The sequence below is a fragment of the Henckelia pumila genome, chromosome 2 (genome assembly GCF_033568475.1).
Source record: "Henckelia pumila isolate YLH828 chromosome 2, ASM3356847v2, whole genome shotgun sequence".
Classification (NCBI taxonomy): domain Eukaryota; kingdom Viridiplantae; phylum Streptophyta; class Magnoliopsida; order Lamiales; family Gesneriaceae; genus Henckelia; species Henckelia pumila.
Genome location: NC_133121.1, coordinates 16,307,069 through 16,379,157, shown reverse-complemented (window position 1 = coordinate 16,379,157; position 72,089 = coordinate 16,307,069). Strand labels below are relative to the sequence as shown.

At 34.3% G+C, this 72,089-nt stretch overlaps 3 protein-coding genes across 8 annotated transcripts; all 3 read right to left on the bottom strand.

The window, feature by feature from the left end:
* Nucleotides 1-19,049: 19,049 nt before the first annotated feature.
* LOC140880551 (thiamine-repressible mitochondrial transport protein THI74) lies at nucleotides 19,050-23,069 on the bottom strand. 6 transcript variants are annotated; one of them, XM_073285108.1, is made up of 4 exons: nucleotides 21,974-23,069; nucleotides 21,455-21,875; nucleotides 20,014-20,312; nucleotides 19,050-19,597 (listed from the first exon to the last, which is right to left on the bottom strand). In XM_073285108.1, exons 1-3 carry the CDS (start codon nucleotides 22,481-22,483, stop codon nucleotides 20,026-20,028), a joined length of 1,218 nt encoding a protein of 405 aa, XP_073141209.1. In that variant the 5' UTR covers nucleotides 22,484-23,069; the 3' UTR covers nucleotides 19,050-19,597; nucleotides 20,014-20,025. The 6 variants fall into 6 exon arrangements, with proteins under 6 accessions (XP_073141209.1, XP_073141207.1, XP_073141206.1 ...); XM_073285106.1 differs by having other exon boundaries at nucleotides 19,050-19,594; XM_073285105.1 differs by lacking the exon at nucleotides 19,050-19,597 and having other exon boundaries at nucleotides 19,687-20,312; nucleotides 21,974-22,597; nucleotides 22,787-23,069.
* A 4,349-nt stretch (nucleotides 23,070-27,418) lies between these two features.
* On the bottom strand, nucleotides 27,419-28,546 carry LOC140877278 (uncharacterized). Its single transcript, XM_073280820.1, has 2 exons — nucleotides 28,124-28,546; nucleotides 27,419-27,484 (listed from the first exon to the last, which is right to left on the bottom strand). The coding sequence occupies exons 1-2, from the start codon at nucleotides 28,544-28,546 to the stop codon at nucleotides 27,419-27,421; spliced, it is 489 nt and encodes a 162-aa protein (XP_073136921.1).
* A 36,097-nt stretch (nucleotides 28,547-64,643) lies between these two features.
* LOC140883688 (protein SULFUR DEFICIENCY-INDUCED 1-like) lies at nucleotides 64,644-67,574 on the bottom strand. The gene is made up of 4 exons (XM_073290248.1): nucleotides 67,241-67,574; nucleotides 65,869-66,081; nucleotides 65,514-65,669; nucleotides 64,644-65,381 (listed from the first exon to the last, which is right to left on the bottom strand). The coding sequence occupies exons 1-4, from the start codon at nucleotides 67,367-67,369 to the stop codon at nucleotides 64,980-64,982; spliced, it is 900 nt and encodes a 299-aa protein (XP_073146349.1). The 5' UTR covers nucleotides 67,370-67,574; the 3' UTR covers nucleotides 64,644-64,979.
* Nucleotides 67,575-72,089: the final 4,515 nt, after the last annotated feature.

The following is a 72,089-nucleotide window of genomic DNA, read 5'->3' as shown; positions in this document are numbered from 1 at the left end:
AAGATTTGTATCGGTAAATGATATATCATCTAAAAATTGTCAATATCTTGAAGATATCGATTATTGAATTTAAATATTCCTGAAAGATATTGATGCACAATAAAAAAAATTTAAGATATTCTTAAATTTATTGATGTAGTGCATAAGATTTGTTAATGTTCTCGAAGAATATTAAAACAACATACAAATCTGATTTATTGTGAATTATAAATATATATTTATGTTATTTTCTCGATGAACGCATATTGTAATAAATATTTATTTATATATTCAATTATACTCCAAAAGCAGTATAATTCATAAGATTTATATCGATATAAGATGTATGAATATTCATGAATAATGTTGACATAAGATAAACAATCTATCAATATTTTTGAAAAATATTGATTAGGTTTATCTTCAATCATGAATAATATCGATAAAGATATATATATATATATATATATATATATATATATATTCATGTATAATATTGATATAAAATCTAAAGATTTTTTAATATTTCTTGAACAATATTAACCAAAATCTAAAGATTTATCAATATTTCTGCATAATATTTATACAAGATCTATTATATATCAATTTTCTTAAAGAATATTGATGCAAAATAGAAGATGCATAATATTCTCAAAAATATTGATTTAAACTTTATCAATATTTTGAAGAATATTGAACTAATATACAAATTTTATTGATATATATCATGAATGATATTAGTATAATATATAAGATTTGACTGTATCTTGGAAGAATATTGATCAATGATTTAAAATTTGTTAATATTCCTGAAAAATATTAAACGTAGTACTCCCGACATATTTATCAAAATTCTTGAAGAATATTGATTTGAGATCAAAAATTTGTCAATATTTCTGAAAATATTGATCTATAATTAACAATATATTAGTAAATAAAGAGTGATTAATATTAAAAGTCGCCTTGTTGGGTTTTTGGAACACAAACAATATTGATTTTGATGATAACAAAACTTGTTATTGTGTTTCTAACATATTTACTCTAGTGTGAAGTTGTTAACTCAAGATGGAAGCCAAAACTCGAAATTAGCTAAACTGAATTTCTGGCGAGCTCTAGTGTTTCAATGATATCTTACATCTCAGTGATCCAAATGATTAGCCGCCAAAGCAAATGCAAAGAAAACTTAATTTGGAACATATTGTAGTTCACGTCAGTTGAGCAAAAACGAATGTTATCTATACCAAAAGGACGTCTCGATACCAAACTGAATCCGATCAGTTTAGCAGAAATACAGAAGCAGTTTACATCGAGCAGTTCTGGTATATTGTCCATATCTTGCATCTAGATTATCATAATGGAACGATTCACCATGCGTTGGAAAGATAATAGAATGTTCTACAAATCATATTCACAAGTAGAAGACTAAATCGGATCCTAAGAAGATGCTAAACTGAGTTGAAGTTACTGGTGCGGAAGTGAAATTCTGCATAGCAGAATTTCTGCAACAGTCTGGTTTATTAAGCATTACTTTCACATATGAACTCCAAATTGAGTGATTCTTGATTCCATGAAAAGCTAAGAGAAAGAGATACAAATTTCATGTTTATTACTTTGCCCAGAAATCAACGAATCAAGAGGTATAGCACTAAATTGATCGCATGCAGTCAACTGATTCTGTGCTAAACTGATTTTGAGCAGTGCTGGTATTTCGAGCATAAATTTTTCATATGAACTTCGAATTGATTGATTTTGGTGGCATTGGAAAGTTGAGATCAAGAGCTACAACTTTTGTATTCTTCACTTTGCCCAGATATCAACGGATCATGCCAAACTGCATCTAGTTTAGCAACTCAGTTCTGCTTGCTAAACTACTACCTAAACTAAATTTGGCCAAGAGTAGTTTACCTACCCAAACTGAAGATCGCTCAACTGCTACAGTGCCGAAACTGCTACAGTACCAGTTTCACACCAAATTCAGTTTACCAAGATCAGTTTAGTGAAATTCAGTTTAGCTCCAGAAAAGGTACAGAAACAGTACAAAAGTATTTTAACGGCTCTATTTTTGTGTCTAACGGCTACATCAATCTTGGAGCCTATAAATACAACATCTTGGAGTTCAAACATAAGCTTTTGAAGGAGATTCAAAGCATGGACAGTCTACTTGAAGAAATTAGCTAAGTTGAGAGCAAAGCCCATGGTGTGAAGAACAAGAAGAAAGATTAGAGCTCACTGCCAAGTTCTTCACACCAAACCAAGTTTCTAGAACACTCTTCCTTGTCCGAAATCTTTCTATATCAGTTGAAGAGAGCCCACTCACACACATTCAAGAGATGTACTTTGATGATTAGTTGAGTGAGAGTCTTTACACAAAGACGTTAAAGATTGTGTTTGTAGTTTTGGCATAAAGACGTAAAACTATATGCGGATTGTGAGGTTACGGTCTACAATTGAGTGATAGCTAGGAGTTCTAAGATAGGCAATGGTAAGTCCTAGTATTGGATTGAGTTTGTACAAATGGCTTGTATAAATCAAAGTCTTCTAGTGGATCCTTCCGAGGAGGAAGAAGGGGTGACGTAGGAGTTGTTGAAATCTCCGAACATCCATAAACAAATTCGAGTCTCTTTATTTCTTGCATTTATTCATTGCTACTGTTTTGGATTGCATTGTTGAAGCATTGTATGTGTTTGATAAAATACTCAAATGTTGCATTCAAAGTGTTTGATAAAATGTTTCAACTAAACTGTTTTCATTACTTCAACTTGCATCATTTTAAAATGGTTTACAAAATGTTAAATTAGTTTCTACGAAGGATTATTTCGAGTGTATTCCGCTTGGTTTGAAAACCAAACTCGATTTAATTCATCGGTGCTCAATATTCCAAGAACCGAGCTATTGTAGCTCAAGAAATGTTTTAAAGTATGTATTCACCCCCCTCTACACACCGTGTTCGATCCTATCACGCCTGATTGATGTGATTCATTCTCTGAAGTGAATGAACATGGTTTATATGTTGTGTCATGTGTATATTGAATTTTCATGGAATATGATTTTTTTTATTTCACTAGAAGTGGAATATATAAATATTACAAAATATCGACATGAATATTTAGAAACTGTATGTTTCAAGTATTCAAAAAAAATATTCATACCTGTAGTACAATAAATAAATAAAAAATATCGTAATCAAATATTGTACTAAATGTACATTGCTTTTTCATATCCCTATTTACAGAATAATGTATCTGAAGTACGTTAAAAGATTTTACAGATTTCAATGAAATAAATTTGTGGGGCAATTGGTACATACCCAAAATAATATTTTCATCCTAACCTAAATGGATTTATTAAATGGTTCAGAAGATCATTAAGGTTTTTTCATTTCAAATAAATACTAATTCACCTGCAATGAATTAAGATATAAGGACTCAAAGGAGTCGATATTTATATTCGACATATGAGGTATAAGAAGTTACTAAATCGTACATGAAGTACGTTAAAAGGATCTTTATCAAACATGCATGATACATAATTTGTGGAAAAAATTGATTACTACCCAAATTATGTTTTTAAAATAACTTAACATAGATGTATTAAAGATCCAGAAGATCATTTGGTTATCATGAAAAATAACGTGTTTTATAATATTTGAGTTTTTTGGAATCCAAAGACAATATTCATTCAATATAGTATATCATTGCAAAATTGCTCTAGAAAAGCTCTAGTTCTCTAGAAGAGTTAATATGCATTTCTTGAAAAAAAAAACATGACATTATTGTTAATAATGAATATTTTTCTTATGTCTCATAGATAAATATAATATCAAGAAATTTGATCCAGTAAATATCAAAATAAAATTGAGTGGTACACAAACTTAATTTCTCAAAAATAGTATTGTATCAATGTCAGTATGATAAAATAGACATCACAATAAACTAAGAGGTTATTGACATTTTAATTTACTGATATTGTAAACATGAATTTTATTAATATCGTAAATAAAAGTTTGTTGATGTCATAGACTTAAATTTGGTATCGCAAACTAGAAGTTTACATACCAATAAAACTTATTGATACAAATACTTTCATAGTATGACATATTTGATTGGTTTTGACATCCCAGTTACACAATAATATAATAAATTATTGATAATATACAATGTATTATCCAATTAACCAGAATTTATTGGATTGATAAATAAGATGATTCTTGAACCAAAGAACCAGAATATTCTAACATTAATTCAAGAACTCTTATATGTTAATAGTATAGCTATCAATAGTTCAATTGGGACCAAATCCCTATATTTATGGAATGAGAAGTAATTATAAACGTGTGTCCACAACTCGCAACCTGATGTTTGCGAAGATATTAACTGAGAATAATTTTCAGAATATACATTCAATAAAAATGGTTTAGTTGATTAATTATCAAATGCTTCCAATCAACGAATAGACCATAGATTTTGAAAATAATGTGTCATATTTTGGGATGCGATATGTTGCCTGCAACAAATATTGTAAATATTAGGCAAACTAATTATTATTAATTTTTTACTTTGAGCCAAGTTTTATGGGTTAAAAGTTATTGATTGTGCGTTAAATGTACTACAAGAAATCTTCCGAAGAGACTGAAGACATGTTGAAAATACTTTGATTCTTATGATTCAGTATTTCGAATCAATAGCATTGAGATTTTTATGACGCGATTTCTCAATTGTTGCTTAAGTTAAACAATGTTTTCCAACATTGAGGGGGAGGGACATAGAAGCTAAATGTATATCAATGAGAATGTATTGTCTTTAAACTATAAAATATTGAATTCGATGTTCAGAGTTTAGTTTTAAAATACATTGTCTGATGTAATGCGATATATTAGCTTATTGTAATTGTTCCAGTTGAAATTTTTTTGTTTTCTCGCTTTCTAATTGGTTTTAAATCTAAACCAATAACCTCTACTCAAAAAGAATGAAAAAATAACTAAAATGTCAAATTAAGCAGGCTGACCGTCTCGAAGAGATCATGACATAAATAATAGTAAAACACCAGAAGAGGTTCATGTATCTGAAAATTATGATATCGATGTCCATGTAGGACCACCTCACTTGCAAGTAACTCTGAAATACGCCAGAAGCTTGGTCGACCAATTAGTTCAAATATATTGTATCTTGAGAGAAAAATATATAAGAAACAAACGGATCAAAAACTCCAGAAGAAGTTATTTGAAAAAAAAACTCGATCAAATAAAATAAAGATAACCTGATTCTTGAAGAATACTTATGAAATCTGAGTATGATATAAATGAGTTTTTGTTTTCGTACGACAAAGGGATGTGAATATCATAAAATGTAAATCCCTCTTGTAGCATGAAGTTTTTCATAAAGACTTGAAGTTTACTATGAGAAACCATTATATTGTCATGGTTGTGTTGACTAAGTATTTATATGATTCGAAAAATCTCTGAAAGATTTTAAGTGTCAAATCAAATTAGATTCAACCTCCATGACTATATTTTCGATAAAGCTACATAAGTCAATAAATAGAATAAAAATAATAATAATTCAGACACATGTGATACAATCGGCTTAGTACTTCAGAAGAGTTTACTAAAGCTGTCAAGTATTTGAAATATAAACATGAGATGAAAACTTGCAATATATGAAGTTTTTTTTTGAGCCATAGATCGAATATTTCCCTGAAGAAATATATGTTAATTAGTCATAATACACAACAATAAAATACATTTATATGGATATATTATATCCATTAATAAATGTTTGGTCATTTAAATGATCAAAATATATTTAGTCCTGAAGTACTTTATATAAACATCAATCGAAGATAATGTGGCGAATCTTTTCATATGGGCATTCCCGATATCAAACTTTGAGAAAAAAAAGATTCAATATCGGGCAACGACTTAAAGATTTCAACTTATGCTTGCAATAGGGGGAGTAATTCTTACTACTTGTTTATGATTTTTCCCAAGAGGTATTTCATAATCACGTTTTTGATGAGGAAGTCAACAAGAAGCAAATATATCGTACTCTTTTTTCTTCACTGGATTTTTATCACATTGAGTTTTTTCTAGCAAGGTTTTAACGAGACACATCTGTCTTCAAGAAACATCCAAGAAGAAATATCAATTGTTGTACTTTTTTTTTCCTTCGCTCAGGTTTTTATCCCACTGGGTTTTACTGACAAGATTTTAACGAGGCAACACATGAGTTTCCATGAATTTCCCAAGCAACCATTTTGCCAAACGAAAATAATCATCTAAGGGAGAGTGTTATGATATGATTTTGAATATAGATGATTATCAAGATATATTTTTGGTTAAGATAGATATCTCATTCTTATCTATTTACATATCAGTTATGAATGAAATAGTTCTGAGTCATTCTCGAAACTCACTTTTTTCTCTAGTCTCTTATTCTCTCTATTTCGTTATTAAATTTCTAACATATATGATTTATAGTTCCGATTTTTAATGATCCTTTTTTCTTAAAAAAAAAGAGAGATTATGATCAAAACAGAGAAATGGTGTTTCGATTTCAATTTTGATTTCGTAGAGGGTTCGGGGTTGTGATTACAATTTTCAAACATGTAACCATGGTCACGTCTAAGTATATACATATGCAAATCAAATTATATGCATTTTTCTTTCGTTGTAAATAAGAGGTTAACTTAAATTTTTTTAAGAAAGAGATGTGATATAAATTAAACTATATACTTGAACATATTTATGAAAGATGGATGGATCGAGTAATTATAAAGATTTTATATTTGACTTGATTAAAAAAATATCTTACAAATAAAATAATCGTAAAACTGTCTCACAACAAAATTGTTCTATGTATTCATTCACCACGGAATTAGATAATACGCTGAGCCTGTCTCAGCCGAATGAAGCCCCACCCCCCCACCTGCTGAAAACATCCTCAACTATTCAAATATTTTTTTACATAGAAAATATTTAATAATGATTTGTATGAATCATATTAAAAAAAATGGTGCAAGCTTTAGTCCAACACCCAGCTAAAACTGACAGGCGTAGAGGCTCATAAAGAGCCTAGGCTCGGCGTAAGGCTGGGGGTGGGTATCCGGTGGAGCCTCAGGCCAGGTTAGAGGTTCGGTGGAGCTAGTGGTTAGACATGTTAAACATCGAACAGCTAGGCATTCAGTGAACAGAGAGAAGAGGAGGAACAAGACTAGGTGGACGCTGACGTGGCACGAGAGTGTGTTGTAACATGTTCGAGGTTTAGTGTTTTCAGTGTTTGCTGTCATTTTCAAGAAATTGAGAATCTACACTTCCAATTTGGAAGAAAAATATTAAAATATCCTTGCAATAAATCCAAGGTTGTCATTTCCCACTCGGATGTTTAATTTTTATTTGCGGAAGCACACAGATATCTATATCTATATATATATATATATATATATATATGAAATTAATTATAAAACAAACATAATAAAGATTAGTAGAAGAAAATGTGGAAGAATAGTGAAAAAAAAGAGTTGAGAAAAAGGTAGACAAAGAATGTTAGAATTGAAAAATGGTTTTCGGTATGTCATGACACACCAAAAATTAGTTACTATAAAGTACTTAACCTTTATATAATAGTATAGATAGTATAGATTATTATTATTAGTATTCCACCGCGATTCCCAAAAATGAAGATGCCCAAAGGTGGTCCGAGTTTAGACCGATTAGCTTATGTAATGTGATTAACAAGATTATTACAAAGCTTCTTACTATTCGGCTAAGTCGGGTATTGCCACACGGTTCAAGGTTCAGAATTGCCATAATTTTTCGAGCTGGAAGGTGTCTGAGGCTTGGTGTCATCGAGGTCATGTCAGAGAACTTCTGCCTTTTCTGATTATCTGGTTCCTTTGGAAAGCTAGGAATGATCACAAACATAGGGGTGTTCGCATCCAATCGGCGAGAATTATTGTGCTTATTCATGAGTTTATTATATCTCTTGGTCGAGCTGGAGTTTTGAAAGCCAAACATTGGAGGGGTTGTGAGGATGTGGCGATAGCGTTGGGGTTTGATTGTCGGATCACTAGAACTATTCAAGTTCGGGTTATTAGGTGGTTGCATCCTACTGCTGGCAATTTCAAATTAAATTCGGATGGCTGCTCCAAAGGAGGTGGGGAGTCGGGGATTGGTGATATTATAAGAGATCATTTGGGCTTCCCAATCCTTGCTTACCATGATTCGATTGGTATAGCTACTAACACCAAGGCGGAGCTATGCGCTATTCTGAAGAGACTGCAGATGTGTATGCAGTTTATTTTGTTTCCATTATGGCTTGAAGTGGATTCTGTTATTAGGGTGTACTTCGAATTCTGAATAAGAGTGCGTCAACAGCAGCAATAGCAGCAACAAATAAGAACAAAGTCGAGGCGAGAGAAACTCTCTATCCGCAAGACGAAATTGCCCGTTAACAGTGCTAAACGTTGGCGGCAATCGTTTCTAAGATACAACGACTTCTGAACGAGATATGGCAGCACAACGAATATCTCGAACTTCAACGAACGAAAATATGTTTTAACTTTTCTTTGAGAAAGTGAGGGAGAGATCTTTCAGAAATCAAAAATCTGAAATATATGTTATCTGATGTTTCTCTATCTTTTTTCTGTGTTATAACCACCATATATATAGTCTTATACACGAAACAACACGTTTGAAGGCGTAAGGATGTAACCCATGACAGAAAAAGGCCAGAAACAATCGTGACTTTTCAGTCTGCAGAAGGTGGGCGATAATTTTCTACCGCTCGAGCGGCCAACTTTAAGCCAACCTACTGTCTCGCTATTTTGGTACCGCGCCCGCGCGGCAAAATTTTACCGCGCGGGCGCAATTCGCTTTGAACTTACTGTCTCGCATGTGAGGTGCTGCGCCCGCAACGGTAATAATTTACCGCTCGGGCCTACTCAATAAAATAATAAAATATTATTTTAAATAAATTTTATTCAAAAAGAATAATCGGATCAGAAGACCACACCACACCACGCCTCGCCGAGCCGGCCGGCAGCGCGCGCGTGTGTTTGTTGCATCGATTAGCGTCTTGCCCCTTTACAAAACATCGGTGCCCTAAGGGCCCAATCCCATAGTTTAATGTTGGACTATATAAGGTGAGCAACAAATTGGATTTGTTCCAATGTGGGACAACCAATTTCCCATTTCCCTCCAATTTATTTCACCAAATTCAAATTATTTGTAACACTTTGGGACAAACTTTTCAAGCCTTTTTGGACAAGTTTTTCAAGCCCATTACTTGCACAATTCATTCAATAACAATTTCCAACAATCCCCCACATGAATGAATTTCACGTATATTAGCATTCTCACTAGAAAATCATTTTGAGTTATTGTTACATCAGGATAGGTAGCTTGTGGCTTTGAACCTACCTTAGTAAAATACTATCGGATTTACTAGTTGCATAGTGACGCGATGTCTTGAACTAGTCAACCGTTTGTGTAAACCAAGACAATATTACTTACATAACAATACTCTTACATATTTTGTTCTCACGTTGTGTCCATTTCGGCCCTTGACCATATCTTAGATTCATAAGTGTTGCAATCAAAGCGGCCAATACTTTGCACTTATATAGGTGATCTCCTATCAAGAGTATCCTGCGTTACTCCACCTTATAGATATAGGAATCATTAAAAGAAAACTTAACCTCACCACATTTTGCAGGTCATTTAGACTTGGATATTTCAGGAATGAGTAAGTAACAATTCCAAGCACTCAAACTAATATTTATAACTTAGTTGTCCCATTGAACCAAGGTTTTGGGATCTCCAATTCTCAAGGTTGGGTTACCGCTATAAATATTTTAATTTGTGGATTTTAAACTCATTCCTCCAAGTAGTTTATACATTTGATCTCTATTTATACTTTTTGTAAGCGGATCCGCAAGGTTTTCCTTTGACTTCACATAGTCAACCGAAATAACCCCATTCGAGAATTGTCTTATGGTATTGTGTCTCCGACTAATATGTCGAGATTTACCATTGTACATACTACTTTGTGTTCTTCCTATTGCTGACTGACTGTCACAATGAATCGTAATGGAAGACACCGGTTTATTCCAACATGGAATATCTTCTAGAAAGTTTCGAAGCCACTCGGCTTCTTCTCCAGCTTTATCTAGAGCAATGAACTCGGACTCCATAGTCGATCGAGCTATACAAGTTTGTTTAGAGGATCTTCATGACACCGCTCCTCCACCGATTGTGAACACATATCCACTCGTAGACTTGGAGTCTTTCGTGTCAGAAATCCAATTTGCATCACAATATCCTTCTAGGACTGCAGGATATTTTGTATACACTATTCCATAACTAGAAGTGTATTTCAAATATCCGAGCACTCTCATTAGTGCTTTCCAATGATCCTCACTTGGATTACTTGTGAACCGACTAAGTTTGTTTACAGTATATGCAAGATCAGGACGGGTAAAGTTAGTTAAGTACATTAAACTTCCTATCACCCTTGCATATTCCACTTGTGAAACAGGTTCTCCTCTATTGTTGGCTAAATATGTACCCAATTCCATAGGTGTTCTAGCCGGAGGACGATTTGTGGCATGAAATCGTTCAAGAACCTTTTCTACATAATGAGTTTGGGATAACATAATTCCAGCAGGAAGTCTGGAGACTTTAATCCCTAGAATTATATCACACAATCCCAAATCCTTCATATCAAAATGTTGTCTCAACATTTTCTTGGTTTTCACAATCAATTCATGGTTGCTTCCCATGATTAACATGTCATCTACATAAAGGCAAACAATTACATATGCATTTGTAGTACCTTTAATATAGACACATTTGTCACATTCATTTATTGTGAAACCATTTGACAACATAGCAGTGTCAAACTTTTGATGCCACTGTTTAGGTGCATGTTTGAGTCCATACAGCGACTTGACAAGTTTACACACCTTTTCTTCTTTTCCGGGTACAATAAACTCTTCTGGTTGTTTTATATATATTTCTTCGTCCAATTCTCCATTCAAAAATGTTGTTTTAACATCCATTTGATGTATCTCTAGATCATGCAATGCTGCAATAGCTATGAGAACACGAATGGATGTTATTCTAGAAACAGGAGAGTAGGTATCGAAGAAATCATATCCCTCCTTTTGTCTAAAACCTTGAACCACTAGTCGAGCTTTATATTTATCTATAGATCCATCTTCTTTGTATTTTCTTTTAAGAATCCACTTGGATCCCAAAGATTTACATCCCGGAGGGAGATCAACCAACTCCCACGTATGATTGTGCATGATGGAATCTATTTCATTTTGTATGGCTTCCTTCCAAAAAGGAGCCTCAGGATTTGATAAAGTCTCTTGAAGAGTTCTTGGTTCATTATCTAACATGTATGTTAGAAAATCAGGACCAAACGACTTTTCAACTCTTACACGCTTGCTGCGTCGTGGTTCCTCGTTGTTTTGTGGAGTTTCAGTTGTATTTTCACGAGTTCGCTTGTTCGAACTAATTTCTTTCCTTTCTTTACATGGAAAGATATTTTCAAAGAATACAGCATTCCTTGACTCCATAATTGTGCCTTCATGTACATCAGGAATCGTTGACTTATGTACTAAAAATCGATATGCACTACTATTGTATGCATAACCAATAAATATACAGTCAACCGTTTTAGGCCCAATTTTTATTTGTTTTGGCTTAGGTACTTCTACTTTCGCCAAACACCCCCATACTTTGAGGTATTGGTAAGAAGATTTACGACTTTTCCACTGTTCATATGGAGTTTCGTCTTTTCCTTTGATTGGAATCCGGTTTATAATGTGAGTTGCTGAGAGAATCGCTTCACCCCACATATTTTGAGGTAAGCCAGAATTTATTAACAACGCGTTTATCATTTCCTTTAATGTTCGATTCTTGCGTTCTGCAACGCCATTAGATTGAGGTGAGTAAGGGGCTGTCGTTTGATGAATGATGCCCGAAGTTGAGCAAAATTCTTCAAAATAAGCCACATACTCTCCACCTCGATCACTTTGAATCATTTTAATTTTTGAACTTCGTTGATTTTCAATCTCAGTCTTATATTTCTTGAAAGCTTCGATCGCTTCATCTTTGCTTTTCAATAAATATACGTAACAAAATCTGGTGCAATCATCAATGAATGTTATAAAGTACTTATTTCCACCTCGTGTTTGTACCATTTTTAAATCACATACATCAGTATGTATTAATTCAAGTGGCGTAGTACTTCTCGTGACATTATGAAATGGAGCTTTAACCATTTTCGCTTCAACACAAATTTCACATTTGTTTTGTGGATTTCTTTTAAACGTATGTATTACATTTAAGTTTGCAAGTCGTTGCAACGTATTGAAGTTAACATGTCCTAATCGTTCATGCCATAATTCATAGCTTTCAAGCAAGTAAGCAGAACCAACAACTTTATTCTTTGCCTCAGGGCGGATAACATTCATTACATTCAATTTAAAGAGACCACTATCTTGGTACCCTTTGCCAACAAATACACTAGATTTAGTTAATACAAATTTATCAGATTCAAAAACCATTCTAAATCCAGCCTTGCTCAAAAGTGAACCAGAAACTAAGTTCTTCCGAATTTCTGGCACATGCAGCACATTTTTTAGCGTCACCTCTTTGCCCGAGGTCATTTTCAACACCACATTTCCTACTCCCACAACTTCAGACGTTGCGGAGTTTTCCATGAACAACTTTCGATCTCCAACGGTGGCATAGGTGGAATACATTTCTTTCTCGGCACACACGTGACTCGTAAAGCCGGTATCAATCCACCATCCTCTTGGATCATCCACCATGTTGGTCTCACATATAACAACACTAAGATCAATATCAGAAAGTGCTAAAGGTACATACCTTCTTGAACCATGTTCACTTGCCTTGGTTTCTGATTTTTGTTATTTTTCTTTGAAAGTCGGCAGTCCCTTGCCATATGATTCGGTTTGCCACAGTTGTAGCAACTTCCTTGGAATTTCTTCGCTTTCCCCTTTTGCTTTCCATAATGGGGGCGCTTCCTCTTTTGACTCGTACTAGACTCCGCCAGATTTGCTTTGGCCTCGATTTCCATCATCTTTTTACTTGACTTGGCCTCAGTATTCCTGTTGTCCTCCTCAATGCGAAGTCGCACTATAAGATCTTCAAGTTTTAACTCCTTACGTTTGTGCTTCAGGTATTTTTTGAAGTCTTTCCACATAGGAGACAACTTCTCAATGATAGACGCGACTTGGAATGGTTCATTGATTTCCATCCCTTTGGCCAATAAGTCATGCAAGATGATTTGTATCTCTTGCACTTGACTCATTACAGTTTTTGAGTCTATCATTTTGAAGTCCAGAAATTTGCCAACCACGAACTTCTTTATACCGGTATCTTCAGTTTTGTATTTCTTTTCCAAGGAATCCCAGAGTTCCTTGGCCGTCTTGACTGATGAATAGACACTATAGAGAGTGTCATCAAGGCCATTCAGAATATAGTTTCTGCACAGAAAATCGCTGTGGTTCCATGCATCAACAGCGGTCCTCCTTTGGGTGTCAGAATCGCCTTCAATGACGACGGGGGATCCTCCTTCAGGAATCTAGACAGATTCAATGTTGTAAGATAGAAGAGCATTTTCTGCTGCCAACGTTTGAAGTCGGCACCAGAAAACTTTGGCGGCTTTTCTCCATGTGCAGGGGCGGAAGCGAGCGGAGTGAATGAAATGGTAGACATCTTCAGAATCCGAGACATACAAAATTTCGTCTTGCGATTGTTATTAGGGTGTACTTCGAATTCTAAATAAGAGTGCGTCAATAGCAGCAATAGCAGCAACAAATACGAACAAAGTCGAGGCGAGAGAAACTCTCTATCCGCAAGACGAAATTGCCCGTTAACAGTGCTAAACGTTGGCGGCAATCATCTCTAAGATACAACGACTTCTGAACGAGATATGACAGCACAACGAATATCTCGAACTTCAACGAACGAAAATATGTTTTAACTTTTCTTTGAGAAAGTGAGAGAGAGATCTTTCAGAAATCAGAAATCTGAAATATATGTTATCTGATATTTCTCTATCTTTTTTCTGTGTTATAACCACCATATATATAGTCTTATACACGAAACAACACGTTTGAAGGCGTAAGGATGCAACCCATGATAGAAAAAGGCCAGAAACAATCGTGACTATTCAGTCTGCAGAAGGTGCGCTCGGGCGGTAATTTTCTACCGCTCGAGCGGCCAACTTTAAGCCAACCTACTGTCTCGCTATTTTGGTACCGCGCCCGCGCGGGCGCAAGTCGCTTTGAACCTTACTATCTCGCATGTGAGGTGCTGCGCCCGCGCGGTAATAATTTACCGCTCGGGCCTACTCAATAAAATAATAAAATATTATTTTAAATAAATTTTATTCAAAAAGAATAATCGGATCAGAAGACTACACCACACCACGCCGAGCCGGCCCCGCGCGCGCGTGTGTTTGTTGCATCGATTAGCGTCTTGCCCTTTTACAAAACATCGGTGCCCTAAGGGCCCAATCCCATAGTTCAATGTTGGACTATATAAGATGAGCAACAAATTGGAGTTGTTCCAATGTGGGACAACCAATTCCCCATTTTCCTCCAATTTATTTCACCAAATTCAAGTTATTTGTAACACTTTGGGACAAACTTTTCAAGCCTTTTTGGACAAGTTTTTCAAGCCCATTACTTGCACAATTCATTCAATAACAATTTCCAACAGATTTCATGGTGGCTCTTTCTATTACTAAGGCGGATTACTCGAGTTGGGATCTTTCTGCTATTCAAACTCAAATTCAACATATCATTCTTTCTTCTACAGTCAGGATTTCGCATGTCTATAAAGAAGCTAATGCTGCTGCTAATGACTTAACTAATCTGGGATTGATCAAGAGATCGACTATTTTATATCCCGAAGACTTTCATGACCGACTCAAAGGGATTTGCAGGCTAGATAGAACTAGGCTGCCTTACATTAGAGTTAATTCTAGCTATTGATTCTTGGTTGTAATTTTCAAATTCAAGCTTTTAATTTTATTTCTGAGCTCTTGTTATTGTGAGAGGCTCGGTCTAATCCCCCTCTCATGTATTTTCTCTGTTATCTAATAAACAGGCAGAAGTCCGCCTAACCCCCCGCCACAACAGGCGGTGTTTGGAAAAAAAAATAGTAAATAGTGTTTGAATAAATAATTAAAATATAAATAAATTAAGGTTGTATTTGGATGAAAATATTTGAAATATATTGATTTAGATGTATCTTCAATATTATTTAGATAACTTACAAAAAAATCAAATTCATCTTGATATTTATTTACATTATAATTGAGCTAATCACAACAGATTTCAAATTCGTAGAATATTGAAATCAATTTAAGTTCTTTATGGCTAGAGGATATTTGGCAAAACTTCTAATATATAAGCTCTTTAAATTTATTTGGTAAATTTTTTGAAAAACAATTTTAAGTTGTTGAAATAAGTTATTTGACATCGTATAATTTTTTTTGTTAAAAAATTGTTTCACCCATAATTTTTTAAAATGTCTTAATTTAATATTTTACTTCCTCATGTTATCTTTGTATATCTTATTATGCCATCCACCCGTTTTTTACATTAAACTAAAAAATTAACAGCCACCTATTTATCACACTAACCTAAGATTAAAAAAAATTACTTTTGTTTTTAATATAAACATTTATTATAATATTCGAAACTATTTTGTATATATATAATTACTTATATTACCTTCATAGTAATACATCATTTTTTAGAATTTTGGCAATAAAAATATTTCATAATACCAAACATATCAACATCCTTAAATTGTTTAAAATAAGTTCATTCAAACACTTTAATAACTTATTTTTTAAAATAAGACCTGACAACTTAAAAACTTCTAAAACAACTTATAAGTTGTTTTAATTAAGTTTTGTCAAACACCATATCAAGTTAAAATTAGTAAGAGATTGATTTTAATTTCAATTGTTGATGTTATTTAACAATGAAAATAAATTCAAAATCTAAATATTACAAATGATCCAATCCAAATGCAACCTAAATTGACTATAAACCGTACATTTAGAAAACAAAAATATTATATAATTTAGAAATAATGAAAAAATTCATAATGTAACAATCGTGGTTGATTTTTTTTTTTTTTTTTTTTTATAGTTTTTATCACTATAAGATATCAAATTTTAAGATATCTAAGATTCAACATTTTCAGATTTGTAATTTTGGATAAAACTGACCATGACACAACATCGGGTTCTTCAAAGTAAATCCCAAATGAGATAATAATTGCCTCTATTATAAAAAAATAATCTCTTTGTTGATATAAATATTCGTAGAAAGTTTGATTAAAAAAGATAATAATATACAACACATTCTATGTACCAAAAACACATCATGACATATTGAATAAAAGAATCAAAAAAATATATGGTTTCTTTTTTTTTGAAAGGATATATGGTTTCTTATTAAAACTTCTTTTAACATTTTCTCTTATATAAAAAAATTTTCATACTACTTTTAACTATTTATTTAAATTTGTACACATATTTAGGAGAAAAATCATTATATTTCGATACTTATTTTTTCTTCTGAATTATTTTTTATGCATATTAAGTTATGAAATCTCAAAAAAATTAAAGATCTTTTCGTTTGTTTTGATTTGTTGCGAAAAATTATCTAAATATTCTTTCAAATTTATATATTTTTATTTTCCTAACGTATTTATTTATCCAATAATTATTGATGCATGCAATACTTGTATTCTATTAAAAAAATAAAAATAAAAGAGAATTCTTTTTAAAATTTTAAAAAGAATTTTTTTAATTGAAAAATCAAGATAGAAAAATTAAATATTAATAAATCTAATAAAATATAGATCACATAACATCTTGATAAGATGAGTTACACTAAATTTCTGACAGTCAATATAAAATGTTCTTTTATATTAAATATAATAATATAATATGAAAATTATTATATAAAATTAAATGAACAAAACAAATTAGTATGCTAATGAAAACTAATTAAAAAATTATATATATATATATATTTAAAATAAAAATTAATTTTTTTCATTATAAAAAAATTATTTCAAATTTTGTATAAATTTAATTGTATTTTCACATGTAATTTAAAATATTTAGGTAAAATGGTCTATTCCTCACTCATAATATAATTTTTTTTAATCTATCCTTATCTATGAGTTTAAAATCAATATTAATTTTATTTGTATTTTTTTTATGCTTTTACTATTTTTGGAATGAACTTTAGACGGAAAAATTTCATATTTAGAAAGGAATTTTGAGCGGAAAAATGTTAGTTTCTATTTTTAATAGACTTTTCTGCTTTTATATATCGTTACATTTTAAAATTTTATATATTAAATAGATTATTACACATAAATTCATCTTAATTTTTTTGAATATTTGCTGCGTATATATATATATATATATATATATATATATATATATATATATATATATATATAGTCAAGACAACCAACCTATTAAAAATAAAATTAAAATTTTTTTTGATGACGAAAAAATTATTTTAAATTTTGTTTAAATACAATCGTATTTTTATATATATTTTAAATATAAATTTTTTTGTTTAAATGGTTTATCAGTAATAATATCATCTTTGTTTTTGAATATGTGTTGCGTATATGTATATATGCATATACTCAAAATAACCACCCTATTCAAAACAATAATTAAATTTTGTTTGATCACGCAAAATATTATTTTAATTTTTTTTAAATTTAATCGCATTTTTATCTATATTTTAAATTTTTTAGATTCAATAAGTCTGTTATGCATAATATCATTTTTTAAATATGTGACACGTTTATGTATATATATGCAAAACAATCACCATATTAACCAAAAAATATTTTTTTTTTATCATGAGAAATATTATTTTAATTTTTGTTTAAATTCAACCCGTATTTTATATATATTTAAAATAAAATTTAATTTTTTTTCATTATAAAAAAATTATTTTAAATTTTTTATAAATTTAATCGTATTTTTACATGTGTTTTAAAATATTTAGATAAAAATGTCTATCACTCACTCATAATATAATATGTTGTTGAATCTATCTTTATTTATGAGTTTAAATTCAATATCATATTTATTTGTATTATTTTATGCATTTAGTGTTTTTGTAAGAAACTTTAGGCCGGAAAATTTCACTTTTTTTTTTAGTATACTTTTCTATTTTTATATATTTATAGATTCTATGTTTTCTTGAAAATACAGTATAGTTTGTTAGACGTCTTCAACTTAGCTGAATATAAGATCAAGTATACTTTTCTGTTTTTATATATTTATAGATTTTTTCCCATCCAGGATTGGAAGAAGTGCTATATGAGGACTTCGAAATCAAATAGAATATATTTCTTTCCATTCCTCGTGAGCCACTTAGCCCCTACTTTCACTCTTTTCTAGAGAAAAAAATAGGAGAGACCGAAAACAAGGGCTGAACCCGTAATGTACCAACGAGGGAAAGAAAGCTTCATCAAATTCCAAGTATGTACTTGGGAAGATTGAGTCTTTCGATTTATGTTTTCTTGAAAATACAATATAGTTTTGTTACGACATCTTCAACTCAGCTGAATATAAAATCACGAGTTCACGACGTTAAATTAGCCAAATATAAGATCAGAGTTCACGACGTTAAATTTCATCCATCACATCAAACAGATCGTCTGTTTTTTATATGAACGATTTAAAAAAATGGTTGTTGATGGGCAGATATGTTTGTATTGATCGATTTATACTTTGTTTTCTTAACAAAATCATGACTATTTTAGGTACAACGAAGAACGTAAATAACATCGTTCCATTCCTTGCATATGAATATGATCTGATGAGGGATACACGTGAATGAACAAGGGAATGGAATCATCGGGAATCGAACTTGAGATAAGTAAGTCTCAAATCCATGATCGAGATAAGCAAGATTCGAGTTCATGATCGAGTCACATTGGTTATGCGGGCAGTTTCATTACATTGTGTGCTTGTAATATTGATGTAATCTTGTACTCTAAAAAAAGGAATGGAATCATCCCAAACAACGCAAAACACACACTACTGCTTGCTTTCGACTGCGTGCAATCTGTTCAATTATGCTTTGTGCAAATGGATTCTTAGATAGGAAGTTGCTACTGTGCTAACAGGAATTACCAAAGTTGCAGCTTCTGTTTCAATTATTCAATCCTCCGGTATAAAAAAGGGGATAAAAGGGAAACCATGTAACGTATCCAGGTGATCTCCAACGATCAATCCAAAGTCCAGGCTCGACGAATCGAACTGTGAGTGGTCCCAGAGGAAGGGTTGACATGATAACGTTGATCAAAACTAAAATCCTACCAGCCTGGTCAAACCTACCCATACCGAAATGCGTCCGATCCATAAGCTCCGTGATTATTTGACCAAACACAGGAAGACGCTGGAGAACAAAGAATGAATTACAGAAATTCCGGCTATGTTCCATGTTCCATTTTTCCTCCAGCTGGACTGGTGGATATGGCAGAGGTAACTTTTACATTTCTGTTCATATGCATCTGCTAGAAGAATATTGTTGAAATTAAAAGAACAAAATTACTGAACATATGGCAAATAAGGGGAGGTTGCCCGATAAAGAACAAGAAAGTCAAATTTAAAACTTTTCTGTAAGTACAAACTTTTACTCCTTAAAATAAACTAAAGTCTTCCATCCTCATTTTAAAATCACACGTGGACAACAAATCCTTGGATTTCACTAACGAAAAATTATTTCGCTGGGTGTTTCGCCGTTGCTCTTCTGTTGTGCTAACAATATTGCTGCACAAAGATTTGCGAATTTCCAAGAATAGACACTTCCGTCAAACAATTACCTATGTATATTTCCGAAGTTTTGTTAAACATTTAACAGAACGTCACAACTCAACTACCACAACTACCATTATCTACAATACAAAAGAATGGAAGAGAGGTATTTTACTGTTTCAGAGCATCAGACACCATCTTGATTCGTTTGATCCACACTTTTTTCAGTTTCCAATTCAAGACCTGCTTCCTTAGTTCCACAAAACTCGCTTGAAGGGAAGTTGATTCCCGCGAAACCAATCAATACAGCAACAGCTCCGATATAATCCAGCAGACGAGGTGCATTACCGGTCAGTGAATCCACTAGAGCTGCTAAAGGGACCTGAATTGTTAGACCTGCCGTGGCAACAGTGGTTGTCGTAAGAAGTACGGCCTTGGCCCATAAATAGTCGCTCAGTACGTTGTCCAGCAGACCTGAAAATAAAAGTTCCTAATTTAGATTTTGAGAATGTCTATACGACCGACTATTTCGTTGCAACAATATGGGTCAATTTCAAAGGAAATATTTGGTAACCAGAAGTACAAAGGTGAGAGGAGGATCCGAGGAAGTCCAAACCAAATTCTAACCTGCATGTGAATATGGCACAACTTCTGAATTTGAATAGGCTAAGAAGTATCAACCTTGAAACAGGGGCATTCCCGCCAGAGCTCAGAAGAGTTGGGTAAGATGGGACAATAAATGATTTTGAAGAGCCAAAATTACATAAAAGCTGAAAAAAAATTTGTCTGACGGGCAGCCCTGATTCCTGTTTCAATGATTATATTACAGGGGAAGTTCATAACTCAGTCCAACCCATAATGTATCTTCTTTCCGTCACAAGTACCTCAATTCTTGCATGATTGAAGAATGACAAAAAAGGGAAGCAGAATCAGAATGAGAGTTTATAAGAGCCAAACAGTGATAGTTAAGACTGGAATTATATAATATGAGAAGGTGAAAACTACTGTCTTGTGTTGCAAATGTTGTCACATAGGCTGGATAAGAAAAATATAGAATTAAGGATGCTAGTGTCAGAATAGGTTACGAAATTTAAAACCAAGAAAAAGGGAAGAGTAGGTAAAAGGATAGAGGCAAAATCTAGACAGACTGTTGCAAGCCCTATACAAGTCAACAGGAGGAGAAATAACAAAAATCGAACAAAGTAGGAAACATATGTGTTCCATGATACTCACAACATTCTTGATCGGAAGTATAGGTAATTAGAGGAAACGGGATCTATTAAATTGTATTAATTGCATCTTCTTTCTAGAATACAAATATTGATGAAATTTTCTTAACAAATCTATCTTCCATGAATGTCAAGAGCACAAAGGTATGAACAGTTATATTAATTAAACCATGAAAACGATGCAACTCTATCAGCAAATCATAGGTGATAAAGAAAGTTTACAGGTAAAAAACACTAAAAAGGGTATGTCCAATTGAGCATAACGCATGTAACCGATCAGTGTTTCCAGAAACAACATAAATAGTAAATAGACCCGGAGCAAGTAGTCATATTCAAAGTATAGTCAACCACGATTTTAATAAAAGTTGAAGCTTTCGAGCATCATACCTTTACCAACAATTAAATCAAATTGCTTCCATGTCATCATGCTAAAAGACTCAACCTTGGCAAATTCTAGAATCAGAGCAATGGGGAAAAACAACACCAGGTTAAACAACCCCAAGAATCCAAGAAACTGTGCCATACTAGCATGACCTCTTTCATCATCTTCGTCGGGTAGCTTCAGGCGAATAAGGGTAATATAGACAGCATAAAATGCAGCAGATACAAGAGAGAGAACATCTCCAAGAAGGGGACTTGACGCGACAGTGCTCAATCCTGTCCCTGAGTCTCCCAAACTTACGATTATTGTTCCTCCCATGCAAAGAAGAACGCTAATCAGCTTTACCCAAGTGAACTTCTCACCCAAGAACGCAAGAGCAACCAAGAAGGTGAAAAGACTGGATGCACTGCTTAGGATGGTATTGGACTGTGCATCAGGGGAAACAACTCAATCAAGCGAGCCCTTGTTGAGCAAATATCAACTCAATCACTGATAAAAAGAACAAATCAGACCCAAATTCTTACCGTGACTGTAGTGTACTTGAGAGAGAGATTGAACGTGAGTTGTGCCAGAAACCAGAATGGGCATATCAAGAGACTTACTTTCGCAACTCTTCCACGCGTCCATCGCCCTTTTGCATCCAATCCTATTCCGTCAGTCTTCTTAACAATGCCATCTTGATGAACTACAGTTTCTTGTTGTGCCGCTGCAACTGGAATCAAACCATCGGTTGGAGCACCGGCCTCGTTGTCTTCTAAAAGAATCACCTGCTCAGAAACTCTCGATTCTTGCAAATCACCATCCTTTCTATTTCTCCAAAACCACCAACTTCCATACTTATCCTCCAGATAACGACCAATTTCAACTAAAGGTATATAAACCACAAACAATGAGTTGCAAATATATGTGATTAGAAACGGTGAAACTCCACCATCTACCACAGATTGTACCACAAAACTAGCAGCAATCCATATTGTTGCAACTGCAAGTATATACACCAATCCCAGAACCCATTTACAGGCTTGACTTTTCATCAGCGAATAATCCTCGCAATGCAGACCTTGATTCGTTTCGTATCTTTAAAAAAATTCCAAAAATCTCCACAAGGCAAGCCTCTTCAGATCAAAAGCTTATATTATCGATAGAAACTGAAAGAAAAAAAAAATCAAAAGAACAAACATGGAAAAATCAAAACTTGGCACACAAAATCAACCAAAAACTCCCGAACATCATCCGTAAAAATTTTGAAAACCCATCACGTTTATCTTTGATTCACAAAGAATAAACCCAAGGAAACGCAAGATTGTTGACTATAATGGAGAAGTGTAAGCGCTTACACATTGACAGATGATGATATAGCCTGTAAAAATAACAAATAAACAGCAACTACAGTCAACGTAAAACCGCGTACAAGTCGAGAATATGGGGAATTTGGTAGCGATGGAGATCTTCGGCCCCTATATACGAAGAGTTTTGGAAATCTCTTCTTCTATGAATTCCGTTACGGGTTTTCTGGATTCATCCTTCCACATATATTCTTCCTCAGAGCAAGTCGATAGACGGACAAGTTTTGATTTTTTGGGAAAAAATGCCATACTGTTTTATGTATATTGGCTATTGGGTTCCGTTCGGATACATTGTTTGAAACCTAAAATAATCACAGATGAATTTTTGTTTTATTAAATGTTAAATTTGATTAAATTAAAATCTGGAGTCTGGACTCTTGTACGGAGTGTGCGAGATAATTGATAGTTTGATCTAGGCGTCTCAATTTGGATGGGTCAAGTGGGTTCGGGTGAGATCGGGTTGACGAAAGTTTTTTTAAAATTATTTTCAACCAGAATCATTCCGATTTTATTTTTTATTTATGACAAAATAATTAAATAAAAATTCAAAACACACAATAATTGCTATATTTAATTTAATCACATAATAACAAAATCTAAGCTTATATATAATTTAAGAGTTTATTGCACCAAACCTCCCATGAAATATTGAAAATACGCACTTCTCCCCTGTGAAATTTTAATAGAAAACCCTAGACCTTAAACTTTTGTAATAGTTGCACGTTTAACTCTTGCCTCAATAAGTTATTGAACACGCGTTGTTACATCGCCTAATCAACAAATTTTTTGATAATATTAGATCTATGGTACAATATTAGGTCTGTAGTACGACTATATCCTTCTTTTATTGTAGTATTTTTCATATTTACTCAAATGCATCACGCGTATTTGTGAATAAAATTATTTATTTTGATGTAGATGATGTATATGAGTAGATATGAAAATTATTATAATAATAAATAATCATTTTCGTATCATAATCATAATATCATTAAAAAATAGTTATTTTGGCGCAGAAACAACGCATGTTTAACAAAATCGTCGTGACAAGAGTTAAATGTACAACTATTACAAAAGGTTAATAGTTGAGATGCCTATTAAAATTTCACAGGGGAGAAGTGTACATTTTCAATATTTCACAGAGAGGTTTGGTGCAATAAACTCTATAATTTAAATGTAAAGGTCTAGTTGTAGAAAATTTAAAATATACTTATTACAAAAAAAAATATTTTTAAAAATAAAAATTGTATAAAATATACATTAAATGACAAAAATCTATCATTATATAATAATTTTTTTTTTCAAATATACAACGTATAAAAATGTATCAAATCTTTTTTAATTTTATATATAAATAATAATAATAATAATAATAAAAAGTTTCGGGTCATCTCGGATCAACACATGTTGACCCGAACCCAACCCGATTAATTTTTTCGGGTTAGTTTTTCGGGTCAACCCAATTTGATCGAACCCAAAACCCTCAACCCTAACCCGATATTTTCGGATCGACTAATATCGGGTTGACGGGTTGGATTGAGTTTGAGACCCTTAGTTTGATCCGTTTCGTACACGAATGTTTAAAATTAAGAACAATTATACTGCAAATATTTATAATTAGTTTGTCGTAATTTGGGATTTGTCGATTGACTCATTCGGACAATGTTCAAATTGGGATCTAACGACTTATGTTTTTGCGGACGAGATGGGTAACGACTAACGTAGGAGATATCTTTATTTTGTCTCCGTAGAATCTTTATAATTATCACTTTTTAGCTTTCAATTTGCCTCTAACCATCAAATGAAATATGAATAACCTGTCCTCCTCTCTTTGTTTGAAACAAGGGGCGATTTCGGTTCTGTTGGTGTTTGAAACAATTTTGTCTTCTTTGTATTATTATATCTCTAGAGTCAATAATTTGATATGAGGAACTACTGAACTCAATCACTTGTTGTCGTTACTTTCAGTTTTCTATTGAGGTCTTTCATGTAGAGGCACTCAAATTGGATCGCGTATATATATATACAAGAAAAATGTCGTTGGATCTAACACATATACTAGCATCAACCGAACCCGTAATTTGTAGTTATTATTTAGAATTTAGATTATGCCTTTGTTTAAAATGATGATGCCTATATATAAAAAAGAAATTTCAGTTTTGTATAGATAGTGTGTTTTTTTATTTTTTTTTAATGATAAGGGTGGGGATTTATATAAACGTTACATAATCACATAATTAGTCAAGGACAATGCTATATGTACATAGACTTTTACATAGAGATGTACACGCCCTATTAAATTAGGAAAGAATTTCAAGTTCTTTTAAAATTTCTTTTTTTTCAACCTACAATTTTTTGTCTTGCTCAAAAAAATATATCAAATTCTTTTAAAATATTTTTATTTTCAACCTACGATTGTTTATCTTTTTCAAAAAAACTCTTAACTAAAATATTATTATTATTAATTTAATTATTTATTGTGAAATTTTAGGGGAGTCAAAATTGAACCCGACCCAAGTTGATCAGTTACTATCGGATTAAGGTTGATTTTTGGGGTTCAGGTTAGACCCGAAATATTTGATTTTTTTAAAAATTTTAACAAAATAATTAAATACACATAATAATAATTAATATATTTTGATTTAAATAGATAATAACAAAATCTCACTTATATAGTTCTACCAAATATATAAATTTTAAAATAAACTTACTACACACAATAAAAATTATTTTTAAAAATCAATGTTTTACAAAATAATTATTACATGTTTAAATTCTATGATACAATATACAATTCTTTTTTTGAAACATATAATATATAAAAATATAGTAATTATTTCTTAATTCTAGAAATAAGTACAAACAATTTTTATAAATTTCTCAAACCAAATCCGAATAAATCAATAGCGATCGACTCGAACTCGACTAACACGATCAACATAAACCTATATGATTTGATTTTTTATTTTGTTTTTAACAAAATAATTAATTATTACACATAATAATATTAAATATATTTTAGTTTAAATATATATTTTATCCATAATAAATGTAAATATATAATAATAAATCTCGCTTATATATGATTTAAATTTGAAATTTTAATTTTAAAAATTTTAAAATATATTTTCTATAAGAAAATAGACAATTATTATTTTTTAACTCAATTAATAATTATATTTTAAAATTTTATAAAATAATTATTTTTTGTGGAACTAAGTAAAATTAATTCTACAAGTAAGTAATAAAAAATAATAATATTTTCTTAAAAAGATTTTTGAGTAAGACAAAAAATTGTAGGTTGAAAAACAAAAGAAATTTTAAAAAAGTTTGAAATTTTTTTCTAATTTAATAGAGCGTGTATGCCTCTATGTAAGAGTCTATGTACATATAGCATTGTCCATTAGCCAAACACCTCAAGCATCTTGTGCAATTTGAAAATTGATTTGTTTACAGGGACATAGGTAGTAATAACAATACGAAGAGACCATGATATATAGTTAATATTTAGGATTATATATACATATACAATATATATATATATATGTATGTATATGTATGTATGTATGCATGTATGTGAATATATATGCTATGTTACAAAGGATGAATATCTTTCTCTTTTTCTTTTTTTTTAGTTGAGAGAGAGAATTTTTTGTTAAAATTAGGTTTCGAATTTGAGACATCTTCTCATATTTGAGATCTTTTGTGTCATATGAGATTAGAAATACATATATAAAATATGAATTGTTAGATTAGCTACCGTAATCGTTGTGCATGCTTAAATTACCCCCACATTCAAGGAACTTTGCGGAGAAATATTATTGGGCTTAGGGGTGTTCACAGTTTGGTTAACCGTCCGGATCGAGACAAAATCAAAAATTCGGTTTAAACCGAAAACCAAACCATAAGTTTTTAGTATTTTGGATTTTCGATTTTTGGTTCGGTTTTTTTTTTTGTCTCGATTAACCAAACCGAACCGAAAAACGATTTTTTATTTTTATTTTTGAAAATCAGTTTTATATTTTTAAATTATTTTATATTTATTTTTATTAATAATAAGTAAAAACATTTAAAAAAAATTCGGTTAAACCAAAATTATTCCAATTTTCAACCGAACCGTAAAATTTAGTTTGGTTTTCGATTTTCAGGCGAATTTCGGTTCTGTTCGATTTAATTCGGATTAAACAAACACCCTATTTGGGCTTGATTAGGTTTAGTGGGCCAATTAGTTGATTCATTATGTAGATTTATTTATTTATTTAGTTATTACAATGATTATCTTATTACTATGTAATGTGGTTTTGCTAAACTGGGTGTCTGGGCTGTCAGGATAGCTAGGTGGGCCTGATGCGTTAGCCGGGCTGGTAAGAATGATGAGTAGTGGATTGAATTTAATACTTTCCCCCTGGGTAAGGATACCTGTGCACAAGGGAAATGCAATATAAGCACGTTAGTGGGGCGCCGGAATGTTTTCTGACGAGGCCACTCCGATGCTTAAGTCAGACTAAGATATGGAGTGGGCTTAAAGAAAATTAGTATGAAATGTAGTGCTTTTCGGATTCAGATGAACATACCTCTACTGATATATGTGGCAAGGTATTTATAGGCCTTGGAGCGAGAGAGTCACTCCGCAATTTCAGGGTAGTGACCACGATCTAGATCATGGGTGCCAGGACTGACCACGTCTAACTGTCACGAATGATCAATCCAGGATAACCGGAATCATGAAAACGTGTGAAACATGCTCCCGAAAAATAGGCGTTGACTGGGTCATGAAGACATGGTCTTTCCGGCATCATAAATCCCCCCGAGGTGGGCTACTTCTTTAACCCCAAGCTACTAGCCCAACCACATCCAGCCTTACTCGCTCTCTACAAGTACCAACCCTGATAATTGATATCCCTGCTATCCTGGGATTTTGATACCCCTGCTTTTCCGGGGTATCACCACTCCTTCCTAGAATAGTTAGGCTAGAGCCCTGCTCGCTGTCCCGAGGAACAGCCCTGATACCCCTGCCTTCTCGGAGTATCACCACTCCTTCCTAAAATAGTCGGGCTAGAGCCCTGCTCGCTGTCCCAAGGAACAGCCCTGATACCCCTGCCTTTCCGGGGTATCACCACTCCTTCCTAAAATAGTCGGGCTAGAGCTCTGCTCGCTGTCCTGAGGAACAACCCTAATACTCTTCTCTCTTCGGCGGCAAAATTTTGAATTTCAAATTTCAATATGTTGGGGCTGATGTCAGACATGACGATAGCCCTAGAATATGAAGTGATGGGTCGTTTGTCTAAGCACGCCTCCCGTCTTTTCATCTGCTTAAACCATCATTACCCTGTCTGCTTCATCTGAAGAAGGTTGATCTCCTCTAACTTCTCCCACCCTATCTCCCACAAGGAATTTGATTTTTTGATGATAGGCGGAAGCCACAGCCTTGAAAGCATTCAAAGTCGGTCGCCCCAGGATGACATTGTAAGAGGAAGGTGCTTCCACTATTGTGAACACAGACATGACCGTATTCTTCAAATATCCTAACCCCAAGGTTAGAGGTAACAACATTTCTCCCCGAGGCCGCACAGTATGTCCGTCAAATCCATACAAGGCTGTTCTGACCGAGCTCATCTCGCACCCCTGCAAATCCATTTGTTCGAATGCATCTTGAAAGATAACATTTACTGAACTTCCCGAGTCCACAAATACCCGTCTTAAATCATAATTAGCCCGAGCTTTTATGAGTAAAGCGTCGTTGTGTGGCATATTTACTCCCTCCAAATCTTGAGGTCCAAATGTGATGACTGGACCTGAGTCTTGCCTCCTTACTTTCACCTCAAACTCTCCCGTGGGTAGGGGTGGGCATCGGCCGGTTTGGTTCGGTTTTACTCTATTACGGTTTGGTTTTTTTAGTTTCGATTTTAAAAATCTTTGGTCCGAAACCGAACCATTTTATTACGGTTCGGTCCGATTTTTTTTGTGATACGGTCCAGTTTTTTCGGTCGGTTTTATACGGTTTAAGTAATGAATTAAATTTATTTTGCACGACTACATATATTAGTTAGGGACAAAGAAAATTATGAATTGTTTAAAATAATTATGGATTTAAAACTAAAATGAAAACCAAAATATAAAAAGGTTAATCCAAAAAAAAATTTAAGAACTAAAATGATATCTCACTTGATGCATGTAATACATAATAGAGAACTAATAACAATAAAACATAAATTATTCCATTAGAATTAACAATATGGACTTCAATTAAAACAATAAAGCGACTATTAAGTTTTATAAAAATCATATTTAATTAAAATAGGCTTACATCTTGTAAGAAAAAAACATAGAAGTGATTAAAAAAGGCCCATTTTTAATGCAAATGGTCAATATCCATTAAAATTCTTATTTTAATTAAAATTCGCCCAGTTCGGTTTTTTGGGGGCATAAAATCGAAAACCAAACCAAAAAACCGGTTTTCATACATTTTAAAACCGAAACCGGCCGAAAAATCGAAAAAACCGAACCAAATAAACCGAATTTTTTGGTTCGGTTGGTTTTTTTGGTTTTAACCGAATTATGCCCACCCCTACCCGTCGGCTCCAATACTTCCTGGCCCGGTTCGAGTCCCCATCATTGGATCCTCCAGATATCATATTAATAATGCCCTTGGCTGGCCCATCTTTTTGCTTCCTATCTTTTTTCCTGAGGCCTGACTCTTGTTTCCCTCCTTCCCGGGAAGAAGTGCCAGTCTTTGGAGGAGCCAAAACCTGTGACCCCTGGATCCAAGGTGGACCCCGAGGCCTCTTCTGGACTGGTTTACCATCTCTGGTGTAGGGATTCTACTGCCTCTGTTGAAGCATCCGACATTCACTGGTATCATGTGTACCCTCCTGATGAAAGACACAATACTTCAAAGGATTCCCCTTGGGTAGAGGGCTCCGAGCCTCAACTTCCTCTTCACATACATTTACAGCCCTATCTCGGGCTCCTCGATGCGGTGCATATTGAGATAATAGTCCCATTGAATCCCGGTTCTCCCTGTGTCTTACCTTGTCCCGACCTCCTTCTCTCTGGGCTACTTCCTTCTTTTGCTTCCGAGCCTCCTCCATATTGATATACTTCTCAGCCCGGGCTAATAAATCCTCAAAGGTCCGGGGTGCTTTTTTCACCAGTGATTTGAAAAATTCCCCTTCCCGAAGACCTTGAGTCAATGCTGTAATCTTGGTTTCCTGGGCACAAGTAGGCACCTCCAAGGTAGACTTATTGAACTTTCTGATGTAAGTTCTCAAATACTCTTCTCCCGACTGCTTCATCTTGAATAGACTGTAGGTGATTTTCTTGTACCTCTTACTGCTACTAAAATGTTGCAGGAACACTTGCCTGAACTCCGCAAATGACCGAATACTTTGTGATAAGTGCAATTTATGCACTTAATTCATATATGATTTAACTTCACTTTTGTCATATATCGAGTGGATATTATGTGTATTTGTTGTTGTTTTTGTGAGATGCAAGGATTGAAGCAAAAGTAGCGAGAAGAAGCGGAAAGACGAACTATGAGCAGCAAATTTAGAAAATTACTGGGAATTATTGAATCATTCAAATTCAATCTTCACCTTTCAAAATAAATTTTAGGATGTTTTGAAGCTGCTGCCAAATTTTCAGCTCAATTCAACGGTTAGATTGTGAGATATGATTTTTTGAAAATTGTTGCGTGTTGCAGAATTCCACATGCGAGAGGCATGCGGCCCGCTCCGCTTTCAGGCGCACCCGCGCCTCCTGGACGTGAAAAGGGAAGCCAAATTCGAAGCTCATGCGTGCCCTTGCCACTCTACTGCGTGCCCGCGCCGTCGCGAATTCAGATTTTGTAATTTTTCGGAAAGAAAATTTTGAGACTTTTTCGGGTTTTATTCGGCGGGCTAAGAGGACATATAAAAGGGACTTCTAGGACACAATATGTGTTGGAACATGCATTCTCTGATCACACGGATGTGATATCCGGAGCAGCGGAAGTTTAAAATTTTATTTTTCGATATGGAACGATTCCATATCGTGGGTATCACATCCTAACGATTAAAATCTTGCAAGTAAAAATATAAATACACAATTAAATATTTTTACTTCTTCAAGCTAAAGCTTGATTATGGACTCCAACAGAATTCAATCTGCTCTTCTTGTAAATCCCGGGAACTGATGACTTGCTCGATCAATCTCCGGAATTAGGTCCACGAATAGAAAACATAAACCCTCTGATTGATTGCACTAGAAATCAATCAGATGTTTATCGTAGAGAATAAATAGATTTGATCTGTTAATTCAAAAAGTGATTTTTAGAAAAATCACAGACCGAATTTTTCTCAAAAGGGAGTAGAGGATTTTCGAAAAATTCCCTTGAAAATATTTTGTGTAATTCGAAAATCTCAAGGGTGGAATGCCTCCAATTTTCGAACACTACACCTATATTTATAGATAATTTCTAAACTAGATTAAGTTATAATTATATTAGGACTCTAACTCCTTAGGGCCCATAAATCCATAACTTAAGCCCAACAAGCCAAGCCCGTTATTATAAAAATTAATATAAAATTCATCATGACTCCGATTGATAAACCGATTTTACCAATGTGCACAGAAACCATTTCTGCACCTTTTAAAGTCAAGATAATTTTTCTGAATCCGAATTCAGTGATTTCCAAAAATGTCCATCCCTATGTCATTTTAGGAAATTCCACTCCCTTTAGTTAAGAAGTCCAACTTCTCTTTATTAAATTTAACTCTTTAAATTTAACTATCTCAACGGGGTTTAGTAATCCATTACTTGTGTGACCCTCAATGGTTCAGGGATACAGCTAGCCGTGGGCTCACAACTCCTTGTGACTCGAAACAACAATTTTCGACTTACCCATCGAATCATGGTAAGAGCGTCTAGCAACATCGCCCCATGATTCCCTAGGTATCACTGATAGTGCCTGCAAGAACCAGTAGATTTTGGTTAGCATACAGTACGGTCCCTTCATCCAAATATCCCGATCGAATTAACAACCATTGGTGCATCGAGAGTCGTTCGAGATTCGATAACTATGTAATGCATCTTGAAGATCAAATAGTGACATCGCATGTGCTACTAGAAAAACCGAGTAACCTAAAACACATCATGTACTCTGGCCAGATATTCGTCACACTAATATCTCCTCAGATCGCATAGGATATCCACACTCGCAAATATGTGGTGAATCCTTGACAACAAAGCATCGACTCCTATATGTGTCATAACTGTACCCAATCCCGACACCTGATGACCCCAATAGAGTCGGTAAATGAGTCAAAGTACAGTACTAGCATATAGAGTCTCAATGATGTTTCAAGTAGTAAGGACTAATGGTGTACAACCAAAACCGCGAACTTATCCACTCAAATAATAATAACCACTTGGAAAGTCTGAATAGGGTAGTTCGATCATTCATCATATGAATATCCATTTGCATGCTTTGAACATCTCCATGTCCATTACCAATGAAACGTGGTACTTGACATCACAAATGCTAGTCTCAATATCGAGCGATCCTTATCCTTATTAGTGGACGGCTTAATTGACTAGGAACTGTTTAGAATATACAGTGACTATAAGATGTGTTTCATAATAGTGATCTCTCTTTATTCACTATCTCATCTTACTTACACTATAGTTGATAAGTGTATTTTATACACTTAATTTATATATGATTTTAATTATTAATTGTTTGTTTCGAGCAGATTTATGTGGATGTTTTGTTGTTTTTGTGAGTGTAGGAAATTATTGATTTTATGTGAAAAAGGGAGGAAAAAGAAGAGAAGAAAATAAAATAAAAGAGAAAGAAAAGAAGAAGAAAGAAAGAAAGAAACGATCAGAGACAAGAAGGAATAGAATGGGCTTTTAAATTGGGCTTCATGATCAGCGCTTGTTGTTAGCGCTCCAAGATGTGCTAACGCGCTACTGCTTTGTTTCCGTGAGATTTAAGTCGAGACTAAGGCGCGCCCGCGCCATCTATAGCGCGCCCGCCCCATCGCTGTATATCTGTTTTAATTATTTTGGGCAATTATTTTCGTGGGCTTTTTCTTGAGCGATATAAAAGGGAATTCTTTGTCAGAGAAAAGGGAGGAAGCCGCCACACACATCCAGTAGAGATCAGAGAATTAATCATGAGATTTTGCTGAGGATTTCTGGAGCTTAATTTGAAGAACAAAGACGGAGTTCGATCGACCGGACACGGCGTCGATGACGGATTTGATTTCTTACTTTTACTTTATTCTGAATATGTTTAGATTTTTGAACATGTTTTGGTTTATTCAAAATTTTATTATGAACTAAATTTTTAGAGTCTAGAGGTCGGATGGAACCTGGTGTAGACGCTTTCATGAATTCTTGATTTTATTGGATTGAGTTTCTTCTAGATTAATTATTTTTCTAGAATTGATTGTCTTTTCAATTATCTGATCAATAATTGATTTGTTATATTTATTTGAAATCATTGCTCGAGAGAGGGGATTTTGAATAGGACATTAGAACTACACTGTTAATTATTTATATAGCTTGAGAGAATGTATGATTTTAACAGAGCTTTTAAAAAGAACATTGTTTTGTGATAGATCACTGGGATAAATTCTTAATAGGAATATTGGAATTGAATTGTAGTTGATAAACATTATTTGTTGCTCGGGAAAGGGAAATAATATACGTAAGTGTTCTTGGTTATTAATTGATTGGAATTCATGAAGATTAATCATTTAGGATTGACTGTTGTTGAAACCAGGTGAAATCTATACCTCTAGACCAATTTTCTCTGATTGATTATATCTGCAAGTTGTGTGCGTGCTATAAAAACTTCATTGATTATTTATTTTTATTGCAAAATTCTTGATTATTGATTTTCTAGATAAAGTTTAGACTATTTTAATTACAAGCACTAAATATTTTTATTTTACTCCCTGTGGGATCGATATTTGATTTAATCACTATATTAAAACTTGACACTCGTATGCTTGCGAGGAATTTTCACAACAAGTTTTTGGCGCCGTTGCCGGGGACTAATTTTGATTATTTTTTTAGTCTTGTTACCAATTAGTCTAGATTTTAATTTAGAGTTTTTTTTATTTTATTTTGAAGTTACTAATTAAATTCTTCTTAATTTTAATTGAAGTTTATGCGACGATCTCAAAGTGCAAATTCTCTACTTTTTGATCCGGAGATCGAACGAACTGCACGTGCTTTGAGAAGAGCGAGAAGAGAAGAAATTAATAACATGGCTGAAGAGAATGTGAATCAAGCTCCCCTGGTGCCTATCAGAGATCACTTCAGGCCGACGATCCAGACTCACTACTCTGGAATAGCTCGAGGAACAATCAATGCAAACAATTTTGAGCTAAAGCCGGCCTTGATCAATATGGTTCAATCGAACCAATTTAATGGGAGTGCCACAGCTGATCCTCACTTTCATCTCAGGACTTTTTTAGAAATTACTGATACGGTAAAATTTAACGGTGTTCCTGAGGATATTATTCGTTTACGCTTGTTTCCGTTTTCTCTCAGGGATCAAGCCAGAAGTTGGTTGCAATCACTGCCGCTTGGAAGCATCACTACTTGGGAGGGGATGGCAGAAAAATTTCTTGCTAAATAATTTCCACCTGCCAAGTCCACCCAGTTGAAGATAGAGATCAACACTTTCAGGCAGATGGATTCTGAACAGCTTTACGAGGCGTGGGAAAGGTACAAAGAACTACTTAGACGTTGTCCTAACCATAATTTTGCAGATTGGGAACATATCGAGTGGTTTTACAACGGACTGAATGCGCCTACGAGGATGAACGTGGATTCTGCTTCTGGAGGAACTATTTTTGCAAAGGACCCCGCTCAAGCCTATGATATGTTGGAACAGATGACGATAAACAATTTTCAATGGCCATATGAGCGAGTGGGAGTCAAGAAGCCAGCTGGAGTGTATGCAGTAGATCCTCTCACATCTATCACGGCCCAATTATCTGCACTGACTACACAGGTAGCTTCTTTGAATAAGATCACCGTTGCAGATTCTATTGGAGTTGAGGGATCACATAACCCAGAGGAAGTTAATTATATCCATCCTAATGGCTACCGAGGTTATGGAGCTTACAGAGGTAATCCGGTTCCTAATGCTTATCACCCTAGTTTGAGGAATAATGAAAATTTTTCATATGCTAACAATACTAATAAGGGTGATGGTAAGCTGTCTTTGGAGGACGTAGTTAGTACCTTTGTGCAGGAATCAGGTAAGAGGATGGCGATAACTGAGTCTCGCCTTGACAGCTTGGAGATGCACATGGCCAACATGGGTGCTGTGTTGCAATCCATGGAGACTAGCATAGGGCAATTGGCGAACGCACTGAAGGATAATAACAGAGGCCAGTTTCCTAGCAATACTAAGGTGAATCCCATAGAACAGTGTAAGGCCATAGAGTTGAGGAGTGGACAAGAAGTTGGAGTCCAGGAACATGCAGCTGATGTCGAGAAAGAGAAGGAGCTTTAAACTGAGCCAAAACCGATGTACAAGCCTCCACTTCCCTACCCGCAGAGGTTCAAGAAGAAGGCATTGGATGAGCAGTTCTCCAAATTCTTGGAGATTTTCAAGAAAATTCACATCAACATCCCCTTTGCTGAAGCTTTGGAACAAATGCTGAACTACGCAAAATTCATCAAGGAGATGATGTCCAAGAAAACGAGACTGCTAGAGAACGAGGTTGTCAATCTGACTGAAGAGTGCAGTGCGGTGCTTCAAAAGAAAATGCCACAAAAGCTTAAGGATCCAGGGAGTTTTACTATTCCTTGTTCCATTGGTGGTTCTTATTTTAATAATGCACTTTGTGATTTAGGGGCCAGTATTAATTTAATGTCGTTATCTATTTATAGGTCCTTGGAGTTGGGAGACATGAAATTGACTAAGATTTCATTGCAATTGGCGGATCGGAGCATTACATATCCCCTTGGCATTGTTGAAGATGTTCTAGTCAAGGTGGATAAATTTATCTTCCCAGCGGATTTTGTGATCTTGGATATTGAAGCGGATCATGGGGCTCCGTTGATTTTTGGACGTCCATTTTTGGCTACGGCTGATGCAAAAATTGAAGTGAAAAAGGGTGAATTGTCGATGGGTATGGAGTGCGAACGAGTGATTTTTAATATATTTATGAAAGCACCTAATCCACCCATCGAAGAATTATGCTTAATTGAGCCGATTGTGAAACTAGAGGGCTATCAAAGAGCTAATATTGCGGTTGAATTGTCAAAGAAGAAAAAGCCAAATTTACCACCAATGAAGGCCACGAAAAAGAGAGCAAAACTTAAACGGCGGATCGTGGAATTTATTTGGCGTGTGAAGGAAAAAGGGAAGATCTAACACCGGTGAAAGTCGGGCTGACGACTTTAAACCAAGCGCTACTTAGGAGGCAACCCAAGCATTTTTATTTTATTTTATTTGCTTTTATTTTCAGTTTATTTAATTTTTTTATTTAATTGTTTTAAGTTTTTTTATTTTCAATTTTTTGAGCTTATTTTTTCTTAATTTTCAAAATTTTTCAGGCTCTAGAAATCTCAAAGTCGAGCAGACGGTGCGCCCGCCCCATTTATCTGAGCGCCCGCGCCTTACCTGGACGAAATTGACATTATTTTGCGAATTCAAGGCGCGCCCGCGCCACTCTTATTAAGCGCCCGCGCTCACGCTTTGGATCACTGATGCAACACTAGCGCAAACAAATCCTCGTTTGCGCTCGGATTAGAGCAATCGCGCATGTCATCTGCGCTCAATATTGTGCTAACAAGGATTCCCATATGCGCATTCAGAGGCGCAAACACGCAACCTCATCCGCGCATACCCAACGCAAACAAGAGAGTCCCATCTGCGCTACAATTAGCGCAATCGCGCAACAATAGAGCGCAAACGCGCATATGGAACGCGCAAATCTTGCGCACACGGATCCTGAGCATATTTAAAATTGCATCACAGCTCTTGTTCACGGAAGTCACTGTCTCTCTCAAATTCTCCTATTCGTGCACCAATTGCCTCCGAAAATACTCCGATCATCCAAATTAATAGCATTTTTTTGGGATTTCATCTTGATAATAGAGAATCTCTGATTTCATCTCTGATTTCTCCTTGACACTCGCACAGCACAGGAACAGAGACTTGATGAAGGGTTTGTGCCAATTTCTTATTGAATAGGTAATCAGCTTCAATTTTTCTCCAAATTTGAGACATTGTGAAACTGCTGTCATGGTGTATGTGAGTTCTCTGATATTTTTGGTTTGAGACGGTTTGATGGTCGTTTAGTAGTTATCATTGAAGATGTGCACGCAAAGTGTTTGTTGAAAAGTTTGGGATTACTTGTGCGTGAACTTGCTGTGCCGTGTATTTGAGACTGTGTTAATTTGATTGAGTCATTAGATTTGCATTGAATTGTTGAGTTACAATGCCGCCGAAGACTAAGGGTAAGGGAGAACTGTCTTCATCCTCCACTGCCCCATATGATCGTCATCGGTTTTGGAATGCTACAGCCGAATCTTATTATGTTGAGTTGAGTGAGAAGGGGATGCAAAAAGAACGAGGAATGAGCCAGAGAGAGCTTGATGCTCCTGCACTAATTGAAGCAAGAAGAAGAGGATGGGAAACGTTTGTTAAGAGTCCGCCAGAGGTCGTTATATCTTTGGTTTGCGAGTTTTACGCCAATCTAATGGTAAAAGATATGAATTTCAAGGTTAGAGTTAGAGGTAAATTGGTGGCGTTTGACAGTCGCACAATTAATGATCTTTATGACATGCCAAACATTGAAGATGATGAGTATCAGGCATTCAAAAATGTTCCATTTCCCGATGATTAGGTACTTCAAACTTTGTGTCATGAGGGGGCCAAATGGAAGAAAAATGCAAGGCACGAGCCTGTTACATTTTCATCTGTTTTTCTGCGATATGAAGCGAATAACTGACATGAGTTTGTAGCCGCCAGGATGTTGCCATCTTGGCATACATCAAATATGACAAAGGCTAAGGCCACTCTTGTCTACTGCATTGTGACCGGAAAATTTGTTGATGCTGGGAGGGTAATTCAAGAGTCTATCATTGCTACTGCTAGGGGATCTTCGACTATCAGTTTACCCCATTCTTCTTTGTTTACTGAGCTTTGTCAGAGTGCCGGTATTGTGTGGGATGATACTGAGCAGATTCTTCAGATATGGGGTCCTATAAAAATTACTGGTGCTTTGAAACGAGATAAGAAGAAGAAAGCAGTCAGTACTTCTGAACAGGCAGCTGAACCACCGCAGCCCTCTGAGCCACTACCACACTTTGAGCCAGTACCTTCCCATTTGGAAGGACCTATGTCACTACCGATGCATCCGGCCACTGAGTATTCTACTCGTGATGATTCTACGGCCGTGCTTACTCAGATGAAGAAGCAGTGGAAGATGATGCGAGCACATATGACATATATGCATAACTTCACTGCTGCTCTCGCCCAGAATTATCCGCCCACTGTTGTGCCTTATCCACCTCCTCCGCAGTGGTTTTCTGATGATACTGCTGATGCTGCACCTTCTTTCCATGGAGATGATGATGATGACGCCGAGTCCTGATGCTCGGTGTCGAAGGTACGTGTCCCTTGTTCTTTTTATTGTTTTTAATCATTAGGGACAATGATTACATTAATTTTGGGGGGGTGAATCAATGTTTGATTTAGTTGTTTGGTTGAAAGTTGAGTTTTGAATTTCATAGATAAAATTTTTGTTGAGTTTAGTTGTTGTTGTTAGTTGAGTTGAATTGAGTCGAGAAAGAATTGGATGCATGGCTGCTGATGAAAAATGTTTTTTGTGCTGGAACTGAAATTCATGATTGTCTGCCTATCTGACAAATATTTTTTGAAAAAAATGGAACCAATTGGATGAACAATTTCCTATATACTCTGTGATTAATACTTGAATCTGATTTTTGAGACATACAGACATAGATATGATTGAGGCATTGTTTGAAATTTTTGGGCCTGATTTTCATTGAATTATTTTATCCTTTGTTGCCTATTTAAGCCTACACATATATTAGTACATTGAGGTACGAGAAAATCTGAATTTGTTAAAAATCATCGTTAACTGCTGATGATTATCTTTTCTGCACTGATTGATATTTGTATGAATTAATTGTGGATTGAGACTTGTCTAGAACTAGTTCAGACACTCTTCGAGGCAAAATACAGGCAAAACTGAGATTAGAAATGATTTAGGCGATTTTTCTGAATGCGTTTGAGCCTTTCAAGCTACCTACTTATATATTTTATCCCTAGTACCTTGTTTGAGTTTCATTGAAAATCGAATGGCATGCGTGTAAACGTGTGATTAAACCCTCATTCGTCATTATTTCAAGGTCCTACATTGACTACCTAATTAGCCTAAACACTAATTCCTACTTTTAAGGGAGTAATTTTAATGCTAAAATGTTATATGCTCCTAGTTGATATTTGTGAAAATGGAATGGTGTGGTGGATGAATTGAAAAGATGAAAAGAGGTAGTAGAGAAAAAAAAATGTGGTTGGAAAAGTTGTAAAAGAGAGTTGAAAGAAGTTGTGAGAAAAATTGAAAAATCAATGAAGTGAAATAAGTGTGAAATTGTGAATGAAAGGAGTCAAAATTAGAATTGAGTTTAAGCAATAAATTACTTCTTATTTGAATTCTTATCCTTCATTTGTAACCATGAGCCAGGCCTTACATTATAAGCTGATTAAGTCCTATTGACCGAGTCTCAGTTGCCCAATATACTAGTGGAGAAGAGTTGCGAGAATTTAGCCTATGGACTGTTGATTGATGCTTTTAATGATTATGAATTTTGATCGAAACATGCACACACTATTATTCGTTGAATTAACCCTAATTGTGAGTGTTTTTGATAAATATCCTTTATTTGATCCTATTCTACCTTGAAAAGTCCTCATGATCTATGAATGTTTGAATTGAACTTGGATAATGGTGTTTTGAACGTGAGTTGCGGAGATTGTGGGTTTATGCGGTTATTTTGTTGTGACTGAAACTTTCAAGTGTTAGTTGGGTGTGATATGATTGGATTTGAAAATTCTTTGAAATCATTGCTGAGGTCATTGCTCCATAATATTTCTTGACTATTCTTGTAAGTTTATGATGATTTGAGTTTTTGGAAGTTATTGTTTTGAATTGTTTTGCTCGGGACTAGCAAAAGTCTAAGTTTGGGGGTATTTGATAAGTGTATTTTATACACTTAATTTATATATGATTTTAATTATTAATTGTTTGTTTCGAGCAGATTTATGTGGGTGTTTTATTGTTTTTATGAGTGTAAGAAATTATTGATTTTATGTGAAAAAGGGAGGAAAAAGAAGAGAAGAAAATAAAATAAAAGAGAAAGAAAAGAAGAAGAAAGAAAGAAAGAAACGATCAGAGACAAGAAAGAATAGAATGGGCTTTTAAATTGGGCTTCATGATCAGCGCTTGTTGTTAGCGCTCCAAGATGTGCTAACGCGCTGCTGCTTTGTTTTCGTGAGATTTAAGTCGAGACTAAGGCGCGCCCGCGCCGTCTATAGCGCACCCGCCCTGTCGCTGTATATCTGTTTTAATTATTTTGGGCAATTATTTTCGTGGGCTTTTGAGTGGGCTTTTTCTTGAGCGATATAAAAGGGAATTCTTTGTCAGAGAAAAGGGGGGAAGCCGCCACACACATCCACTAGAGATCAGAGAATTAATCGTGAGATTTTGCTGAGGATTTCTGGAGCTTAATTTGAAGAACAAAGACGGAGTTCGATCGACCGGACACGGCTTCGACGACGGATTTGATTTCTTACTTTTACTTTATTCTGAATATGTTTAGATTTTTGAACATGTTTTGGTTTATTCAGAATTTTATTATGAACTAAATTTTTAGAGTCTAGAGGTCGGATGGAACCTGGTGTAGACGCTTTCATGAATTCTTGATTTTATTGGATTGAGTTTCTTCTAGATTAATTATTTTTCTAGAATTGATTGTCTTTTCAATTATCTGATCAATAATTGATTTGTTATATTTATTTGAAATCATTGCTCAGGAGAGGGGATTTTGAATAGGACATTAGAACTACACTGTTAATTATTTATATAGCTCGGGAGAGTGTATGATTTTAACAGAGCTTTTAAAAAAAACATTATTTTGTGATAGATCACTGCGATAAATTCTTAATAGGAATATTGGAATTGAATTGTAGTTGATAAACATTATTTGTTGCTCGGGAGAGGGAAATAATATACGTAAGTGTTCTTGGTTATTAATTGATTGGAATTCATGAAGATTAATCATTTAGGATTGACTGTTGTTGAAACCAGGTGAAATCTATACCTCTAGACCAATTTTCTCTGATTGATTGTATCTGCAAGTTATGTGCGTGATATAAAAACTTCACTGATTATTTATTTTTATTGCAAAATTCTTGATTATTGATTTTCTAGATAAAGTTTAGACTATTTTAATTACAAGCACTAAATATTTTCATTTTACTCCATGTGGGATCGATATTTGATTTAATCACTATATTAAAACTTGACACTCGTACGCTTGCGAGGAATTTTCACAACAATAGTATATTCAAGGTCTTTATCAAAACAATAATACTATATCACAATATAACAATATGAATAAAGACAAAGAAAATGCCATTAATGAATGTAAATTATATTAAACAAAGATTGTTTATACATAGAGTCATAAAAGCCCTTAGCCACAAGTTGGCTAACCGGAAACCCACTCTTTCAATCTCCCACTTGCCCTAAAGCCAACTAGTCATACTACGTAATCTCATTGCTTCGCGATGTTTGTCAAACAATGGTCCTGGCAAGGGCTTAGTAAGTGGATCAGCGATATTGTCTGTAGAGGCCACTCTCTCGACAGTGATGTCTCCTCTTTCCACAATCTCCCGGATGATGTGGTATTTCCTCAGTACGTGTTTGGATCTTTGATGAGACCTTGGTTCCTTTGCCTGAGCAACGACACCAGTGTTGTCGCAGTACACCGAAACTGGACCAACAGCTTCAGGAATTACGCCCAACTCTTGGACGAAATTCCTCATTCAAACGGCCTCTTTAGCCGCAGCTGATGCTGCAATGTATTCTGCCTCAGTGATGGAATCCGCTGTGGTGTCCTGATTGGAAATCTTCCAAGAGACAGCACCGCCATTGAGCATGAATACAAATCCAGAGGTTGACTTTGAGCCATCCACGTCGCTTTGGAAGCTAGAGTCGGTATAGCCTTCCAATTTCAATTCTCTTCCTCCATAAACCATGAATATATTCTTAGTCCTTCTCAAGTAGTTAAGAATATCCTTCACGGCTTTCCAATGCATTTGACCGGGGTTGGCCTGATATCTGCTTGTGACACTCAGAGCAAAGGCTACATCCGGTCTGGTAGATATCATCTCATATATAATACTACCTATGGCTGACGCATATGGTATGTGTGTCATTTTCTCTATCTCTTCGTCTGTCTTGGGACACATAGACTTGGATAGAGAAACTCCATGACACATAGGTAGATGTCCTCTCTTGGACTCATCCATAGAAAACCTTTTCAATATGGTGTCGATGTAGGTTGCTTGAGTGAGTCATATCATTCTCTTAGATCTATCTCTATAGATCTGTATCCCTAGAATATAGGAGGCCTTACCCAAATCCTTCATCGAGAATCTACCTGATAACCATATCTTTGTTGACTGCAACATTCCTACGTCATTCCCAATAAGTAGGATGTCATCAACATAAAGCACTAAGAACGTCACCGCATCCTTAACTACTTTCTTGTACACGCATGGTTCCTCCGAGTTTTTGATGAAACCAAAGTCCTTTATTGTTTCATCAAATTTCTGGTTCCAACTTCTTGATGCTTGTTTGAGACCATAAATTGATCTCTGAAGTTTTCATACCTTATGCTCGCTTCCCATGGATGTGAATCCCTCGGGCTGCATCATATAGATTTCTTCCTTAATGTTTTCATTAAGAAATGCAGTCTTCACATCCATTTGCCATATCTCATAGTCATACCATGCTGCTATGGCAATAAGGATTCTTATGGACTTGAACATTGCGACTGGTGAAAAGGTTTCATCATAGTCAACTCCTTGTCTTTGATTATAAACTTTTGCTACCAATCGTGCCTTGTAGGTTAGTACCTTGCCATCAGGCCCAAGTTTTCTCTTGTAGATCCATTTACACCCTATTGGAACAATTCCATCGGGAGGATCTACCAAAGACCAAACTTGGTTTGTATGCATCGAGTCTATTTCTGACTGCATAGCATCAAGCCATAAATTCGAATCCGCATCAGAAATTGCTTCCTTGAAGTTTTTTGGATCACATCCAATGTCGGGTTCACTTTGATCCCCTTCAAGAAGAAGATCATATCGAATAGGAGGTCTAGAATTCCTCTCGGATATTTTAGGAATAGGCGTGTCAATCAATGGTTCCTGAGGTATAGGATCGTTATTTTGTATCTTGGGTTCTTCTCGAATTTCTTCGAGTTCCATCATCTTGCCTTTCTTATCAAGTAAGAACTCCTTCTCCATGAAGGTGGCATTCCTCGAAACAAACACTTTTGTTTTCTATCATCCTAATGAAACAAACACTTTTGTTTCATTAGGATGATAGAAATAATATCCGATTGAATTCTTCGGATATCCTACAAAATAACATAAGGTGGAACGACTATCCAACTTATCTCCCACTGTCTGCTTCACGTAAGCAGGACATCCCCAAATCCTTAAGTACGAATACTTAGGAGCTTTGCCATTCCATAACTCGTATGGAGTTTTATTCACTGCTTTGGTGTGAACATTGTTCAACAACAACACCGCCGTTTCAAGTGCATAGCCCCAAAACGAAGGAGGGAGCTCAGTGAAGCTCATCATAGATCGAACCATGTCCAACAAAGTTCGATTGCGACGCTCCGAGACACCATTCAGCTGAGGTGTCATAGGAGGAGTCCACTGAGAGAGAATCCCATTCTCTTTTAGATAGCTCAAAAACTCGGTACTTAAGTATTCTCCACCTCGATCCGATCGAAGTGCTTTAATACTTCTACCTTGTTTGTTTTCTACTTCAGCCTTGAATTCTTTGAACTTTTCAAATGATTCAGACTTATATTTCATTAAATATAAATACCCATACCTAGAATAATCATCAGTAAAGGTAATGAAGTAGGTGTAACCAAATTTATTACCGATACTAAATGGTCCGCAAACATCTGTATGGATCAAATCCAACAGATTTTGACTACGCTCAGGCTTTCCTTTGAAAGAAAATTTAGTCATTTTTCCTTTTAGGCAGGACTCACAAGTAGATAGAGAGTTAATATAAGACATATCAAACATGCCTTCTCCCACTAACTTGTTCATCCTCCTTGAGGAAATATGACCTAGCCTAGCATGCCAAAGGTTTGCCGGGTTTTGACTATCATTTTTCCTTTTATTTGTTGTTACCGGTTTATCAACATAATTAATTGGAACATCTTTTAATTTTAAGTTATATAGATCGTTTTTAAGTTGTCCATTTTCAATCAAACATTCATTCTTGTAAATATTGCAAATCCCATTCACAAAATTACAAGAAAAACCATCTCTATCAAGCATAGAAACAGAAATAATATTTTTAACTAAATCTGGCACAAATAAAACATCTATCAAAAATAACTTAAAATTGTTCTGCAAAACTAAATAAACGTCTCCCACTGCTTTGGCTTCAACTCTGGAACCATTTCCGAGCCTCAGCTGGGTCTCACCCATCCTAAGATTGCGACTTCTTGTCATCATCTGCAAATCATTGCAAATGTGAGATCCACATCCGGTATCCAATACCCAAGAAGTAGTATTAAGTGAAACATTTATTTCAATGTAAAACATACCCTTTGCAATTCGCAACTGTTCGAGGTATTCCTTGCAGTTACGTTTCCAATGACCGAGTTTCTTGCAGTGATGGCAACATCTTCAGAGATGTTCACGTTTGAAGCGTTTGTCTTGCCCTTATTCTTTGGTACAATTTTCTTGGGTGGGGCAGAACGTTTCTTATCCTTTCCACTTGGCCCCTTCTTAGAGTAAGAAAAGGAGCCAACCAAGAGTACCGGTTTTTCCTTCTTTAATGTGGCCTCATAAGACACAAGCATATTGACCATCTCTTCAAGGATGGCCTCTATCTTGTTCATATTGAAGTTCACCGCAAATCCGTCAAACGACAAAGGAAGTGAAAGAAGCAATAAGTCCGTATTCAATTCATGCTCCAATGTCAAATCGAGTGTTACCAACTTCTCAATTAGCCCAATCATGTGTACCCCATGCTCACGGACAGAAGTCCCATCTCGCATGCGGCATGTCATGAGCTCTTTGATGGTGGCATACCTCTCCGACCTTGACTGAGCTCCAAAAAGTTCCTTGAGGTGCATGTGTATGTCAGCAGCATTCACGGCATCCTCAAATCACCTCTGAAGTTCATCAGACATTGAAGCTTGCATATAGCATTTAGCCTTGATATCATGGTCCCACCATTGATCAAGTTTTGCCAATTCTTTCGGACTTATATTAGCCGGTGCTTCCTTTGTAGGATTCTTTTCTAACACGTAGAAAATTTTCTCCGAGTTTAGAACAATCTTTAATTTACGGAACCATTCCGTATAGTTTGCGCCAGTCAATTTGTTTTGTTCGAGAATTGAGTATAGTGGATTGCGCGAATTCATTGTAATGAAATACTGAAAAGAAACAGACAATAATCAGTGATTGTTTAATTAATTTACTAAGACATAAAATATGGCGAGATTTAATTTTATGAATTTTACTCCCACAATTTTAACGATTTTACTACCCTCTAGTGAAAAAGGAAAACTTGTTTCCTTAGTGGGAATATGGAGTCCAATTGACAAACTATAGTCGCGAATAATATCAGCCAACCATAATTTTCAAAAGGTAGAACCCAATTGCTTCCAAAGCAACCCCATGTTTTTACCTCATGTCCAATAAGGGCCCAATAATATGACGCCGTTTAATGTGACATATCAAGATGACCCATCAATATTAAGTTGTGATGGACGGTCGCCATGTGGATCCCCAATAATATGAGCCAATCCCATAGGAGTTCCACCTAACTTACAACATGTGTCGATCCAATGTACAACTTTCCGACGAACGGGCCCCCCCAATAATATGAGCCGGACCGTGCCCGAGGGTAGCATCTCATACATTGATCGTTGATGGAAGGTAGGAACATTTAAACAATATTTAAATTCCTTTTTGTTTATCTTGATATCAATTTTAAATCATATTTAAAATGAGGAATTTTTAATTTTGAAAATTGTCTCATCATGCAATATTTGTATGCTTGCGGGATTCATACAATTTAGTCTAAACATGCATACAACAATAATATCATATATTATTTAAAGTATGATCGATCCCAATCACTAATCGACCCGTGGTTGCCAATCACGAGTCTAAGTCCAATCCTAGGTGATATGCAAGTATGCAATGCAATCCTATTACATTGAGCTTCCAATTTACATTTCTTCGGTCTTTATTGTCTGCTGGACCCACCTTTGTCTTCAAATCTTTATCTCCTACCACGTCTAATAAATTTACAATAAATTTCCATGAGAAGTAGGGGATACATATTTAAGGGTGGGAACGGGCCATAAACTAGACCCACTTTTTATTACAAATGACAATTCAAATTGGGCCATAAACCAAGCCCATTAATAAAACCCAACAACAATAAACCAAATGTAAACAACCTAACATACACCTATAATATTGGTCATGACAATTGATCATCCTTTTATCCAATAATTAATTCAACAATTAAATAATTGGATAACATGCAATGACATCATAATTAAAAAGATAAAATCAAATTTTATCTTATCCTTTCATAAGATCATATCTTAACATCAATTGTACCAAAATAATTAATTTTATAAAATCTAATTTAACGGATAAAATTTATAAATTTTCCAAAAATTTAAATTTATCCAAAAATAAATTTTAAAAATTTCGGACTCAAACAATTTGATCCGATGTCTCGTGGACCGATCGGACCAAAAACTAAAATTTCAAAAAATCCAAAAAATCAAATTTTAAAATTTTCGGACTGCCCGGGACATTCCCGGGCAGCCCCGCCTCCACGTGGGACAGGGCTGCCCACGTGGAGGTGGGCAGCGACAATCGCTGCCCGATTGCTCTTGTTTCCCTTCAAATTTAATTTTAAAAATTTTTCGTTTTGTTTCAAAAACCGAGGCTAAAAATTTTGTACAATCGATTAATTTTAATCGTTTGATCAAAGTTTACGACCTGACTCTGATACCACTGTTGGAACATGCGTTCTCTGATAACACGGATGTGATACCCGAAGCAGCGAAAGTTTAAAAATTTTATTTTTCGATATGGAACGATTCCATATCGTGGGTATCAAATCCTAACGATTAAAATCTTGCAAGTAAAAATATAAATACACAATTAAATATTTTTACCTCTTCAAGCTAAAGCTTGATTATGGACTCTAACAGAATTCAATCTGCTCTTCTTGCAAATCTCGGGAACTGATGACTTGCTCGATCAATCTCCGGAATTAGGTCCACGAATAGAAAACAGAAACCCTCTGATTGATTGCACTAGAAATCAATCAGATGTTTATCGTAGAGAATAAACAGATTTGATCTGTTAATTCAGAAAGTGATTTTCAGAAAAATCACAGACCGAATTTTTCTCAAAAGGGAGTAGAAATTTTCGAAAAATCCCCTTGAAAATATTTTGTGTAATTCGAAAATCTCAAGGATGGAATGCCTCCAATTTTCGAACACTACACCTATATTTATAGATAATTTCTAGACTAGATTAAGTTATAATTATATTAGGACTCTAACTCCTTAGGGCCCATAATCCATAACTTAAGCCCAACAAGCCAAGCCCGTTATTATAGAAATTAATATAAAATTCATCATGACTTCGATTGATAAACCGATTTCACCAATGTGCACAGAAACCATTTCTGCACCTTTTAAAGTCAAGATAATTTTTCTGAATCCGAATTCAGTGATTTCCAAAAATGTCCATCCCTATGTCATTTTAGGAAATTCCACTCCCTTTAGTTAAGAAGTCCAACTTCTCTTTCATTAAATTTAACTCTTTAAATTTAACTATCTCAACGGGGTTTAGTAATCCATTACTTGTGTGACCCTCAATGGTTCAGGGATACAGCTAGCCGTGGGCTCACAAATCCTTATGACTTGGAACAACAATTTCCGACTTACCCATCGAATCATGGTAAGAGCGTCTAGCAACATCGCCCCATGATTTCCTAGGTATCACTGATAGTGCCTGCAAGAACCAGTAGATTTTGGTTAGCGTACAGTATGGTCCCTTCATCCAAATATCCCGATCGAATCAATAACCATTGGTGCATCGAGAGTCGTTCGAGATTCGATAACTATGAAATGCATCTTGAAGATCAAATAGTGACATCGCATGTGCTACTAGGAAAACCGAGTAACCTAAAATACATCATATACTCTGGCCAGAGATTCGTCACACTAATATCTCCTCAGATCACATAGGATATCCACACTCGCAAGTATGTGGTGAATCCTTGACAACAAAGTATCGACTCCTATATGTGTCGTAACTGTACCCAATCCCGACACCTGATGACCCTAATAGAGTCGGTAAATGAGTCAAAGTACAGTACTAGCATATAGAGTCTCAATGATGTTTCAAGTAGTAAGGACTAATGGTGTACAACCAAAACCGCGGACTTATCCACTCAAATAATAATAACCACTTGGAAAGTCCGAATAGGGTAGTTCGATCATTCATCATATGAATATCTATTTGCATGCTTTGAACATCTCCATGTCCATTACCAATGAAACGTGGTACTTGGCATCACAAATACTAGTCTCAATCTCGAGCGATCTTTATCCTTATTAGCGGACGGCTCAATTGACTAGGAACTGTTTAAAATATACAGTGACTATAAGATGTGTTTCATAATAGTGATCTCTCTTTATTCACTATCTCATCTTACTTAGACTATAGTATATTCAAGGTCTTTATCAAAACAACAATAGTATATCACAATATAACAATATGAAGAAAGACAAAGAAAATGCCATTAATGAATGTAAATTATATTAAACAAATATTGTTTATACATAGAGTCATAAAAGCCCTTAGCCACAAGTTGGCTAACCGGGCACCCATTCTTTCAATATGTGGGGACCTCGGGTTGCTAATCTTATCTTAGGGCAACTAATGATTAATTAAACAATTAATCAAACGATTAAGAGTAATAAACCAAGAGCAGAAAAAAAAAAATTTAAATTCCCGGAGCCTCGCTCGATCGGGCAAAATCAGCCGATCGAGCGAGCCATAAAATCAAGCTCTCGGGTTCCAATTTTTCAAGGCCGCGCTCGATCGGTAACTTTCATCCGATCGAGTGGAAAACATAAAAATGCTCTCGGGTTTGCAAAGTTACAGGCCGCGCTCGATCGCACATAATCACCCGATCGAGCGCATAACATTTCCAGAAACTTGCAGAAATCATTTTGCTGTCAAGAACTTGGAACCATGGCATGAATCAACCATAAATTTGATTCCAAAAATAATATACAATCTGGAAACATGCATATCGACAAGTAGAAAGTTTAAAGCATCAAATCATGCTTTCATTACATCAAACAAATTGCATAAACATCACGAAACTACAAGCTATTCAATACTTCAAATCTCAACTTCAAGTTTCTAGTTTTTTTGCTAAGTTTGATGTAATATCACTATCATTCTTCCGCTTAAACCCGAGTCCACACTTGCTAAGTCTTGCTCCCGAGCTGTCCATGTCATCTCAGATCAGCTCCTGCCCCATCTGTTGCAATGCACATATACAAAACAAAGAAACAGCCGGATAAAATTCGGTGAGAAAATATTCTCAGTATAATCGACATATAAAGCGTTAAATAAATCATATCAACTCTATTCGTAACGTCTCAACAATAGAGTAAATAACGCATATCTCGATTAAGAATTGATTCATATATCATCGATGCCATCAAGATTCGTAACCGATCTTGACATGGATATCCATCTATCGAAGTCATCTCAGACTTGAAAATAAGATCGCCTCAGATCTTGGCATATAATCAATTCATATCATCATTGTATCATAATCATATCAACTCAAACTCAAAGATCCACTACCTGAGATGGATCAACAACATCAAAATCAAATCGAAACATAAACAAGTATGTGATTTTGGCGGGACAACTCAAGAATAATTGATCTTGAGTTTCAAAATCCCTGACTCGCGATGTCGTCATTATACCTTCATATTTCTTCTGTTTTGAACGCTTCAAATCTGAAACATAGCATCAAAACATTCATATCAATCTCCATTCTAGTCAATCATTTCAGAATCGAATCAAAATCATCAATATATCGTCAATCAACATCATTTCAAACCTCATATCTTCTTCTTTGGTTCGAATTCGGAGTCTTGAGTCGTTAGCCTTCAAAACTAGTCTGAAATTGAGAAATAAAATTCCTATATTGTCAATAACATCTAGACGAATATCTGATCTCAGTTATAGGCTATCAAAACGGCTTCAAAACATTAATCGACGGCGTAGCAACTGAAAATCGATAATCGACGAAATATCGAAATCAATTCGAACTTCATTTCAATATTCATATCAACAATAATCATCACATATCAGCTGAATAACATCATATTCCCAGAATATCAGAAGTCTAAATTCAAGATACATGCTGTGAAAACTCATTAGAATTCATTCGTCTTCAAGTAACAGATTCGACGTCGATACGAAAAGATAGAAACCATCAAAACTCAAGATTCATGCTCAACGTCTGATCTTTCCAACATACTGATTTTGAAATGTATAAGAAACATCAAAATACTTACATCAAATCGAATTCCTCATCTCAAGGATTTCAAAACTCTTTTCAGAATCGAAATCGGACGATCGGATTAAAAGTTACGGCAATTTGAAAATTGGAATTCCAAAGGAAGAAGAAAGGATCTCGACTTTAGCTTCAGAATTTGGAATTCGATATCATACATACACGTAACATGCTGATAATTCTCATTTAAATCAGATATGTATTGCATAAATTTCAATTTAACCCCTCAAGTTTTCATTAATTGCAATTCAGTCCTCAGCCTTCGTTTTAATTCAATTTCAATCCTAAATAATTTAAGAATATTAGAATTTAAATCGAAACTCTAAATATTTCCAAATTAAATATACTCGGATTAGAATTAAATAAGTTCGGATTAAATTACATAATCCCGGTCTTTTGCACTTTAGCCCTTCAAACTTCGATATTTGCAAATCAGTCCCTGATCGGGTTGTATCTTCAAAATTAATCTTCTTTAATTCCTGAAACATGGAATTTAATCTTAAATTCGATAAATATTCAAATCGAATATTTATTCTTTTAATTTAAGAATTCTCGGAATTTAATTCTCAAAATTCGTCAATTCTCAAATTAAATATTTTCGGCTCGACAATTAAATCTATCATTTCCATAACTTCTCAAATCAATATTAGCCCATAATATGGAATTTAATTCTAAAATCCTATAATTAATAATTTAATATTTCTGGGTCTTACACAATCAAAGAGAGAGGAACCGCCACAACACACACAAGAATCAGAGAGCTGACCGTGGAAGATTTCTGAAGAATTCGGAGCTTACTTGAAGAACGAAAACGGAGATCGATAGTCCGGACACGGCATCGCATCGACGGATTTTTTTTCTTTATATTTTATTTATTTAATTCTGATTTTATGTTGGATTTTCTAAACATGATTTGTTTTATTCAAAATTTTATTATGAACTAATTTTTAGAGTCTAGAGGTCGGATGGAACTTGGTGTAGACACTTTCATGAATTTTTGATATTATTGAATTGAGTTTCTTCTAGATTAATTGTTTTTTCTAGAATTAAATGTCTTTTCAATTACCTGATCACTAATTGAATTGTAATATTTATTTGAAATCTGGCACTCGGGAGAGGAGATTTTGATTAGGACCAATAGAAAATACATTATTAATTATTTATATAGCTCGGAAGAGTGTATTATTTTAACAGAGCCTTTAAAAAGAACATTATTTTGCATAGATAACTGCAAATAGATTCTTAATAGGGATATTGGAATTGAATTGTAGTTGATAAAAATTATTTGTTGCTCGGAAGAGGGAAATAATAAACTTAAGTGTTCTTGGCTGTTAATTGACTGAAATTCATGAAGATAAATTAATTAGGATTGATTGTTGTTGAAACCAGGTGAAATCTAAACCTCTAGACCATTTTTTTCTGATTGGTATTTATTTGAAAGTTGTGTGCGTGTTATCAAAAAATCATTTGATTATTTTATTTTTCTGCGAATCTTCTGATTATTGATTTTCTAAATAAAATTAAGACTATTTTAATTAGAATTACTAGATATTTTTATTTTACTCTCTATAGGATCGATACTTGATTTATCACTTTATTAAAACTTGACACTCGTATGCTTGCGAGTATTTTTCACAACAAGTTTTTGGCGCCGTTGCCGGAGAGTAAATTTTAATTTTGTTTAGTTTTTTTTACCAATTAGTCTAAGTTTTAATTTAGAACTTTTATTTATTTTATTTTAAAGTACTAATTGATTTCTTCTTATTTTTAATTGCAGTTCATGCGAAGATCTCAAAGTGCAAATTCTCTACTTTTTGATCCGAAGATAGAGCGAACTGCACGTGCTTTGAGGAGAGCAAGAAGAGAAGAAGTTGATAGAATGGCAAAAAAGAATCAAGCTCCCTTGGTGCCAATTAGAGATCATTTTAGGCCGAAGATCCAGACTCACTATTTTGGAATCGCTCGAGGGACCATTAACGCCAACAATTTTGAAATGAAGCCGGCCTTGATCAACATGGTTCAACATAAACAATTTAATGGGAGCCCCATTGCTGATCCTCACCTACACCTACGCACTTTCTTGGAGATAACCGATACGATAAAAATTAATGGTGTGTCTGAGGATATTATACGTTTACGCTTGTTTCTTTTTTCTCTCAGGGATCAAGCAAGGAGTTGGTTGCAGTCACTGCCGTTGGGAAGTATAACTACATGGGAGGAGATGGCAGTGAAATTTCTTGCAAAATATTTTCCACCTGCCAAGTCCACTCAATTGAAGATCGAAATCAGCACTTTCGGGCAGATGGATTTTGAACAGCTCTACGAGGCGTGGGAAAGGTACAAAGATTTACTTAGACGTTGTCCTAACCACAATTTTGCATATTGGGAACAGATCGAGTGGTTTTACAAGTAGTTTTACAACGGACTGAATGCGCCTATGAGGATGTATGTGGATTCTGCTGCTGGAGGTACTATATTTGCAAAAGACCTCGCTCAGGCCTACGATATGTTGGAACAGATGAAGATCAATAGTTTTCAATGACCATCTGAGCGTATGGGAGTCAAGAAGCCAGTTGGATTATATGCAGTGGATCCTCTCACGTCTATATATGCTCAACTATCGGAATTGACTTCACAAATAGCGGTTATAAGCACTGGAAATTCTGAAGGTAAGGTGGCTTCTATTGCACAGACACACGCTCTTGATGAGGTGCAATACATTAACACCAGGGGCTATAAAGGATATCGAGGTACCCCTTTCCCAAATTCTTATCATCCTGAATTGCGTAACCATGAAAATTTTTCTTATGTGAATAAGGGAGAAGGGAATCCTTCGTTGGAAGATGTGGTTAGTACGTTCGTCACTGAATCTGGTAAGAGGATGGCGATAACTCAAAATCGTCTCGATATCTTGGAGACACATATGGTCAATATGGGTGCCATGATAAAATCTATGGAGACACAAATTGGGCAGCTAGCGAATGCAATGAAAGATCACAACAAAGGGCAGTTCCCAAGCAATACTGAGGTGAATCCCATAGAACACTGCAAATCCATAGAGTTTAGGAGTGAAAAAGAAGTTGGAGTCCAAGAACATGCAGCTGATGTAGAGAAAGAGAAGGTGGTTGATGAGAAGAAAGTTGAGGAGAAGGAGATTAAAACTGAGCAGAAACCGATGTATAAACCACCACTTTCATATCCGCAGAGATTCAAGAAGAAAGTGTTGGATGCACAGTTTGCCAAGTTTCTTGAGATATTTAAGAAACTTCATATCAATATTCCATTCGCTGATGCTTTGATGCAAATGACAAATTATGCTAAATTCTTGAAGGAGGTGATGTCTAAGAAGCGGAAATCGGAGAAGTTCGAGACTGTCAACCTGACTAAAGAGTGCAGTGCTATCCTGCAAAAGAAGTTACCTCAAAAATTAAAGGATCCAGGGAGTTTTACTATTCCTTGCATTATTGGTTCTTCTAATTTTAATAAAGCATTATGTGATCTAGGAGCTAGTATTAACTTAATGTCTTTATCTGTTTTCAAGAGCTTAGGACTTGGCGAGTTGAAGCCCAAAACAATCATGTTGTAGCTAGCTGATAGATCTATCACGTATCCGCTTGGAATCATTGAGGATGTTCTGATAAAAATAGATAAATTTATTTTTCCTGCGGATTTTGTAGTGCTAGATATGGAGGAGGATGAAAATTTGCCATTGATTTTGGGGCGACCATTCTTGGCTACTGCTGACGCCAAGATAGAGGTTAAGAAAGGTGTATTGACGATGGGTGAAAACAGTGAGAAAGTTACTTTTAATGAGTTCAATGAGGCTGAAAATCCATCCACGGAGAAGGTGTTCCTGATTGAACAATCAAAGAAGATGGAGAGTTGCTATGAAGTCGAGAGAAAAGTAGAATTGCCAAGAAAGAATGATCCGAAGGTGCCAAAGAAGAAGAAGAAAAAGAAATCGAAGTTCAAGAGGGTTTGTGAATATGTTTGGAGGGTGAAAGAGAAGGGAAAGATCTCCAACAAGACTGAACCGGGCTAGAACCAGAGTATAGTCGGGCTATGGACTATAAACTAAGCGCTTCTTGGGAAGCAACCCGAACTATTTTTATTTATTTGATTTATTTTTATTTGCTAATTTTAGTTGTTTTTCTTTCATTTTTTTTAGCATGAGGAGACTAGACATCAATAATAATTTTGAGTTGTGTAGGTGAAAATTTTGAAGTATGAAGAGTTTCGATGTTACCCCTGAGGAAGAGTATTGAATGATAAAGATAGTACCGAGTACTGACGCTCGGTGTCCAAGGTATGTGTCCTTGTTTTTATTTAATTTTGTATATTGAGGACAATGCACACTTTAAGTTGGGGGGATGTGTGAAATTTGAAAATTTCCATGAGTCAGGTTGAGTTGAAGGCATAATATGTAATTGTGATTGGTCTGTGATGAAAATAATTTTTGTGCTAAAAAGTAAGTGTTAGCTATATTTAATCTTGAGTTCTCATAATTATGCACGTATGCCATGATTTTCGATACTCCTAGCAATTAGAGAAAAATTATGTGGATTTGTGATGTGGATTAGATGATTTGATTTTTAACTCTTGTGATTTTGCTTGAAACTGAGGTAGATTTTTATAAACACAGAAGTGATTTAGGCGTTTTTGAATCTATTGACCCTTTTTAGTCACTCTATATTCTTCAAAATCCATAAACCAATGATGAGTAGCTAAAACGTTCAAAGAAAAGTAATGACAGAGAAAGTAAGGTGAGGGGAGGCCTTGAAAAAAAAATGTATTGAAATTTTAGTCCAAAAACAAGGCTAAAGATGGAGAATGTATGGAGTAGAAGGAAGCCTAGATGGAATTATCTGGCAATGCAATGCAAGTAATATTTTTAGCTACTCAATACTGCCCAAATTGAAATGTATCCATTCCCTTTGCTTGAATCTTGTGTCTTTGATTACCATTGATACATATCTGGATACTTGTCTCCTGCTAAATTTCTTGAACTAAATGATATCCGAAAAAGTCCTTTTGATATGTGCAAATAAAGATTAAACTTGGTTGATTGCATTTTGAAACTTGAGTACGGAGTTAATGATTTTACGAAGCTTATAGATTGCATGATTTTATCGAAAGTTAGGTGGATAGATGAAATTGACTAATCACACACACACGAGAACTCTTGAGAAAATTATCTGACATGTGGATTGAATCTTGAAATATAAAATTCGGAGGCCGATTATATTACTCATTATTGTTTTGCTAGGGACTAGCAAAAGTCTAAGTTTGAGGGAATATGATAAGTGCAATTTATGCACTTAATTTATATATGATTTGACTTGAATTTTGTGATGTATCGAGTGGATATTATGTGTATTTGTTGTTGTTTTTGTGAGATGCAAGGATTGAAGCAAAAGTAGCGAGAATAAGCGGAAGGATGAACTATGAGTAGCAACTTCAGAAAATTACTGAGAATTATTGAGACAATCAAATTCGATCTCCACCGTTCAAAATCAAATTTAGGATGTTTTGAAGCTTCTGTAAAAATTTCAGCTCAATCCGACGGCTAAATTGTGAGATATAATTTTTTAAAAATTGTCGCGCGTTGCAGAATTCCACATGTGAGAGGCATGCGCGCCCGCTCTGCTTTCAGGCGCACCCGAGCCTCCTGGACATGAAAAGGGAAGCCAAATTCGAAGCTCATGCGCGCCCTTGCCACTCTACTGTGCGCCCGCGCCGTCGCGAAGTCAGATTTTGTAATTTTTCTGGAAGGAAATTTTGAGACTTTTTCGGGCTTTATTCGGCGGGCTTTGAGGACATATAAAAGGGACTTCTAGGACACAATCAAAGATAGAGGAGCCGCCACAACACACACAAAAATCAGAGAGCTGATCGTGGAAGATTTTTGAAGAATTCGGAGCATACTTGAAGAACGAAGACGGAGATCGATAGTCCGGACACGGCATCGCATCGACGGATTTGTTTTTTTATCTTTTATTTATTTAATTATGATTTGATGTTGAATTTTCTGAACATGATTTGTTTTATTCAGAATTTTAATATGAACTAATTTTTAGAGTCTAGAGGTCGGATGGAACCTGGTGTAGACACTTTCATAAATTTTTGATATTATTGAATTGAGTTTCTTCTAGATTAATTGTTTTTTCTAGAATTAAATGTTTTTTCAATTTCCTGATCACTAATTGAATTGTAATATTTATTTGAAATCTGGCACTCGTTAGAGGAGATTTTGAATAGGACCAATAGAAAATACACTGTTAATTATTTATATAGCTCAGGAGAGTGTATAATTTTAACAGAGCCTTTAAAAAAAAACATTGTTTTGCATAGATAACTGCAAATAGATTCTTAATAGGGATATTAGAATTGAATTGCAGTTGATAAAAATTATTTGTTGCTCGGAAGAGGAAAATAATAAACTTAAGTGTTCTTGGCTATTAATTGACTGAAATTCATGAAGATAAATTAATTAGGATTGATTGTTGTTGAAACCAAGTGAAATCTAAACCTCTAGATCATTTTTCTCTGATTGGTATTTATTTGAAAGTTGTGTGCGTGCTATCAAAAAATCATTTGATTATTTTATTTTTTTGCAAATCTTCTTATTATTGATTTTATAAATAAAATTAAGACTATTTTAATTACAAGTACTAGATATTTTCATTTTACTCTCTGTGGGATCGATACTTGATTTATCACTTTATTAAAACTTGACACTCGTACGCTTGCGAGTATTTTTCACAACACTTTGCGGCTCCAACTTTTCAAACCACCTTTGGGTTGAATCCACCAACATGGTCAAGAAAACCTTGCATTTGATCTTGTCCTCATAGCAATGCAGCATGACCACGTTCTCAAATCGGTCAAGGTGTTCCTCGGGATCAGTGCTCCCATCGTACTCCCGAATTTTAGCCGATTTGTAGTGAGAGGGTAAGGGCTCCCCTATCACCTCCGGTGAGAAAGGACATCCCAGAATCTTGATAGACCGGGCCATGCTGGGACCGCCTCCTCTAAATTTTGTATTTTCCTCTGCAACTCATGTAGTTCATCCGCCACAGAAGGCTGTACGAAGTGCATCCAGGAACTTTTTTCTTCTTCACCCTCTTTAGTTTTGGCTTTAGGGTTTGGGTTACCCTGGTTTCCTCCTCCTCCATCATTATCTCCTTCGTCTGTGGTTGTTCCACAGATGCTAACAGCTTCTGTACCATTCCATGGACATATGCTTCAAGTTGCTCAAACGGAATGATTATATTTTGTCCCTGTTGAGGTCCCTCGGGTGGTTTTTGATCATGAGAAGTCATATCTACGTCTATAGAACAAGCTTCCCACAGACGGCGCCAATGATGTGGTTTTTCTAAACCGGGTGTCTGGGCTGTCAAGGTTGCTAGGTGAGCTTGATGCGTTAGTCGGGCTGGTAAGAATGATGAGTAGTGGACTGAGTTTAATACTTTCCCTCTAGGTAAGGATACCTGTGCACAAGGGAAATGCAACAGAAGCACGTTAGTGGGGCGCCGTAATGTTTTTCGACGGGACCACTCCGATGCTTAAGTCAAACTCAGATATGGAGTGTGCTTAAAGAAAAGTAGTATGAAATGTAGTGCTTTTGGGATTCAGATGAACATACCTTTACTGATACCTGTGGCAAGGTATTTATAAGCCTTGGAGCGAGAGAGTCACTCCGCAATTTCAGGGTACTGGCCACGATCTAGATCATGGTAGACATGCTTAAAAGGTTCCATCGGACCGGTTTCGGATCAAATATGGTCGGAACCGGTCGAAACCGGTTTCGTACCGGTTCCGGTTCCAAGGTAAGTAACCTTGGAACCGATTCGAACCCATGCCCGGTTCGATATCCGGTCCGATTCTAACCAGTTCTGGAACTGTTTTTTTAATATATATTACTTATTTTAATTTTATAATGAAAAACTTTTATTTGCATTTTTTTTGAGAATAAATTTTATTTGCATTAATTTTGAACTCAAATAATACATGATAATATAAAATTTATTTAACATTATGAAGAAAGTAGAGTAGAGAATGAAGATAAATTGTTGTGTGAAATGTTCAAAAATTAACTAGTATTTATAGATGTATTAAGAGTTTAAACAATATTTTTTTTTACAATTTGCAATTGTGCAATTGTGCCAAAGGCTACAAAGCCGTTGGCCCAATTGCATTGTTTTCCTTTTTTTAAAAAAAATTGTTTTTCCGGTCTATTTTTCCCTTTTTTTGTTTTTTTAAATTTTTTAACCGGTTCTAGGTCGGTTCCGGTTATGGGCCGGATCCGGTCCAGGAACCGGAACCGGATGAACCGGTTCAGAAAATCCTTAACCGGTTCAATCCATTACTTAATGGATTGGACTTGGTTCCGGGTCCGGTTCTTACATACTGGGTCCGGTTCCGGGTTTAATGGGCCGGTTCCGGTTCGATACCGGGCCGAACCGGTCCATTAAGCATGCCTAGATCATGGGTGCCAGGACCGACCACGTCTAACTGTCACGAATGATCAACCCAAGATAACCGCAAGGGAAAATTGCATATATCACTCTTGTGAAATTCCGGGTTTGCTGATAACCCCCTATGAAATTTTTTAAGCTAATAACCCCCTGTGATACTAGATTTGTAACATGCACACCCTTTCCAGCTAAAAAATGACGAAAATACCCCTACTTAAATAAATAATTAAATTAATTTTGTTTCGTAATTCTATATTTGATTGAATAAAATAATCAAATTTTAGTTAAACAACTATGAAAATTATATATAATTATTTTATTTATTAATATTTGTTATACACGAAATATTTTTTAATAGTAAATTTTATTATTACATTAAATTATGTAATAAGTTTAATTATTTTTTAAATACCATTTAATATTTAAATTAATTAAAGTGATTGTATAAATAAATTTAATTGAAAATATAAGTTAATGCATTGGTGTTTTCATTTAAATCTTCAATAAAAGGCGATAAATTAAAGACTTCATAAAAGTCAAAGGGCATTTTCGTCATTTTTTAGCCAGAAGGGATGTGTATGCTATAAATCTAGAATCACAGGGGGGCTATTAGCTCAAAAACTTTCATAGGGAGTATCAGTAAACCCGAAATTTCACAGGGGTGATATATGTCATTTTTCCTAACCGGAATCATGACAACGTGTGGAACATGCTCCCGAAAAATAGGTGTTGATTGGGTCATGAAGACTTGGTCTTTTCGGTCTCATAAATCCCCCCGAGGTGGGCTACTTCTTTATCCCCGAGCTACCAGCCCAACCCCATCCAACCTTACTCGCTCTCTACAAGGACCAACCCTGATATCCCTGCTATCCCGGGATTTTGATACCCCTGCTTTTCCGGAGTATCACTATGTATTAAAGTTACGCGGAAAAATTGCATATATCACCCTTGTGAAATTCCGTGTTAGCTAATAACCCCCTGTGAAAATTTTTTAAGCTAATAACCCCCTGTGATTCTAGATTTGTAGCATACACACCCTTTTCAGCTAAAAAATGACGAAAATGCCCTCGACTTTTATGAACTATTTAACTTATCATTTATTTTATGATTTCCCCAAGTTACGCCAAATATAATTCTCAGAATACCTAAATAATAACAGAATTTTATCCAATAGAACCACATGAAGTCTGGATCAGTAGACTTGGTTCTCATCTGTACAAGCATACATCAGTACATAAAACACTAGCTAATATTGTATATACATTTACGTATATTCCACTTACACCGGTGTGAAGGGTTCTCGATATCATCATTCATCCAGATATATTGATATCTGTTTTATTTTTAAATTTAACAAATTTTAATCATATTTCAACCACTCCATAAGAATTTGATATCTGCTATCATCAAATATCATTCATAATATTTTATTATACTTTAACTGGAATTATATGTTGACTTACAAACATTGCATATGTAGACAATCAAATTTGTCGATCCTAAAATTATGAAAGTGCAAAATATATAATATTAAATATCAATACAAAAAAATTGACTATTTATTAGGACATTAAATTCCTACTAAAAAAACAAATAGTTAATTAATTGATATTTTAATATATTTTGTGAAAAAAATCAAGATTTTAAATGAAGATTGCATCTTGCACTAAATAGAAAGAAATATTAACATTTTTAGTATTTGAAATCAAGTATTGAACCAAATGGAAGGAAATACTAATATTTTTTGTAGTTATTTGCACCAAATACTTATATGAAATATTGAAAATACATACTTCTCTCATGTGAAATTTTAATAGGAATCTTCAACTCTGAATTTTTATAAAATTAGCACACGTGCTCTTTCATATGAGTGATTGTTGCCCACGCGCCACTCATGTGACTTGACAAACATTTTGATTTTTTTTGCACCAAATACCCCAATGAAATATTAAAAATATATATTTGACCTCGTGAGGTATAATTTTTAAATCTATTCAACCCATATTACACAATTTTAGTAAGATCCAATTATAAAATATTTATCAAACATTTTTCATTCTATAATTTTTATTTTTATTTTAAATTTACTATTCTTAATTAATTTTTTTCTAAAAAAATATTATTATTTTATCTTGTTATCATTATTTTATTAAACTCACTTCGTGATTCATAATTTTTCATTAAATATGCATTTTAAACAAGTATTTAAACACGTAAAAACACCAAAATATTGAATTAAAATGATAAGTTCAAGCATATTACTTTTTCGATTTAAGACTATATAGTATTGAACCAAAATCTAAATTTTTGGAAAAATGCATTGCACAATTTGTAATAAATAATAAAAAAAATAAAATGGTTATATAATGATAAATTTACTATTAAAATATATTTTTCGTATTTAATTGAATAAAATAATATTTTTAATTAAATAACTATGAAAAATATTAGTTATTTTACTTAGTATTAGTTATACGAAAAATATATTTTAATAGTAAATTTTATCATTATATAATCATTTTTTATTATTTACTGTAAATTTTGCAATGCATCTTCTCGAAAAATTTAAATTTTGGTTCAATACTATATAGTCTTAAATCGAAAAAGTAATATGCATGAACTTATCATTTTGGTTCAATATTTTGGTATTTTTAGGTATTTAAATCATTGTTTATGAATGCATATTAATGTAGAAGTTGAAAACACGTAGTGAGTTTAATAAAATAATGATAGCAAGATAAAATAATAATATTTTTTTAGAAACAAATTTATTAAGAATAATAAATTTAAAATAAAAATAAAAATAAAAATTAATAAAATGAAAAATGTTTGATAAATATTTTATAATTGGATCTTACTAAAATTGTGTGTTATGAGTTGAATAAATTTAAAAATTATACTCTCAAGAGGTCAAATATGTATTTCTAATATTTCACAGAGGTATTTTTTGCAAAAAAAATTCAAAATGTTTGTCCAATCGCATGAGTGGCGCGTGCGCAACAATCATTCATATGAAGGAGCACATGTGCTAATTTTATAAAAAGGTCAGAGTTGAAGTTTTCTATTAAAATTTCATAGGGGAGAATTGTGTATTTTCAATATTTCACTGGGGTTTTTGGTGAAAATAACTCATATTTAGGTATTTGAAATCAAATTAATCTTGTGATTAATGAGAAGATAATCACCAAATGAACTCGAAGAGTCAATCAAATTGCGACACGGCGACTCCTCATCCAATGGAAATGGTAAGAATTTGCATTTCTCAGTTATAAATAGGGGGCAGATGATCAAGACCACTATAGAAGACAGAAGAAGAAGAAGAACAACAACAACATAGAAAACAGAAGAAGACAGAAGAAGATTAATTGAAGAATTGAAGACATTTATCTCAAGTCAAATTCAAGAAATTCGAGAGAAGTTCAAAGCGTGATTCAAGGAAATTGCGTTCATCTTCAAATTCATTTAAATCATGAAATTCGAGAAGTTCAATGCGTGATTCAAGGAATTGATTGCGTTTTTCTTCAAATTCATTAAGTTCAAGAAGATAGTGTTTTTTTTTTTTTTTTTTATCAAATTCAAGATGATCGTGTTTTTCATCAAATTCAAAATCAACAAATCCAAGGCGCGATTTAAGGCATTTATCGCGTTCTTCCCAAATTTTGAAGGCTAGTTCGATAATAAGTTTTTAACCCATCGAATTAACATTATTGACATATCAAATCATCTTCCAAGAAGATCAAATATTCTAGAAATTCAATTCAATAAGAAATTATCATTGAAGAGAAAAATCAAGAGATTATCTAGAGATTGCATCCAAAAATTATTATTTAATTTTTTAAATTCACTTTGTATTCATTTTTTATTTCTTAATTTCAAGAAATAAAAAATTTTGCGCTACTACATCAACCCAAGATGATTACATCTGATTACAATTATTTTTTTATTTCATAAATTTTTAATCATATTTAAATAGCACACAAACCTAATAAAAATAAACAATTTAAACACAATAAAAAAAAAGTGACAATTATATTTTATGGGAAGCTTGTATAGAGGTATGTATTAAGCCCACCCTTTGAATATAATTAATTGCATTTCATTGCAATTCTGGTTTTTTTTTTTTTTTAATTTCCTCATTGTGTTTTGCTCTTTTTGAAAAGGCAATACCAATGAGATAAATGAGAACAAGTAGAGGTCGATCAACTTGAAATTTCATACTTATGTTTTTTTTTTTATAATCTTGACTGATTCTCTTAGATACATTTTGAGTTATCATCTGATAGTATACCGGATGTATCACTTTACAACGTAGACTTAGATCGAAACTTAAGAGCAATAAACAAATCATGATTGACAGTTGTGTAGATAATTATTTATGGTGTTTCATATATTTACTATCTAAATTTGGACATAGACTTATTAAAATTATCAGAACATGAGTCACATATCATCATATCGTGAGCCTAGTGCTGTATAAGCATGGAGTAATATTTTTTTACACGGTTTGAGCAATTTAAATAATAGAGATTTTATATATTAGCTATTGCGCACATGCGTTGCGTGTGTAACATAATATGAGATTAAAATTTTGTAAAAATAGAAAAATATGAAAAAATCAACAGCGTGGAAATAGAGAAAGAACGTGAAGTATTTCGTGTGAAAAGTTGAGTGAGAAGAAGGTTGATAGGAAAAAAAATGCTGCAAAAATAAAAAAAGTAGAAGCTAATGTGAAAGAGGGATAAAAGTGAAACAAAAGTTGATGTATTCAAATGAGTAGTTACTATATATATGTCAACTATTATAAAATAGTATATAATAGTGTATATATATATATATATATATATTGTTTTCTTCCTCGTTACTAATGAAACTTGTGAAACTTGTGAAGAAAGGTTTCTTACCCTTTTTCTCTAGATAAAAACTCGTATAAGACTGTTTCAAGGGTCATTTTTTTAGACGAGTCTTTTATATGGGTTATCCATTAGAAAATAGTACATTTTATGACAAAAATATTACTTATTATTATAATTTGGGTAGAGTTGACCCGTCTCACACATGAGACCATCTCATATGAGTATTACTCCTTTCTCTATGATGATTATCCCATGATTTTCTTAATTCTATTTATTTCTTACATTTTATTCATGCCAAACAACATGGGCATCGAAGGGGTCGAACAGAATTTTCGGTGCCCTTTTATCTGATTTATTCGTAATTTTCTGGCAAGAACAATGGAAGAAGCACGACGACGAAAACAGTAAAAATCCGGAGAGTCATCATCGAATTTTGTAGAACACGAAAAACTAAAACATCAATTCCATTGCAATGAAGTTGGCCATTTTCGCTCGACGATGATGAATTTTTATTTGAGATATGGGCAAATAATCTTATATTTTTTGGAACAAAAAAAAATGCGCATTAAAAGAAAAAATTAACCTTTCGTGATTCAAATTTTTGGATCTATACAGAGGCATATTGGCGACAATTACAGTGCTGCTTTAATCGATTACCAGTATACATCAGCATGGAAGATCTATCTTCCAGTGTAGCCCCACCATTTGTATAGGGTGAGAAGACCTTGTCTTAAGCTTGATCCGACCCCCCCAAAGTATTTCTCCCTATGCAGGACAGTGATAGTTTCTTCCGTATAGGTTCTATGGAACCAGCCGCCTCGACCAAAACCCGAATGCACACATGCACACCATTGACGACAGTATAATTATGTTCAAAGAAAGTGAAAATCAACATGCCAACTGGTTTCTAAACTGAGAAATCTCTTCAAAAATGGGAAGCCTTTTTGATCTGGCAGGCGCCCATTCATTCATCACTCGTTCGAGGGCCTCGACAAAATCGTCTTCAAAATCAAGACTCGAGAGAACTGGGTTGGAAGATTGCTTAGATTCCAGTATCAACAACTCCTCCTCAGCCCGTTTCCTTGACTTCAAGTCATCCGAACCCGGAAGTTTGTACTGAAGCACATCTTGTAGAACCAAGTTTGCCTCATTGTATCTGGCTTGTTTGATGAGGCAATGACACAAGTTCAAGGCCTTGTTGGTGTCCGGGTCGATCATCTGGGCTTTACGATACACCACTTCCGCTGCCATGTAATTCGACTTTTGCATGTACGCCCATCCAAGGTTCCCCTGTCCACAAAATCACAAGTTAATTTTTCAAGAATCCTCTCTCTTCATGTCATTAATCTGCTGCAGTTGCTAAGAAATCGTCGTGTCATTTTCTTTATTCCTGAACTTTTAGTAATTTGTTTAATCACATACCAATATTCTTGAGGTTTCCTGTCTGATAGAAACTTGAAACTTCTTGCCATGGGAACGCGCAGTTTTTGTAGGCCTTCCATTGAAAGCTTCTCCCAAGTATATCAACTTAAGCTTATGCTTGAGTAGTGCTATTTGTTCCTCTACTTTCCCACATTTCTACAATGCCAAAAACTTGTATAAATACCAATCACATACAATATACTTAGATCATTTACATATACATATGTATATATATAGGTTCACGGCTATTGCTGCGATGGATAAAAAATTTAGTCGATACAATTTCATGTATTTATGGGGAAAAAAACATGCATTTAAAGATCTGGAACACCAAACAAAGCTGTAATCCACAAACCTTGTACAAGTCGATGAGAATGTTGTCGAGTGATTCTTGTGCTTGTCTGGGGCAAAGGCCACGAAAAGATTTAACGGCCTCGATTGCTTCCTCAGTTCTATCAAGTTGCTTCATGACTATGGCCATATCTTTGAGGGCACTCTCCACCCTATCTCCCATATTTATAGCTTTCCAAAACCATATTATAGCTGATTCTGAATCCTTCTCCACCAACTGAAATCAAACAAACAGCTTAATTGAATTATGAAATGCCACTAAACTTAACTAATCTCATTGTTCGGTAACGAAATCATTCAAATAAGGCCAAACAAGATCATCATCCCAAAATATTTTGTTTCTCTCCCAACCAAACACATCAGCATTTTGTATATTTTAAACTTTTAAAAGAAAATTGAACAATATCATCTTTGATCCTGTTGAACTATAATCCATTCGGCAAAAAATACATATACATAAATATATATATATATATATATATATATATATATATATATATATAGGTTTGATCTCCTGGGCACCTACGTGAGCACCGTCTGATGCGGCGTCTTTTGCATCTAATTAGTGTATGTCATATCAACCGGTGCCAACGATGGGTGCCCAAAAGATCAAAACACTATTATATAGGTATGGAAACTGTATAGATGAAACACATAGAACAATATAAAACGTACAAGACGATTACTCGTAACTTTTGAAATTATAAAACTATCTAAATGAATAAATCTTTACATGAATTTATGATTTTATAACTTCAAAGATAACGTATAACCGTGTGTTTAACGTTCATTGTATACGTGCATAACTCATCTTTACGGTATTAATTCCCTCATTAATGGTGCAAATGGCCTAACAAAATCAACCTCCAAATTAAATACAAAATGATCTATATCTGGAAAATTCTCCAAGCTACCACGTATCCCTCCTTTTTTCCTTCCAGATCAATTTATTTATTTCTTATAATATATTCAATATTTTATATACACAAAATCTAAGCTACGAGTTTCTGGCTTTTACCAATACACCTAGAGACTCAACTCAACTCAAAGTCTAAAACACCACAAAGGTGCTAAATAGTAAATATGGCACAATTTCATCGAAATATCACAAATCAAACAACTTCAACAGTTCATTTCACCACGATACACAATTAACCTAAAAAGGAAAAAAAGGATGAGTATTTATGAAATTCAATAGCTTCGATTTAAAAAAAAAAAGAAAAAAAAGAAGCATACTAACGGCGGCCTACTTTCATATCAAAGATTCAATGGCGATCCGCTGCATATATCGAACATTTAACAGCATAAACAACTAATGGGATATATTATAATAAAAAAAATAAATTTTAACCGAAAGTTGCAAAAACAAAACAAACCTGGGCATGTTTGGCACGAACATAAGGGCCATCACCGGCGGGAACTTTGTGATTGACGTGATACAGATCTTTTTCTTTCTTTTTAATATTAATATTATTATTATAATTAATTCTCGTGCCACTTTCCATTTTTGCTTCAGAAGATTTCCGGAAAAGGGCACTGTTTAAATCTCGATTGGGAAAGTGGGGTTTAAGACAGTTGCAGCAGAATGGGTTTCAGGATGAGACGAAGAAGAAGAAGAAGAAACAACCATGGAATGGAATATAAATGGGAAAGTAGAGAAATAATGAACGTGGACCATGGGCCGTCCAGGTTCATGCCACATGCATTTTGTGTTGAATTTTAGCCATTAGGTTGCCATTAAAATATGTCTAGTGTAATATATAATATATTTCTCTTTTTTTTCCTTTTTTTTTTTTAAAAAAACATGTCAATTATGTGTGTGTTGAATAATTATGATGAATGTAAGAATATGAAAATATATGTATATATATATATATGGTAATGCTATGTGGTGTATTTGAAAAATATTAATATTGTATATGCTAAAAAATATTAATATTATTGTTGTTAAAGTGTAACGTGTGAGAATAAAGTTGACATTAAGATAAAGTTCTCAAGTGGCTTGCCACGCATCTCGTCTTCTATAAATGCAAGTGGTTTGCCCGCCGAGTCGAACATAAATTAATTATGGCGGATTTTTGGGGGAAAAAAAAAAAGAAACAGAAAATCAAAAAGAATGAATGGATTATGGATGAAAAAATAAATGCAAGTGATATATATTTATTTTTTAAAATTGAAATAGTATCAGATTAATGGATTATGGATGAAAAAATAAAGTAAAATATAGAGTTTAGTGGGATGTAGCCAAGAATGATTTATGTAATGTCTAGTTTACTTTGTCTAAAAAAAAAGACTTTTATAAATTTTATAAATATTTTTATTTGACACCAATTTTTGTAAAGTGCGGACGGAGTGAGTGTATGGGAAAATGTAAATAAACTAAAATTTGACTTTGTGAGAAAGTTGGTGTGATGAAGTTGGTAACTTGATCGCATGATAATGTCAGCGTTGATAACTTCATTGCACGTTTTTATAATGGTGTTGTGATGTTGTAGTGGTGATGTTGAAATATTATTATTTTATTATATTTAATATTTTTCTTTAAACATAATAAAATTGAACATAAATATAATAAATTTAAAATACACATAATTAAAATTTAAAACTTACTTGAAATATAAAAACACTCAAAATAAAAATTACACGCAATAACAAAAGACAAGAAATAAATAAAAAAAGATAGTAAATTTAAAAAGATTACAACCGAATAAAATATAATGAGATATCATTGAAATAAATTACTAATTGAATCTTTTTCGAAGAATTTGTTCTTGCATCTTCATGTAGTACTGACGTTGAATGTCAGTGAGCCTTGAATCGTTAACATATTTTTCCATGATTCGATTTTCTTGTTCTATCTCCATTTTTTCTTGCTCCCTCACCCTCATATCGTGCTCCATCATCTTCATTTCGAACTTTTTTCTTTTTCATATTTTGAGTTATTGTTGCATAATGTTTTTTTGTCAAAACAGTCCTCTCTTCATCCCTTTGTTTCTCTACTTCATTTATTGTTTTCAACATTTCCACCATGTTTGCATCTTTCGATCCTTCTAATCTCATTGCCCTTTTGAAAGATTTTCTTCCCATCGGCCTAGTGGTTTTGCTCACTTCTTGCACATCATCTCCTTCTTCGCCGGTTTGTGTATCAGATGGTATGGAGAAAAAGAGAGAATGGAGAGGATTCATCATCAATATTCTTAAGTTTCTTCGTAGCATTCGTCCAATCACCTACGAATTTATCGAATAACCATATCTTCCATTTTGGTTGACCCTTCAACACTAACCAAGCTTTCTCATCGGACCATAGATGGTTATGATCTTGCTCGTACATCGTTAGAAATTGAGCATACTAAACAAAAAAAAAGTTTGAAAATGTTGAATTTAAATTTAAAAAAATTATGAATCCATACCCTCATATCAAATGAAGATCCGCTTTGGTTGAGTGCTTTAAGTTCGCTCATTTTGTTTTGGAAGACGAATATTCGTTTTGAAAAATCATTCAAATGCTGCCGCATGTTGTCTGGTTAGCATACTTTCCATCCATTTGATAACTCATGGTTATATTCACTCCAAAACAATCCCCAAAAACTCGAGTTGCTTTGATAATTGCCAAGTGCCGGATTGGTGGAAGCGTTGCACCATGACTTCGTGAGACGTTCATCTTCAACCTTCGTCCAAGGTTTATTTATAGAAGAAGGCTTGAATTTGAAAATTATGACCGTTTGTAATTTTTCACAAAACTCGAGTTGCTTTGATCATTGCCAAGTTTTGGATTGGTGGATGTGTTGCACCATGACTTTGCGAGACGTTCATCTTCAACCTTTGTCCAAGGTTTGTTTTTTATGCCTTCACCACCATCGCCACCAAAAATATTTTTCCCTTTCCTTCTAGATTTAATAGATGTGGATTCAAAGGTAGGAGGCGAGACTTCGATGGGATTTTGGGACAATTGATTTTGGTTGAACATAAAACTCAACATTTGTTCGTCGGTGAATTGAAAAGTATTTCGTGAAGGAATATTGGGATCATTATTTTTCCATGAATCCATTTTTAAAATTGGATTGAAAATATAAAATGAAAGTTTGAGAATATAGAATTTTTGGAATTCAAGTAGTAAAAATTGTGAATTTTATGAGATGTATCCAAACCTATTTATAGAAGAAGGCTTGAATTTAAAAATTATGACCGTTTGTACTTGTTCAGAATTTTTTTAAAAAAATTCGGATTTTTTAAATATATTTTTTATTTTTAATAATTTTTTTTTTTAAAAATAGGATGGGATTGATCTAGTCGTTGATCTTCGACCGCCAGATCATTCCAACCCTTTTTTTTAACTTACTTTTTCTTTCTTTTTTAAATCAAAGGGCCAGATTTTTCTGGCCCTTTGATCTTCAAACGGCCAGAAAGATCTGGCCATTTATTTAATTTTTTTTAATTGCATGGTGGACTTCACCGCGCGGAGCATCTCTGCACGGGCCCACCATTATGACCGCACACGAAAAATTCCGCGTGCGGTTTCCTCGCCCCTTGGAGGGGGCGAGGAGGAAATGGGGCTGCTCTTACAATCAATGCAAATTCCTGAGTTGTAGAGACGGATCCAGGAATTAGAGTTGGGATGAGCTTGAATTTAATGTGATAAATTATATATTTTGACAAGAAAATGTCATATATATAACAAAAAAAAGTCACAACATTATACTATTAAAAAAAATGAAAAATTTGTTTTTGATCTTATATGTTTGTCTCTTTATATTTGGTCATCTATGTTGTCATATTTTAATTTTAGTCTGTCAGCTTTGTTTTTTGCAATTTTAGTCATTTTTAAACTTTGTGAAGACATGAAAACAACACAATATTGATTTTTATAGTGTCACATCAGCACTTTCCATAAAAAGAGACTAAAATTGTCAAAAATAAAAAACTCTCATATAAAAAGGTGAAATTTAATAACATGAGGATCAAAATCGCAAATGAAAAATTTACAAGATAACAAATATAGTATTTTCTCCCCAAAAAAATGAAATTGTACGTTAGAATTAAGAAAATGGGCTAGGCTTCGGGTGTGAAAAGGATGAGTTTTAGTGGACTAAGTAAAAAACATACATAGTTAACAACAAAAATTCAGGATGGGCTTCAGCCTAGGAATGATCTAAGTTAGATCTGTCCTTGCTGAGTTGACCATTAGTTCTAGCCTCTTTGGTTTTAGATGTTAAATAATGAAAGTTTAACAAAGGAAACCGATTCGCAAATAACATGATATTTAACTTTGTTATTTCGAACTATTATAAACATATTTACATACTATAAATGAACACTGAAAGTGCAAAAGTTGTTATAATATACTAAAAACTAACAGAAAATTCTATCGAACATGAAACCATCAAATTTAAAGTAAAAATTTGCTAGAATTCGAAAAACATTGTAGAGAGAATTTTGTAGTTTGATTGGAGTGGATCCTTTTTCTTCCGATTCGTCCTCGCGCTTTTGTTCAAAATTTTCTAATAATAATTCCTCCACTTTGATCATGGTTAGTTCCAAGCATAACACATCTGTTAGAAATCCGCTGTCCTCTTTCGATTCGCCATTCTTGTTCTTCGTTCTAATATGCACAATAACAGAAAGAACCAAACAAAGAAACCAACAAAAACAGCTATAACGTGAGGAATGTCAAGGCTTTCGGGGCTCAGACGCACTGATACGGCCTCTCCAATATCACCAGCGAACCACGACGAAGACTTGACAGGTTTCCCAAGCCTATACATGCTCAATGCCCCTGCACACAGTAGAAATCCCACAACCAAAACGAGAACGAGAGAGAGAGGACAACAATACACAAGAACTCAGTCACGAAGAGGAAGCTCACAAAACAACCTTCACTCTATCTTGCACTCTCACAATCACTCACTGGCGGACTCACTTCACATAGAAGAAGGAATAAAGAATGCCCTACCTTTTCTCACAGATCGGCCGCCTCACTTAGAAGAAGAAGGAATCAATTGAACGATCACTCATGTGCTTAGGGCTGGAGAGGGGATATAAAGAAAAGGTCCTTGGGATTTATAGGCTGAAAAATAAATAGAGAGTTTGGTCAAAGCCCAACAATTCTCCACCTTTTGGCCCAATGTCGGTTCACTGGTTCTAAGAGTCACCTACAACCATAATCATCGCCCCATAACAGAAAACACAAAGTTAGTACAAGAACCAATATGCAGCAAACACAAAGTA

Coding starts and splice junctions, on each gene's coding strand:
- LOC140880551 (XM_073285108.1), bottom strand. CDS start 22,483: ATGAAAAGTCAAGCCTGTAAATGGGTTCTGGGATTGGTGTATATACTT. Junction 21,876..21,973: donor TCAAGTACACTACAGTCACG/GTAAGAATTTGG, acceptor CCTGATGCACAG/TCCAATACCATCCTAAGCAG. Junction 20,313..21,454: donor TGATTTAATTGTTGGTAAAG/GTATGATGCTCG, acceptor TTTTATTTTCAG/GTCTGCTGGACAACGTACTG.
- LOC140877278 (XM_073280820.1), bottom strand. CDS start 28,546: ATGCCACACAACGACGCTTTACTCATAAAAGCTCGGGCTAATTATGAT. Junction 27,485..28,123: donor CTTCAGATGAAGCAGACAGG/GTAATGATGGTT, acceptor CATTCGTGACAG/TTAGACGTGGTCAGTCCTGG.
- LOC140883688 (XM_073290248.1), bottom strand. CDS start 67,369: ATGGAAAGTGGCACGAGAATTAATTATAATAATAATATTAATATTAAA. Junction 66,082..67,240: donor TTCGTGCCAAACATGCCCAG/GTTTGTTTTGTT, acceptor GTTTGATTTCAG/TTGGTGGAGAAGGATTCAGA. Junction 65,382..65,513: donor AGGAAACCTCAAGAATATTG/GTATGTGATTAA, acceptor TTTTGTGGACAG/GGGAACCTTGGATGGGCGTA.